Source organism: Camelus bactrianus, chromosome 5 (assembly GCF_048773025.1).
Source record: "Camelus bactrianus isolate YW-2024 breed Bactrian camel chromosome 5, ASM4877302v1, whole genome shotgun sequence".
NCBI lineage: Eukaryota > Metazoa > Chordata > Mammalia > Artiodactyla > Camelidae > Camelus > Camelus bactrianus.
Window position 1 is genome coordinate 34,528,918 of NC_133543.1, and position 72,089 is coordinate 34,601,006.

Consider the following 72,089-nt stretch of genomic DNA (forward strand, 5'->3'; position numbering starts at 1 on the left):
AACAAAACATACCTCTATCTAGGGTATATCTGTCATTTAAAGCAGATTTTATCTTTACTGAAGTACCATAGCTAAGTTGAAAAAGATTATATGCATCCTAAAATACAAATTATTCACTTTTTAGACAAGAAAACAGAGGCTCCAAGATCATACAGGCAACATAAGTCTATACGAACTTGCCAGTCAAGCTCCGTCAGACTTGGTTTCTCTCGCCAAAAAAAAAGAGTTTATGAAAGTAATTGGTCAGTTTAAAAGATCACGGTTCTATTGTATTGTATAGAAAATATAAGCTTAGACACTGCAGTGAAAGAACGGTTCTCTCTCAACCAAAATCCTAGGAATGAGAGGGAAACTGTCTCCCAAGTTCCAGGAAGAGGAGACTTCATGGAGAGCCAGAACCAAAACCTCTGAGGATGACACACCCAAGATGGATCCTAGCAGGGAAGAGCAGTAGAGTCAGAGAGAGGAAAAGTTATCCAGTCCTGGCTTTTATGCTCCAGGTTTGGTGGTGTGGGGTAGATCTTTGTTTAAAAAGCCATAGGCAGAATGGAAATAGAATGGAAAGAACTGAAGAATTTGACTAACTTTTTCTATTTTTAACAACTACCTGAGTAATACATTCTCATTTGTGAAAATTTCAAATAAAAAAATTACAAAGAGTAAGGAATCCAAGTCTCATTTTATTTCTCTGCCCCATACATACCCCCCTTTCCTTCTGACATTCCTTCCCAGAGGCAATCAATTTTAACAGCTTAAATATCTCATTTAACATCTTTTTTTCAAGTCATTTCCCTAATGTATGGACAAAATATGCAAATGTGTGCTTTTTAACATAAAGGAAACTATATTCTACAGGCTGCTCTTGATCTTACCACTTTCATTTAACAATATATACTTGGTATCTTTCCAAATCAGTTCATGAAGATGTAGCTCATTCTTTGTAATGATTGAATAATATTTTACAATATACATAAATCACTATTCATTTAAGCATTACCCTACTGATAGAAACTTACGGAGTTTCCATTTGGTGGGCTTAAAAACATTGCCTCAATTATCATCCTTTTATGTGCATATTTTTGCATGAGTATAAATTTCCTATAGGTTAGATACCTAGTAGAACTGCTGACTACACACGTTTTCATAGATGGTCAAATTTCTCTCAAAAAAGGCCATGCTTGGGAGGAGGAGATCAAGATGGCAGAGTAGGAGGAAGCAGAACTCACCTCCCCTCATAAACACATCAAAACTTTATCTACCCAGAAACAATTCTCACTGAAAACTAACAGGAGTTTGGCAGAAACACTCGTATATAACCAAGTCTGTAAGAGATCCACACAGAATCAGGCAGGAAGGGAAGAACAGTGATCAGGTCGGAATCTGTGCCCCCGGGAGGGGACTCAGAAGAGGAGGGGGCTACACAGGTGGCGATCCTCCCTGGAGAGTGAGCAGTTTAAGGCATATTTCGCACCCAGCCCTGGGGTCTGACATCAGAAAGATGAGTCCCCTTGTCTGATTGGAGGGCCAGTGGGACTGACAGGAGGGCTGTAAGAAGCATGGATTCCACTTGTGAGGAGTGCACACATGCTTGCTTATGCCCAAAACAGAGCAGAGAGGGCGGGTTGAAACTGCACAGGATGTTGGCTTGTCTCCCATGACCGCCCTAGCATGCAATCCCAGTCTGAACTGAGCGCCTGCTTTGGCTGCCTGCTTGCTTCATGATGCAAAACTCCACACTAAGGTGAGGGGAGAGCTCAGCTGTGAGGGACAAAGGTGGCTTAGACGCAGGACAGCATCTGAGCAGAGTGGTGGCAGCCATTACTGGCACTTAGTGAGGCAGCACATCAGAAATGGTCTAGGTCTCTGACTCTGACTAGGGCTGCCACACCAAGACCCATGCCGAGCACGTGCACCAGCCCCTCTTACTCCAGCACTATTCCCCTCTGGAGCAAAGGTGCTGGTGCTGGAAGTGGGGAGAAAACACACTTACCAGGAATAGTGCCAGCTCAGGCCCAACTCTCAGGGCTTCTGCTCCAGCACCTTGAGATCTGCCACCACCTCCAATAGAGTGGTGCTGGCCACAGAGCAGAGAAGAAACCCCAACTTATATCTGACCCTGACTCTAGCCCTTCTATCTCCAGCCCCACCTCCTACCAAGGTGATAGCTTCCGTCACAACCTGGGGAAAGATGTGACTTGTGTTCATGCCAGATTCAGCTATCCCATCAAAGCCACCAGGCACATACAGACTCTATAGGGTGGCTCCCACACAAGGACATCCCTTCAGGATCAGGATAGGTAAGTATTTCATCTAATTTCATAAAGACAGAGAAAGTTAAGCAAAATGAGAAGACAGAAGAATTTATTTCAATTGAAAGAAAAACAAGAGAAAACTGCTGAAAAAACAAAAAACAAAACATATTTTACAAGATGAAGAGTTCAAAGCATTAGTAACGAGAATGCTAACTGACTTAGGGAAAAGAATAGATAAGAAATTTAACAAGCAACTGAAAAATATTAAAAGAAACAGAACTGAAGAATACAATAACTGAAATGAAAAATACACTAGAAGGAATTAAAAGCAGGCTAGGTAATACTGAAGAACGCATAAGTGATCTGGAAGATAATAATAATGGAAATCACCAATCAGAACAGCAAGAAAAAAAAGTGAGAACAGCTTAACGGACCTCAAGATAATATCAAGGGCACCAGCATTTGCATTACATGGGAATGTTGGGACATCACATGGGATTCCAGGAGGGGAAGAGAGAGAGAAAAGGGTCAAAAATGTATGACAAAATTATGGCTGAAAAAATACCATAATTACTTGTAATGCCAACACAATGTGTAAGAAAATATGGCTCCTCGCACATAAATCCTGGACGTTGTCAATGTTCTTAGTATTTGTCTATCTTAAGGTCAAAGATTGGTATCACATTTTTGTTTAAATTTTTAACTCCCTGATAAATAATGATGTTTTGATTGATGATAATGATTTCTTTAATTTGTCCTATAAATTAATAATTTACATATTATACTTACTTCCTTATTTGTGTTTTTACCTTTTTATATTTGATCGCTAGAAATTCTTGAAACACTTTGGCTACTAATTCCTGGAGTTTTCACATGGACTCTTCCACTGACTGCAAAATATGACTATTAATCTCTCTTTTACCAATTATCAACACCTCTAATATCTTATTGCCTCATTTCATTTCCTACGAATTTAATTTTGAAATGTAGAAATGTCAATGGACATCTTCCTTTTTTTGCTAACTTTCATGGGTATATTTTTAATATTTCATAATTGGCTACAAAGATTGTGCTAGAGTTTGCAGATCTTCATAGTGACAGATGTTCTACTTATATGAACACAATTCCAACTCCTTTGATGCTCTCTCCACACTACAGGGTTGGAAGCCTAGAAACATTTTCTACAATCCTTTGCTCACAAGTTCCAGTTCAGATTCCATTACTGGAAAACACTTGTATGAGATTTGGAAGGCAGAAGGGAAGTCAAAACCATGATTTTTCCTCCAGCAGTAGTGAGCAGATGCTTGAGATTTGGCAGATAAGAGGTTTTGCAGGAACCCCTGACGTTCCTACCAAAATCAACCAACTCAGTGCAGCAGCCAGCTGCTCTCAGAAGCAGTGGTTCCTACAGTTCCTAACTAGGATGTTGGTAGCAACTTCCTAATTTCTTAAAAACTGCTGGCAAGCCTGAAATCTGATGATGAACTTCCCATAACCTTTACTTCTCTTGCCCTGTCAAGTAATGTGTTTCTAAAACATTTATGGGGATAAGATTCCGCAAAGTGCATATTTCAGTTTTGAAAGTAATCAATTTCATATATTAAATTCCTGCTTAAACTACCTAGAATTGCATTTATTTCCTAGACAAAATCCTCACTGTTACATCTATTATTTGTTATGAAGATTTCCTTTTACTTCTATTTTGTTAAGAATTTTGATTAGAAAGGAGTATTCAATTTTACCAAATGATTTTTGGCTGCTGTAAGCATGGTATTTAATTATTTAATTTAATAAATTACATTCATTGATCTTTTAATGCTGAAACATCTCTGCATTTCTGGGATAAAGCCTACTTTAGCATAATGTACTACTCTTTTAAAATGTTGCTGAATGTGACTGGGTTATATTTTATTTCATTTTTTTAAAATGTATTCATTGGTGAAATAAATCTATAGTTTTATTTTTTAGTATTCTTGACTGATTAACAGAGACATGCTAGATTTATAGAATGATTTGAGATATTTTCTGTCCTTTTCAATACTCTGAAACAAAATTACTTAAGGATTTTCAAAACCATGTTCCTTAACGATTTTGTTAAAATCACCTGTATACTCTTTGTGCCTAATAATGCTTTAAATGTACATCATTGACTATTTTTTCCTTTTTTTTTCTGTTTATATATACAGTTTTTTACCTCTTCTTAAGTCAATTTTGACCATGTGTATATTCCATGAAATAAATGATATATGTAGATTGTAAAATGCATTCTTACATAGCCATGCAAGGTACTTTTTTTCACATTTCCAAAATCTCCTCCATAGCAATAGTTATGTTCTTTACTTGTGCCTAATATATACTTAGGAGCTTATTTTTAGTTAGACTTTATTTTATGTGGTTCAGAGAGCCATCTTTCATTTTTATTGATCAAGTATACCAGTTTAAGCTTTTGTATCACTAATTCCTGCCTATTAATTCTCAATAATAATTAGTAAATTTTATTTCATTAATTCCTACCTAATTAATTTGTTCTGCTTAGTTGTTCAATTTTATTTATTTATTTATTTATTTAATTACTCTATATCACTGAATTGAAATCACAGTTCATTTACTTTCAATTTTTCTTATTGTATAGTAAATGTGCTTCACAGTAAATGGCAACAGAAATCAATTCTGTCTGTCTTCATGTACATGGAATTTATTGAAAGAGTACCAGTGGCTATTAGGAAACAAGTGAGTTCAAATTCTCTGATCAAAATATTATATAGTTCTGTGTTTTCCGCCATAATTTAGAATTAATAGATACATACATCCATAAATTATTTTATAGACCTACAGATATTTTTTCAGTCATTTTAATGAAATTGGAATGAAAGGAAGATACATGCATTTAGTTCATCAACTTGATCAATTATACTTTCTTAAAAAATTCAAGCCACTACTTTTGAATTTATCTGAGAAGAATATACTCCTACTCCAGATGTTCAATGTATTTCAATTAATTGAGTTGAAGTTCAAATTAAGACATGAATTTTAAAAGGCAGTTGTTCTATCTCTCTTTGCAGTAAGTATTAAACCAGTCTTAAAATCTGTGATGATTACTTAAACTGTGCGAAAAATCTTTAAAAGTTTGACTCATGGAATAACATGGAAGCTCCTTAAAACAATCAAAACAGACCAAGTTATTAATAACATTATAATATTTGAATTAAGAGTTGTGCTCAAAAGTTGTAGGATTCTGGTGGCATTTACATACTAAAAACAAAGAAGACTGCCTATCTAAGTGACCTATCTCAGCATCTCCTGCTTCTCGTGCTTGCATTGACATTAAGGAGTTTGGAGATTAAAAAAAAGGGGAATCTGGACTAGATAAAAGAAGTGGGAATATTCCCTCAGAAAAACTCTGCACACTATGATCTACTTAGACAGGCACAAAAATTGATGGAATGATGGATGGAAAAAAATATGTATTACAGATTCTGATCCCAGTACAGACTCAGCTCTATAAACTAGTTTCTAAGATAACATAAAGAGTCATAGTCTGAAAACAATCAGCAAAAGCCTCTGTGGATATAGGGGAATGGCACATGACATGTAATGTAAGAAGCCTGATCAGAATTCACTCAGTGGAGAATTTAGTGCAATTCATGCACAGAACTCACTAGTGTTCCAGATGAAGACACTGAGAGAAGAGAAGGAAAGGTAAGGGCAGTGAAGGAGAGTTGACATTAGATGTGATTGAGTTTACAGTGGTATTTCTAATGGTCTTAACAATCAAACAGAAATTAAATTCTAGTCAAAATCATCAACGTGATTTTTTTCAAGCATGTTTTCCAGGTCAAAGTTTTTTGTTTGTTTGGTTTGGTTTTTGTTTTCTTGGGTTTTTTTTTCTGCACACCAGTTTATAACTGATAACCAGTCCATGGAGAAGAGGAAACATGGCCTCACTTTGAGCATCGTCTCCAACATCTTCTATACATAAGGCACAGAGATGAGCAGTTCATGCCCAAACATTTCATTATCTCAGTCATGTACAATTTCTTAGACTTTTGCTTCAAAGAACTACTCTTATTATCATCATCTCACCAGCCTTAAATGGTCCAACCAGCAGAATGAAACTTTAATATGTGAGTCACATGTCTTCAGATCCACCCAAGAGAATTATATAAAACCCTATGTTCTTATGCATTAGTTGATGGGAATCAAAAGAAACAAAAAATCAGAACACATCAGCTTACTTAAAATAAGCCTAGAAAATATGTGGTATTGCTTCCTTCCACACCACTTCAAACATTGCAAAGAAATCATGGTAATTTTTTCCCCTAAGTAAAGGCTCAGCCTCAGATTTCTTCTGTAAGCCGAATCCCAGGCTGTGTGTTATGGGCACTCTCGGTTAAATCCTGCTTGACACTATGACATAAACGCAAATTATATTTATGATTAAACAAATCATACTGCTAGTTATAATGTAGTTTATAGTTTGCAAATAGCTTTCACATACTTTAATCACAGTTCTCAATAACATCAAGTTTGGGTTTAAGCTTCAGTTAACAAGTGAGGACGTTCAGAGATAAAGTCATGCAGCTAATAAGTGAAAGAGGTAGGACATGAACTAGAAACTTCGGTTTGTAAATCCAGTGCCCTTGCTGTTTTCACTATAATCACATCTGAACACACACACACATACATACCTATACATAAGTATACACATATATAAAACAAGAAAAGGTAAAATGGGAGCAATTTTAAGCAATGCTACGAAAATAAAAGCAGTGATAAAATATAATAAATATTTTTCTTCCTACTGAGTTTCTTTGTGTCATTGCTAGTATTCAGTCATCAAATAAAGCACAGCTTATAGGTTTTCAGGGGTTTCCAGATGTCAGGAATCTTAGGGACTGAACCCAACTTTATAAATCTCTATATAGCTTGGATCTTCTAATTCTTACTTCTGAGACAAATTAACCTATACTGACATTATCAACATAATCATCAGAATTACAGTTTACCATCTCATGGGTGCCAGCACTCTACTTTGTGCTCTGCATACATTTATTTTATGTATTTCTCTCACTCTTACACAGAAGGAATTAGTAACCTCATTTTGTAGATGAGGAACCCAAAGCTCAGAGTTAAGGTATCTTGTCCAAATTTAACTCAAACAGGACAGCTGGGATTTAAATTCCAATCTTGACTGCAGAGCCATGCTTTTCTGATAATGCAACGAGAGAATCAGATTTCTTAGAGACATGGAATCTTGTCATAATAGTAGTTTATGTCAGAGGTAATGAACCACTAACATAGTGGTGGTTTTCATGAGGACAGAGAAATCAAGAGATTATCCTTCATGGCACCTCCAAACCAAGATATAAATCAGTCAACTTAATTTACACACAACATTCTCAAATTTTCTTGGTGCCCAAAACATATAGGTCTGAAGCTGTTCTTCCAAGGATCACAGATAGTGTCTCACATCTTAGGATTCTACAGTGATCAGTATTCTTCCTTCTGTCTTTATACTGAGATGCCCTTCTCACTCATGGTCTCATCCTCTTCCTCCCTCCTCCTCAGACATATTGAGACATCCTCATTTATTTGCACATCTTTCCCAAAATTTAGAAGAAAAAGGAGAGGAGTTATTTTTATAAAAAACTAAGACCAATAAGCAAATAAATTCTTATTTTCATGTCATCCCATTTCAAAAGCATTTAGGCAGTGCTTAAGGCTGAAAGTGTATGCCCCTCTAAAATTCATGTTACAAGAGCAATGCCCAAGGTGATGGTGTTAATTGCTGGGGCTTTTGGGAGGTGATTAGGTCATGAGGGTGGAGTGCTCATCAATAGAATTTGGGCCCTTATAAATGAGACCCAAGAGAGCTAGCTCGCTCCTGCCCCATGAGAGGATGCAACAAGAAGTCTGAAACCTGGAAGAGGGCAGTCACTCAACTATGCTGTCACCCTGATCTTAGACTTCCAGCCTCCAAACTATGAGAAATAAAGTTCTGTTTTTTATAAGCTACCCAGTATGTGATATGTTGTTATAGTGGCCTGAACAGACTAAGACAGGGACATTAGAATGATGTCCACTGGACCAGGCTTAATCCTCTGTTGAGAATAATTTATTTCTCAATGTTCTGCCCTTAATTTTTCTTTTCTTTCTTCTTAAAATCTCTTCACTGGCACTACTATCAAACTCATCTTTCACTCTAAGTTTAATCTGCAAATGTGTAACTTAATCTCTGAACACCCTCCTCCATAGCTATGATCCCATATTTTCACCTGTCATTTTATCTATCCATCTGAGTTGCTCACTGACACCTCAAACCTAATATATAAAAATGGTTCTGCAAAACACAAACAAGAAAATAAAGCAAACAAACTCCTCCCATTTTAGCTATGGTGCTGTAACTTTCTCCAATATCAATGTCAATGTCATAATGATTTAGGCTTAAAATCTTGTCTTCGACTCTGATAGTTCTCATTGCTTGCCCAGATGTGGTTACTTCTGCCCTCATAACTTTCCTAAATGCATCACTCTTCTCCATCCTCATGAAAACCACCACGTCACTGGTTCATTACTTCGAATATAAACTGCTGTTATGACAAGAGTCCATGCTTCTAAGAAATCTGATTCTGATTTATTTTTGACATTGATTGCATAACACTTCTCAATACACAGTCCTATTTATGTCTGCTGCCAATAAACCTGCGTTAGTTACCAAATGATGTCTGAGCTCCTTTAGCTTGGCACTCAAGGCTTATGATTTAGCCCCAATCAACTCATCAGATAATTTCCTATTTCCTTTTGTGTGTCCTTTACTAGCTGTGCAATCTTAACTAAGTTAGTTCAATCCAATGAGTCACAATTTTATCTGATTTTACATATATGTATAACTTTATGTATATATAATTATATATATGTTTATATTTTACAGAATATATATAATAAAATAATATTATACAAAATTATATGATTACTTTAAAGATTAGGTGACATATCTTATCTTTTTGTGAAATGTAAAATGATTTACAAATATAAGAAATTCTATCAACTAGCTTTGGAAGAGCTTTCAGATGATGCTGCACACTCAAATCCTTCTAGTAACAGCTCTAATGCTGTCTATTCCATGAAGCCTTCCATGAACCATCCAGCTGCTAATTATTTCTTTACTTCTGATCTCCCCTTGCCTAATCTTCCTTTATAATACCTACCACAGTCTATACTACTACAGATGGTATTGTGCATGTTCCATTCCCCCTGCTGGGCTGCAAGATCTGAGAACATGAGCCCCATAAGTGAATTTTTCAAAGTTCATACCAGAGGGCATTTTCCATAGTAGGTACTTAATAAATGTTTAAAAGTACCTGAATAAGTATTTGTAGCTTATTTAGATGTACACTTGACTATAAACTCCATGAGAGAAAACAATTTGTCTGCCTTGTTCATCAGTACCTGACAGTTCAAGGTACATAATAGGTTGAATGACTTCCTAAACCAAAACACATAGGGGAAAAAAATCCAAAGGAAAAGAAAGGAGCCATGAATATTAATTGAGTATTTGCAATATGGCCTTGTGATGGCTTTAAAATATATCTAAGAGTTTTTGAAACTCCTCCCATCAAAAAGCGTAGTAGATTTCTCCTTTCTGTGAAAATAGGCTGGTCTTAATGACTATTTTCTAACAAACAGAATAAGGAAAAGTGATAATGAGTGGCTTTCAAGGTAACTCAGATTCTGCCCCTCTCTCTCTGTCCTTTAACTCTCATCATTGAAACAAAACCACTGTGGTTAATTTTAATTATCAGTAAAATATTCTCAGTGTATCAAAAGCACCCCTGCAAAGTGTAGCACATTTCCTAGGAATCTAAGATCTTCATTAGATGCAACACATTTATGTTTTAGTCACTCTTTCTGATATTTAAAATTAGACATATATATATTTTTTTACAGTCTCATAACTGATATCTGCATGAACACCAGTGGACATGTGACAATTGGAAATATTTTATTAGGAGTCAGCTGCTAAATCTTTTTAGTTGAAATTGAGATGCTAACAGGTATCCCAGAAGATTGATGAATGACTTCTTCACATTTATGAAACATGAGCCCTCTCTTTCAAGTAGTCACACATCATAATCATCATCTCTTGAGCTGACTATGAGAAAGGTAAAATTCATCAGATCAGTATTGTGCCATCTGTGAGTTTATTACATTTTAAAAAATTTTCATGATACTCTTTTGTATTTGGAGGTCGGCACTCCAGTTGCACTGCACAAATCAGAAGTCCTGGTTTTCAAAAGAAAGTCTACTTCAGGCCAATATGAATTATGAATGAAAATGTACAAATTAAATAAAAGTCTCCTCCTCTGCAAAATAGGACCTTATACATGAATAAAGTGGACAGGGAACTTGTAACATTTACTTTGGATCTGATTAACTGATAGGCTTTAAAAACTACCTCTTTTTGAAGCTCAGTGACACTGAAAAATACTGTCTTTTCAGCTATGGACCTTTTTATGGTAGATGGTGGCTTTTCAGGTGTACATTTCTATGGCCCTCAAACATCAATACCATACCCCTAGGTAATAGGTAGAGATCAGTAATAAGATAAATAGAACAAGGAAACACAATAAACCAATGCTTTATTAAGATGAAGTTAATAATAGCTAATATATACCAGTCACATAACATGTGAAAAGTGCAGTGTATGTATTACTGTGGTACCTGGAACCTATCACTCATCTAATCCAAAAGGCAAACCTATAATACAGATATTTTACCATGGCTGAGAACTTCAAATAGCCACTCTCCCCTTCTCCTCTTTCAGTAAATAATACAACATCCAAAATTTAGCAGAGCACATGGTCACCCAGAATTTCTCAGCCTTCCTAGCTTGACTAAGTCCTAGCCAATGAGATGAATGGATGAACGGGTAGGTAAGGAACAGGAAAAAAGAAAGAGGGGAGGGGAGAGGGAGGGAAGGAGAGAAAGGAGGAAGGGAGGAAAAAGAATAATCAATGTAATAAGATATTAACATTCAAGGAATCTTGAATTCCTTAACATTCAAGGAATCTGGATGAAGGGTATTGTTCTAGTCTTGTATCCTTTTCACAGTCTGAAGTTACATCAAATAAAAAGTTTTTTGAATTAATGAATAAAATAAACATGCCAAATTACAAGTCAATCATTTCTAAAATAGATACAGGCTGACTTTAATGGGCTCATTAAATATGGTGACCCTGACATAAACAAGCAATGTATACTGCCTTCAAGGAAGCAGAATAAACAAAATCTCTCTGAGGTGGTGGTTAAGAACTTGGGCTCTAGAGCCAGAGAGCCTGGGTTTGAATTCCAGCTCCACCTTACACTGTGTATAAATTAAGAAAGTTATCAATCTCTCTATGCCTCAGTTACTTAACTATAAAGCAGGTTTCAAACGGGTATACTACATGGAATTACTGTGAATATAAAATGAATTAATATCATGCCCAGCATATGGTCAGTATTGAATTAATATAGCTGTTATTATTACATTATATAGTATATGAAAGTTTAGAAATGAAAGACCGTGTCTATCCACAGAGGCAAAGATACTTTCTTTTCACAAATCCATTAAACTGAAGTGAAAGAGAGGCACACCCATCAAAATTTATAGTGAAATGAAAAAAGTCTGTGTTTTGAGTATAACAGAATTGCAAATGTAGCAGCAGCTGTTTAAGACAGAATATCTCAACTAAAAGTACTTCAGACATTTTGAGATGTAGTTCCTGAAATTATCTTGCAAATAAATATGCATTATCAACCAAGATGGTTTTGGTCTCTTCTCACAGGAAAAAAATGATTCTTTTGAGAGATTTTGGTCTATTTTTCAGCTTTACCGTTTATTTTTCTGTCAAACCCTGTGTCAAGCTCATACACATGCCTTTATGTTAAGAGATTTCAAATACATGACCTGTAGTGAAGCTTAAGATTAGATGGTGACGATCACCCTCTATAATGATGACTGTTAGGTGATTATTTATAAAGGCTAAAATTTGGGGTTCAATCATCAGCAGATGAAATTCCTCAGATAGCTTCTTTGTTGTGTGTGTCATTAGCCCATCCAATGCAGTATCTTCCTCCTCTCTTTCCTTACTAGGCCAAGGTGATAGATTATGATTGGACACAGTCAATCATGACCACCTGCTGTCAATTTCCCAGCTTCCCTTGGAGTTTGTGTGGGATGTGTGACTTATCACTGGCAAATGAGATGCATGGAGATATTCCTGGGAAACTTTCTTGACAAAAGGGATCAGAAAAATCTGGCACTTTCCCCTTCTACTTTCTATCTTAAACACAAATGTGGTGTCTGAAACTGCAGTACCTTTCTGATGACCAAGAAGTGACAAGTATAAGGGAAGTCAAAAGATCCTGGCCCTTTTACCACCAAGGCACTAAACCAAAGCAGCAGCCATCGACTTCCAGGCCTTTCATGATGTATCAAGTATAAACTCCAATTCTTTTAAGGCATTGTTAACTGGGTTGGTGCTACTTACAGCTTAATGAATTCCTAATTGGTACAACACCCAATTTAATACCTTAGGTAATGTAAATCTCAAACTTTTAATTATATAATTTGTTCATCATAAAGAAGTAAGTCAGGGAAGTCTTTCAATATCAAAATTTTTACAGGGAGATGAAAATAAAGTGTATAATATATGATTCAGAGATTTCAATAACTCCTCCAGGCATATAGATAAGTATTTAATAGACACTGAGCAAGGAAATCTAGTGCTCTAGTATGCAGAATCATAACTAAAAGTGGAGTTTTTTATATATCAAAATAAGTTTGTAATTATTATCACTTGTAAATGCTAAGCCATAGAATTCTTGAGTCCCCCGATAGCACCACAGTCCCTTAATCAGTTTGTGCCTGATTATGTTCCTATAATCAATTATTTGTGAGTAATAAGGATTCAGTCTTAGTGTCTTTTTGGTAAATTGTGTCAAAGCCAAAGTACCCCAATAAACTGAGGGGAACAAGAAGCATTAAGACAGAATGATTTATGTTTTCTAAAATACAGAACGTAGACTTTAAAAGTCCTGAAAACATTCCTAAGTTCAAAGGTAAGCACTGTTTAACTTCCAAATCCAGCAGAGAATTTTTTTTTTTCAAAAGATGATAAAATCAATCAACATCACTTTCTTTTTTGGAAGCAAAACTTGATAGTAATTGTACAGCTCTAGCAGACTTAATCTCTTCCTTTATTTTTTAGTAAATGTATATTATAGATTGCATGAATTATATCTTGGGGAAGCTAAGGGTCATCTTTTTTGGATTCAATTTTCTTTAAAAAATAACACCACAAATTCTATTTTTTTCTAAATAAATTATTAATATGTCAAAAGAACATCACATTTCTCATGTATTTTCCTGTTTACCTTATGTTAATTTCACAGTTAGAATATCATGAATCTATGGCATAGACTTGCGACCAGAAGCAGCAGAAATCAGATGTCATAATCCATGGGCCTCAAAGCATATCTGTATTTAAACAACAGATCAACAGACACAACAACAGGAAGAATAGGAAAATGTTGGGATACTACATGTAAGTATCCAGCTTCCCATATCACAATGCCAAACAAGCAGCCATTCTCAGCTCTGACCTTGACTAGCATAAATATCTAGAGTTCAGCCTGAAGGGCTGGCACATGGCAGCAGGTTCTGACAAAGGCAATACATACTCAAGTGGGCAAGACCGTCTTGCTGCCACAGGAAGGGAGTCAGTTTATTCGCATTTATTGAAATAGGAACTCCAAATTAGCTGGAGCTATGAGGACCTCAACAGATTTATTGAGTTGCTTCAATATACGCAGCAAAAAATCTTGCACCAAAATACAGTATTTCCTACCAGAGGAAAAAGAACTAGGCAGGTATTAAGGGCCGCAGCCAAGCAGTTCTGCAGAATTCCTAAAGAAATCTGGCCATTGGAACTCAGTAAATTACAGGACTGGAAGGGAAAGATTTAGTTTAAGCACAACGATGATCACTGTATTGATAACAGTTTTACGGTAGCAAAACTAAACGGGAACCCTGCCCACTGGCACCTAATTGACTGCAATGCTTAGCTAAGGCCAACTGAAGGAATGCATTTCATTGAGAATGTAGGGTGGACGATACCTACTTCATAATCAACACTAGAGCAAAGCTGGAATAGATAGGAACTGCTATCCTGAATGAAGGCAATAACTAAGAATTCCCTTCAGTAAATGTTGGTGGCTTGAGTATCCTCAGGATTTGTGGGTAATAAGTTATTATTATGATAAACAAAGTCAAGTTTCTAAGGTGCAAGATGATGCCTGTAGCTTTCTATCACAGACTCGCAGAAGTGTTTCCTACACATTCCTTAATGTCTTATTCTACTATTAAAGATGAGTTTCTGCAGAATTGATGTATGTATACTTGTACATATCTTATAACTGGTCTATCCAGCTGTAAGTGGATGGATGGAAAAACACCTCACTTAATTAAACATCTAAGAAGAGCTTCATTTTCCCCCATATAATTCCTAGTTTCAAGTTAATCCTGAAGTTACCAAATCTAAATGCAATCACATTCTCTCTCTCTCATAAACTTCTGCTTCTCTGGTGAACATTTTGATAAATCTTATCAGACAAGTTTTTGAAGTCTGGCTATTCTAATAGTTTAAGTCCCAATAACTGATTCAAGTTGTTTCTGCAAAACAATTGTTTTCTATGAATTACTTGCTGGATGTCTTTTTGAACAAGGGACTTATTTGATGACAAAATGATTCACAACTCAGTTCCTGATGCATTAATTGGGTAATCATTGTGAGTGGCTCCAACAAATCTGGCAAACACCCCCCCCCCAAAAAAAAAACTTGCATCAAAATACCCATATTGCAAATATGTCTTTACCAATAATTGACACACTGCTGCCTGAATTTACTTACTAAATGTATTCCACATTTTTAGCTTTTGATGAGAACTGGTGTAGATACAGCAATGCCCTGGGATATTTTCCCCAGCAATTACATGTCCAGTTGATTAATGATATCCAGATGCCATATGTGTTAGTTAGGACTCCTCATATTTTTTATTGCAAGTGATGGAAACCCAATGAAAATTTGTGTAAGCAAAAAAAAAAAAGTAATCTATAACGTAGATGCTTGGTAAGGAAAAAGATCAAAATAGAAGCAGACATGGCTGCATTTAATTTGAAAGATACTCCCTTAATTTCCAGATCATGAAGATATTTTCATTATTCTGAGATTATGAATCTTAAAGTTGAAAGAGACAGGAAAAGTCACTCTCATATAAAGCCTACAAATGAGGCAATTCTACAATTTTAACACATTTGCTAATTTAAGATTCTACTATGAGACAGTGTGTTAGTATGTTGATTTTCCCACAGCTGTACACACAAAATTAAATTGTCCTATTGTTTACACTAAAAGGTCAAGACAATTATATCTCTATTGTGGGCAGTCCCCTCAAAAGTTCTCATTTCCATATAATGTTTGCCTTCATTTAATTTTTTTATGATATGGATTTTGCTAACACTACAATTTTTGTTTCATTTGATTAGATATACTTTCTAATCTTGTCCATCACATTTCATAGTCACTTTTTAAAGTAGTTCTCTTACATTATGTGTAGACATAGGTTTCAGTTTTGTTTTGTTTTAAATAGATCTGCTAGTCTACTCTTTTTTTTTTGTTTTTTTTTTTTAGTTTTTCCTTGAACTGGACAAATTTTCATTGTCCTTCTAACGTAATTTTAGATTTACTTCTGCCTTCTTATTTTACATTTGTGGCTCTTCTGTATTGCATCTTTTAAAATCAGGTGTGTGTCATCATTGTGTCATTTTGGTTTGTTGTGTGTTTGTGTGGGTCCATAAGAACCCTTTTCTTTGACACTTAGTAATTTGGAACCTAAAATATTTATTGCCTTCCTGCCCTTATTTCCCTGTTAGCATTTTAGTTAGCCCCTGGAATTTTCATGTCAGTTCATCATCATCAAAATGTTATTATTTTATAATGTAGTTTTTACCTAAGAATATAATAATTATCTTCATTTTGGTAACACTAATTTAATTTGGTCAATTAAACTGGATGTCACTGTAAGGCATTAAGGGTATTTGATATATGACACTCTTTCCTACCTTGCATTTCTCAATAATGAGGCTTTTTTGTATTTCTTAAACTGTGCAATATGTCCCATATATGAAAAGTATGATTATAATACACATTTTAATGATGATGAAAATAATAAATGAAATAAATATGTATGTAGTACCCAGTTAATGCCCAAATGTGATTGTATTCCTTGTCTTTTAAAATAATTTTAACATATACATATGTATATTTATACCTATATCCTTTCTTTTTTTATTAGTAGCCTTTATTTTTTTAGAGCAGTTTCAGGTTCGCATCAGAATTGAACAGAAAATATAGTTCACATATAGCCCTCCCCACCCACACATATATACTCCCCTACCGGAGAATATATATCATCATCCTTCATCAGTGTGGAATACTTGGTACAATTGATGAACCAATATGGACACATTATTATCAACCAAAGTCCATGGTTTATATTAGGGTTCACTCTTGATGTTGTACATTCTATAGATTTTGACAAATGCGTAATGACATGTAGCCACCACTATAGTATCATACTGAATAATTTCATTGCCCTAAAAATCCCTTGTGCTCTATTCATTCCTCCCTCAATTCCTCTCCCAAAACCCCTGGAAACCACAATCTTTTTATTGTGTCTGTAGCTGTGCCTTTTCCAGAATGTCATTTGGTTGGAATCGTACAGTTTGTTGCCTTTTCAGACTGGCTTCTTTCATTTAGTAATATGTCTTTTAAGTTTTTTCCATGTCTTTAATGGCTTGATAGCTCATTTCTTTTTTTTTTTTCACTGCCCATATATTTTAAAATTTATATATATGTACTCTTTATTGTTTCTAAGAATGTTTAGAGCTTTAGCTTTTTAAACTTACATAGTTATCAAAGGAATAAAGCCAACTGCAAAATAAGAATTAATTCAAAAAGATACATACATCCTGCCATTAACAGCAACATTATTTACAATTGCCAAGACATGGTAGTGCGTATCAATAGTTGAATAGATAATGAAGATGCAGCATATATATATGTAATGGAATATAACTCATCCATAAGAAAGAAGGGTATTTTGCCATTTGTGGCCCTTCATTCACTTTTTTTTTTTACTTCAAAAACCAGAATTTTATAACCAGCATAAACATTTCTATTACATCAAAAACATCAAAATACCTAGAAATAAACTTAACCAAGGAGGTTACCTATACTCCAAAAACCAAAATGACACAAAGAATGTGCTCTTGGGTTGGAAGAATCAAAACTATCAAAATGGCCATACTACCCAAAGCAATCCACAGATCCAATGCAACCCTCATCTTCTGACAACAAAATCTACTCACAACATTCCTCACAGAAATAGAACAAACAATTCCAAAATTTATAAGCAACCACAAAAGACCCCGAAAAGCCAAAGCAATCTTTTGCAGGTCTTTCTTTTTTTTTTTTCTCTTTCTTCTTTTTGTTCTCTTTTCTTATGTTTTGATGACTAGAGAAGGTCCTTTAACATTTGTTGTAAAGCTGCTTTGGTGGTGCTAAAATCTTCTACTTTTGTTTATCTGTGAAGCTTTTGATTTCTCCATCAAGACTGAATGAGAGCCTTGCTGGATAGTGTATTCTTGGTTGTAAGTTTTCTCCTTTCATCACTTTAAATATATCGTGCCACTCCCTTCTGGCCTGTAGAGTTTCTAATGAAAAATCAGCTGATAACCTCATGGGAGTTCCCTTGTATGTTATTTGTTGCTTTTCTCTTGCTAATTTTAATATTTTCTCCTTACCTTTTGTCAGTTTGATGAGTATGTGCCTTGGTGTGTTCCTCTCTGGACTGATCCTGTATGGTACTCTCTGCGCTTCCTGGACTTGGGTGACTGTTTCCTTTCCCAAGTTGGGAAGTTTTCAGTGATTATCTCTTCAAAAAATTTTCTGAGGTCCTTTCTCTCTCTCTTTTCTTTCTGGGACCCCCCTATAATGTGAATATTAATGCATTTCACGTTGTCCCAGAGTTCTCTTAAACTATCCTCATTTCTTTTCATTCTTTTTTCTATTCTGTAGTAGTGATTTCCACTAATCTGTCATCTAGCTCACTGACCCATTCTTCTGCCTCATTTAGTCTATTCTTAGTTCCTTCTAGTGTGTTATTCATTTCAGTGATTTTATTCTTCAACTCTGAGTATTCTTTGTATTTTCCAACTCTGCTAAAAACTTCTCTCTGTGCATCTATACCCCTCTTGAGTTCTCTGAACATCTTCACCATCATTACTTTAATCTCTTTCTCAGATAAATTGCCTATCTCTTAATCATTTAATTCTTCTTCTGGGATTTTATCTTGTGCCTTGACCTGGGAAATATTCCTTTGCTGAATCATATTGCCTATCTTTCTATGTGTTTGTGGATTCCTTCCACAGGCTTTGGGATTGCTGTTTCCTTATTTCTAGTATCTGCCCCTGGTAGATGAGGCTGGACTATAGGCTTATGCAGGTTTCCTAGCAGGAGGAGCCAATGCCTGCCCACTGCTGGGTGAAGCTTGGTCCTGGACCTCTGGTGGGTAGGGCCGTGTCTAGAGGCCTTTGTGGCTTAGAAGTCTGCTGATGGGTGGGGCTGTGTTCCCACCCTGTATGTTGTTTGGCCTGAGGCTTCCCTACAGGCTGTTGGGTGGGGCTAGGTCTTGGTGCTAATGATCCAATCAAGATGTGAGCCTCCAGGAAAGCTCACGTAGATGAACACTCCTGGAAAGTCTGCCACCAGCTTTTTTGTCCCCTGGGTGAGCCACAGCCACACCCCACGTCCTCCAAACCAGCAGGCAGGCCTGGCCCGGGTTCCTGTGCAATCACTGCCTCTGCCCTGGTGCATGTGAGTTTCCATGTATGCTTCCCAGGTGAATGGAGTCTCTGTTTCCCCCAGTCCTGTGGGGCTCCTGGAGTCAAGCCCCACTAACCTTCAGAACCAGATGTTCTGGGGTCTCCTTCTCTTCCCAATGTCAGAACCTGAGTTGGGGAGCCTGACGTGGGGCTTAGAGCTTTCACTCCTGTGGGAGGGCCTCTGTGACTTAACTATTCTTCAGCTTGTGGGTCGCCCAATTATATGGGGGTATCAGGTGCAATTATATCGTAAGCACGCCCCTCCTACCATCCTGCTGTGGTTCCCTCTTTATGTTTCCAGTTGCAGCAGATGGTTTTTGCTAGGTTCGTCTTTTTTTTGATGGTTGTTTAGCATACAGTTGTGGTTTCATTGTAGTAGCGAGGAGAGGTGAACTTTGCCATCTTGACTGGAAATCCCTTAATTAATATATTATTTAATTTTGGCTGGTCTGGACTCATAATGTAATCATTTCATATGTATCATTTTAAGATTTTTTTTCCTCAAAATTTGTTTTTGAGAATCATCCACATTGATGAATACCACTGTAATGTAGTTCATCGATTTCCACTAAAGTAGAGAATTCTGCCATAGAAAGATAGCACAAATCATGAATCCACTTAACTGGGGCTAGATATTCTTGTACATATGCAAATCTCCTGATACCAAGTATAAGAGTTTCTCTGGGGTGTATGGTATCCTAGTGATTTTGCTAGTCAGTGAGATACAGTCATGACCATCTTTATAAGATAAATCTAATTGTTTCCAAAAGGCATTCCAATTTTTAAACACAGTAAACATATGTGAGTGCTTCTGTTGCTCCATATTCTTGTCAACACTTGATTTTGTCATACACTTTCACTGTTACCACTCCAAGGAGTGTGAAATGGTATCTTCATTGTGGTCTTAAGTTTTGTTTCTTTTATAACGTGTAAGTTTGAGAATATTTTCATATGTCTATTGGCTGTCAGCTTTTATCTCTGTCAAATAGCTATTCACACCCCTTTGCCAGTGGTCTGAAGGCCACAGCAATTCATATTGCATCCACATGCTAAACACTCTCATCCTCACCCAGATTCGCACCATTTTGTTCCACTCCAACATAAAACTCAGATTTTTAATGCAGGACTTGTCATCTAAATATGGTCTACACCCAGGCCATGAGGTTCCTCAGACACAATCCTTCAGGTACAAAGACTTGTGAACAAAATATTACATATTATCTGCCCCCATCCATGCCCAATAATGGTGAGGAGAGAAGAGGATAACTTATTAGACAACCCTGTTCATAAAAGTAAAGGAATTCAACTGTCCCATAGAAATCTTGAAACATAGCAGTCACATATTCCCAGTTGCCTCTGCTCCAAGAGCAAGGAATGTTTCTTGTTCTGCTCTCTTGGAATAGTTCTCTGTGGCTCATGGCTGTGCCCTCTGAGTCATCTTTCCCTTTCTATAAGAAACTTTCCATGTTTGTGGCTGAATAGCTTTCTCACCATGTCTGTTGCTTATGTTAGGTTGGGAATTCTAAGACCTCTTTAAATTTTTCTATTCCCAGTTTCTTTTTTTTTTTTTTTTTTTGGTCAAATTGGCAATAAATTTTCTTAAATTTATTTTTCTTCAATAAATTTTCTTAACAGCTTGATGGGTTTTCTAGGAATTTTATTGCAGTTGACTCCATTAGACAAAAGTTGCATCCACAGATATTGTCTAGACAGAACACTCTCTGCAAGTCAGAATGCTATAAGAAAACACACTTAAAATTCTTTTTTGTCTGACTCAGAAGGTCTTTGAGGCACTGACTCCAATCTTTTGGATGTTTTCAGAAAGGATGTCATAGCCATACACTTGATTTGATATTAATCCTAAGGTACAGATTTTACTGATATCTCTCTGCATTTGATCGTTTTCTTGAGGCCACTTCTTCTTCAGAGGACATTTCATCAGCAGGACAAGCTGGTAATAAGAAGTAGTATAATTTCAGCATGCCTTGGATTGGATTTTTTTTTCCAAATCCTGGTGTAAATTGAGAAATTTCTTTTCTATTTTCTTTCTCTTTTCATACACTTTACCATAGACAGCTTACAAAATTCTGCCTAGACATCTCCTCAGCCAAATTCACAAGTTTATTAGGTACGTTTTCTTTCTTGAATGTACTTACAGACAAAGAAGCTGCCAAACATTTCACCACTACATAACACAGGTTGTCTTTTTCACCAGCTTCCAACAATTTCCTCACTGCCTTTTAGGTTTCCTTCCACTCACTGCTCAGCTACAAAGTCAATTCCATGTCTTATATTTTTGTTTCTGTAGCACCCCTAGATCTAGATACCACATTATGTCACAGCTATTGATTGCTGCATAACAAACTGCCCCCAAACTTTATGGCTTAAAATACATATTTTATTCTTTTTAATTTTTTAAATAAATGTATCATTTTTTATGATTCTTCAGTCTGGATTGGGCTTAGCAAGGAAGCTCCTCTACCTTGTTTGATGTGTTCCAGAGTTAGAATGTCCAAGATGGCTTCTTCCTCCACATGTTTGTCCCTCAGGTGGGATGGATGGAATAGCTGGGGTCTAACTGGGCATCTCTTTCTATCTACATGTGAATGTATCATGGTTTCTAACAACCTGATGTTATCAGAGTAGATTGACTTCTTAACATGGTGGCTGGCTTCTAAGAAATAAAGAACAATCTGCCAGCCCTCTTAAATACTAAGTCTAGAATTGGTATGGCATCATTTCTACCACTTTCTACCACAGGGACAGCCAGCTTCACAAGAAGGGGAAGTCTACTCCACATCTTACTGTGAGGAGCAGCGTGCATATTGATAGTTTCCACATTTGGAATTTAAAATTTCGCATTATTCAAAGCTGATACATTAAAATAAAAGAGGTTTTATTGAATATTTTATATCAGAATATCTTCAGAAATTCTCTTTATTTATAATAATTTGTCTATCATTTCCTTTAAGTTTTCTGTGTAGGTAATCTACTTTCAGAATTTTTTTTATTTCCAATAAGTTTTGTAACAATTCTTTTCAGTTTTCTGTGTAAATAATCATACAATCTGTGGCAAGGACCACCAATACAACCAAATCACTGTCCTGGCTTAGATTTGAAATTCATGAAATAATCCAAACTACTCATGTGCTTCTGTTCTAAGTTAACACTAGAAATTACATTTTAGAAGTCCCTACTAATGTATGTCTGGGTCAAATATTTCCTTATCAAAAGCCATTTAAAAAAATAAGTATCTGTACAATATTTAGAGAAACATATTGCATTCTTAAAAAAGTTTCTACTCAAATATGACTGCTGTAAGAAGACTAGATGTAGCAATTCCAGTGTTACTCTCTGAGACAACTGTGTTTGGAACTGAAAGATAATCTCTGTTTTAATAATGCTCCATTTCAATATGGTATAGTTTGCGAATAACCAAATATTTGCTTTATGTAAACCTAATTTAAAATACGAATCAAGGATCAGATTTGTTTCTCAACTCTCGTCTTTTACTATCAGCTTTATGACTTTTAAACATTGCTTGGCCTCCAAGAGTCTCAGTGTTGCCATCCTTAAAATGGAACCAGTAATGATTGCCTTTCCTATATAAGGCAATTACTATGAATGTGGCATCAAAAGATTTATATAAAGGCAATGTTTAAAATCATAAGTATCTCAAAATATGTATTATAAGACAACATTTTTGTAACATAAAATTTCTCACTTAAGACAGTGTATTCCCCAGAAATATTTGTTTGCTCTCCTGTTACCATAATTTCCTGGAGTCCACAGTGAAAGTATATGAACTTGTCACAGTATTTTCATTCTTGGCTGAGAGTAGAAGTTTTTGGAGCCTGAGATCACATTTACGGCATTGAGAAGATCTAGGGAAATCTCTGCCATCAGTCTACTGTCCTCTTGTTAGCTTTTATTATTTTCTCTATATATTTCACAGTCTACAGTTTATCTGTTACAGAATTAGATAAGGATTTGTTTTATTTATCCTGCTCAGATATTCTATACACACACACACACACACACACACATACATACATTATGTGTATATATATGTGTGTGTGTATATATGTGTATATATATATATATATATATATATATATATATATATATATATATATATATATTTAAACCAAATGACTCATATCTTTCAACAATTAGAATTTTTCACCCATTATCTCTTCCAATATTGTCTGGATGTCTGACCCTGATTCTCTTTCTTTTTATAATTCCTCTTAAACTTCTGTTGGATTATTTCATTGGAGCCTCCATTTTTTTTTAACCTTCCTTGATATCTCCCATCTGTTTATCTCATATCTTCCATCTGTTCATCACTCCATAATACATTTTGGTTGATTTCCCCAGATCTATCTTTCAGTTTGATTTAGTTCTTTGCTCAAGTCTGTCTCTTCACTTTATGTTTTCTTGTTCTCTCATGGTTTCAGTTTCCTCTTTCTCTCTTTAAAGACAGGAAGCATGCTTACTTTATATGTTTGCTTACATATTTACATAGTGTAGATTGTGACAAAATTATTAATTTTCCTGTTTGGTTTTTTTGTACCTGATGAATCTTTCTTGCCATAGTTCAACTCCTTTGTGTGATTTATAACGTTTTATTCCTTACTTGTTTGGGATGTCTACAAATATCCTAGTTTTGCTCTCTTTCTGGATTGTATTTCCCTGTATGCACTGAACTTAGTTGTGCTCAAATGATTCTCTTTAGACAGTACTATGTAAAGATAATTTGTTTCATTTACTAGGAGAAATTTTAAAAGCTAGAATGTTATTCACCACGTCCCCTTGTTCCTGCCTTGACAATCACGTGTGTCAGTTTGGAGCCTCAGTCAGCCTGGGTCCCTGTGAGGGCGAGAGGACTACAAGGACTACAACAACAGAGTCCTCTGCCAACCCCAGCTGACATGCAATAGAAACCATTTTAACATGGCTTATCCTTACTGAATTAGCTTATTTTCACCATGGTTTACACCTTTGTGGGATCCTTTAATTTCTCAGATTATAAAAGAATTCTGATAGGTATTTAAGTTCAGGTATGTATCAAAATTGTCCTGGTTATTAGCATCTCCATGGCTATATAGTGGAAAGAAAGCCTTTGAATATTTGCTAATTTGACCATATTTTTGGAAGCCGCAACTAAACTGTTGGTTACTCAGTTTACAATTATAAATGCATTGCTAATACAAGGCATAACACATGCATGTTATATGCAGTCAAGTTTTGTCTATTACATTAAACAAAAGAAAGAACAGGGTACTAAATCCAAAAAAGATGCAGTCTGACTTCCATAAATAGAACCAACTAAGGTAGGTCAAATATCTGAAATTATTGTCCACACTTTTCGAAAAAGGGATGCTCATTTTTAAGTACTTAAGTATTATTTAATAGGAAATTTCTAGGATATTCTTTGCTGAAATCATTAGCATCTTATCTTTATAAATAAAAATCTAAAATTCTCAAAAATCAGTTTATGTCAGGCAAAGTTAAATTTTAACTAAGTTTTTCAAAATTTCCAGAACAACTGTACTTGAATGGTTTGTATTGGAAATGCTGATTGAAGAATGCCGCTAGCCATCCGGCTCTACAAGGATTGAGTCATTAGCTACTTACTGCAGTCACTGACCTTTAGCATACCCTGAAAGGAATTCAGGGCAGAAATCAGGCAAGAGGCACTCTGTTCTCTGGGAAAACTGGCAGAACAGACCTTCTGATAATTAGGTATTTTCAGGAAAAAATTGTATAAACTCAAACTCTTGCCTCTTCCCATACTTAGAAAAGCACTAAAAGCAGTAAGTAAGAGACCTGTTCCTCATGGCTAGCAGCAACCCTCTACCCAGATGTGTGCTTGTCTGCAGGTTCCCCACTTAGTCAGAATCACATATATATACTGACCTTTCCTCTTTAAAACAGTTTCTCAGAGCTATCTGAGGTGCTGTCTTTGGGGCTATAGTCCATCAGTAAGACACTGAATAATCTTAACTCAGAGCTTTTACATAGTGCATTTTTTTTAAGTCTACACAAGCATCATATTCTTTTACAATAGATTTTCATTCTTTTTTTCTCTGATTTGTTCTACCTTTTATCCCATGAATAGCACACAGTAGACACCTACTACATACTGAATTGTGTCATTTTTGGTTGGTCCTATGCTACAAAAGTAAAGTCTGAGAAGGTTAAGTGAACACTTCAGTGGGTTATGACTAGTGGATTATCAGAAGAGTGAAGGCTGGTAAATACTCTCAGATATGCTTTCTTTTAAACCAGTATTTCTAAAAGCACAATTAAAGGATTTATTTTCAGAATTCAACAAGTTATTTACAAGAATTTTTAAATTCTGTGCTGTCATTTTGGGGATAATTTTTTAAATTACCTGAAAACACTGAATTTTCTGGAAAATTGCCTCCTAACCAATCTTTGCCCCATGATTTGAAAATCAGCTTTTCCATGTATCGCATGATCAAGGTGAGGCCAACCAGTCCCTCAGTAATTGTCATGAGCCAATGGAACAAGAAGAAAAGTAAAGGGAATAAATGATGTATTCACTCTGGAGAAGGCCAAACAGCACTGCAGTTCACTAGTGACCACATAACACGTTAGCATCAACATGCCTCATTCTACTAAACCCATGCATAGGTTAGTACCCCAGTTCCACAGTGACTGACCTATTTAGTTTTAGAAGTCAACATTTTCTTTCACATTTAATTAATGCTGTTAATTTACGTTTCATTGACTCTGTGGTTTTATTTTTATTTGTTAATTTGTTTACGTTGTACAGTGGTAGAAAAAGCTAGTGCATAAGAAGGTTATTGCTAGTTTAACACATTTAAGTTGACACAGGAGGGCCACAAAAATTGAATCCTTCAATTGGGATCTCTGCAATATTCAAGTTTGACAAATAGTGTACTATTTAACGTATCAACCCAAAACAGTGTAGTTGTATTGGAATATTTCCATGCATTATCCCAGTTTTAGGTCTGATATAAATAAAATCATCAATATAAACAAGGAACAAATGTTGATCCTTTCTCAGTACTGAGGTTTTCTCATGTTACTGAGGCTAAAATGGAATTCGAAAATATTCCTCTCTTATGAGGTCAGTAAATTCTAATCAGCCAGTTGTCTTAAGAACACTTTCACTTATATAAGTAGTTAACTATTGTTGGTCAGCTAAAAACAGCTTTGAGACTGATTACCATTTAGAGTTTAAACAAAAATCCACCTTGTAAAACAGCTTTTAAAAAATGTAAAAATCAAGGGTATTTCTCTTTCAACTAAAGAGAAAAGTCCATTCAAACATAAAAATGATTACTGCTATTTGGTCATTTCAGCACCAAGATAGAGCTGGCAATCAAAGAAATTGTTAATAGTGAAGACAGCCTTGAGCAGTTAAGACATCCAGGAGAAGGATTCATCTTTTAGAGTAAATAATACTCCCTGTGACCACAGATTCAGACATGGAAGGCCCCATGCATCAAGTTGATGGCATCATTTACATGAAGCAGCACGGTCAGTTCTCTGACTTACACATGAAAGAAAAACGCTTCGAAGGCCCGGTTAAAATTCTGATTAATAGGTTGGTCAGGTACAGAGCCAAGATTTGCAACGGGCTGCAGTTGGTGCTTTGTCCAGGACCATGGATCATTTAGGATGAATAGAGCCCTCAGTGATGGAGTTAACAGCATCTCTCAGGCAGCAACTTGAAATGCAGTCTTAGGGTTTGTTTGGCCCTGCAGTTGGCACCACAGCCAGCAAACACTCCAGCTGGGCAGCAGAACCCCAGCCAGCCCTCCTCACCTGATCTGCCAAGTTTGGCAGGCGCTCCCCTTTCACTGTCCAGATTCTGAATGTGTGTGCAGTGAAGGGAGAAGATGTGGTCGTGCTTCTTAATGATGAGGAAGTTGGAAGAGGTTGGCTGGCCTTTTTTTTTTCTTTTTTTTAACACACTCTTGTTTTAAGATAGGTCAGTCTGTGAGGGAAAAAGACAAGCTCTGAATACCGAAAATATGGAAGGACTGCAGCCCCAAGAAAAACAAATCTGCAGAGGTGATGTAGCAGCTGAGTATTTGCAATATTTATTCCTTGTGAAAAGGGGTGTGAGGCTTTAAGCAATAGAAGGAAACCATAAAAATGCAAGAGCAGGGATACTCTAGCCACTCGGTCTTAGAGATACAGCTGCTGCCTGACGCTGCCACACAAAGAACCTGGTTGAAAGGCAGAAGGGTTTCAGGTTTTCATGCTGTGGTCATTAGACATGTGAGCCACTCTCGGAGGGTGTGTTGGGCCTGGGAAGCTAGGCACCTGTTGCCGGCAGAAACACAATACACTTATTGATTTGAGAGGGCTGTGCAGAGTAACTAAAGAGGACACGCAAAAATCCAAAATAATAAATGGACCCATTACCCAATGATGTTGCAAAGGAGCCTCTAAAGGAAAGCCATAGATCCAGATTACTTTATCTCAGGCAGTACAAAGCAGAAAGAATTGTTTACAGGAGGCTGGAGGAAGGGCAGGGAGAGAAGAGTGAGGAGGGAAGCACCGCTAAATAAAAAATGGTGTTGTACTTGAGACCATCGAAAAGAGCCCCTTCTGATTTATCTTCTCCTGAAGCTGCAGCAGCAGCGATTGAAGTGACTATAATAGCCCAGGAGAAATGTTGGTGCTATTAGTTGGGTGATTGATGGAAGCGCTGCCAAAACAGCTAGGGAATTTGTCAATGTGTTTTTTGAAGTTTGTAAATGATGACACTGGCAAAGTGTAAACAAACTCAGCTCCAGCAGACACGTTACACAGTCCCCAAAACGACACTTTCAGAGACTCATTTGCTGGATTGTTCCAATTAGGAATCATCAGCTGGAGTAACAGGCTCTGGTTTCTTAGGCCAGGGCAGATGGGGCTTGCACAACAGTTGAGATTTAAAGAAAGGCATCCAAGTAACTTGTGTGGACTCATCCAAAGAGCTGGACTGCCAGTTTGTTGCAGAGCACCTAGCAGAAGCAAAGCAAAATGGCCTAGCGGTATTTGTAACCCAAAGACTCAGAGTTCCACAGCTCCCTGACCGTTGTACAAGTTGCATTCATTTTTTAAGGTCAATTTACAATGGCTCAAGCTCCAAGGAACTCAGTGAAGCAGAGAAGCAAGAGAGATTTCCCCAAAAAATGGAATAGCAAGAAGGCCTTGAGGGACAAAGAAGCAAGGGATCTTCAGAAAAAGACACAGAAGTTCAGAGGAGGAGAATAAAATAAGGTCATGCAGGACTGTCAGACTAAGTTAAAGATTTTGGCCTACGTCTTCAGATAAAGCCATTGAGAGATTTTAGGCATGGAGATGACATCCTGAATTTACATTTAGAGAAGACCACTCTGGCTGGAAGGCAGAGACTGTATTAAGGGAGATAAATATGTTAGATTGGGCCAAGAATACAGCAGCAGGAATATGTAAAGGAACAAGTTAGAAAACAAATTGGGAAGTAAAAGTCCACAGGCCTTGATAATTGAGTGGATATGGACTACAGGAGGAGGGAAGCCCCCCCACCCCAGTTTTCAGGTGTTGTTGTCAGTGGTATAAGTGGAAGTAGCATTTTTTCAAACAGGCAATTTTCTCAGTAAGCTGGAGAAAAGGGTCAAAATAGCAGAGCCCTGGCATCATGTTGTCCAGTTAATAAGAAATAACACAAAACAAGAAAGTGTAGATGTTTTGAGCAAAACCTTGGACTATAGGAAATATACTGAAATTTGTATCACCAATATTTTAAAATTTTCTTCAAACACTCAGGAGCCTGGGGCAAAAGTAAAGGAAATATGAGATCTGTAGAATCCCCTGGAGAAAGAAGGCAAGCCATGTCAACTACAACAGTGATTTTTAAAAGAAACCAGAAAATCAGAAATTATATCCATGGAGGACATATACAGCCCCCAAAACACAAAGTTTAACAGAGAAAGGCCAGATTCTATGAAGCAGAACAAAGGTTTTAATGTGTGTATTGTTTTGGAATCCTGGAACCCGGGCTGTGAAAGCAAGAGAAACACAAGAATCCCTAGCTAGGTCCATTATCAAACAGCACTCTCACTTCTCCTATCCAGCAAGTGGTAAAATTTGTCTTAATTTTGTTATTGCTGTATTTTTAAATTATGAGCCTTCAAAAGAAAAAAATAACCTGAAATAAGCTGTATGTTTCCTGACAAGCTAAGTCAAAATGTTTTCCTGTTTTCTTACAAGAATTTTCACAATGCAGGTTTTCAATTTTAGGGAAAACACATCTCTACACACAAATCTGAGAAGAATTTGCTTAGACCTCCTTCAGAGCCAGCACCTGGCTGAAATTCCCCCACCTCTAGGCCATCCCACTTCCAAGGACACATTCCACAGCCATCAGCTTACTGCTTTTCCAGCATGATCCTGGATTCAGAGCACACCAGTGACCAAGTGTTCAAGGTTCTCAAAAAGAGATGAGCTTGTCACGATATTTTTATTCTCACTTTGATGCTGCTGGGACTTAGTCGCTTTGCAGTAAAGGACATCCAGACAGACTTCCAAGGCAGTGACTGGCACTGAAAAGTAGTGGAGTCTGTCAAAGACTCTTTCTGTGGAAAAGCAAGAGAAAAATGTGTACCGCTGAAACAAACTGAAAGCATGTCAGAGTGATTGGCAAGCTGACTCCCGTAAAGAAGAAGTAATTATCACTTGATAATGGTAGCTTACGTCAGAGATGTGTATTTTGGGGCCATTATTTGGGTTATTGCAGGCTGCCTGACATCACAGGAAGTCTTTTGTGGCTTCCAAAGCGAAACTGTGGAGTGGCTTTGGCCCCGTCATTTCAACAGTGGCACGTAGTATGTACCTCTCATGACATGTCTGTCCCTCCCTGATTTAACCACCAGATAAAACAAGTTAAAAAGAGAGAGACTCATGGACATGTAATCATGGCATTTGCTTTTTTTGACTAGACCAATTTTTCTACACATCGTAATAATCAGTGTACAGTCAATCAATTTCAGCCAAAAAAAAAAAAAAAAGTCTGCTTTTCATTTTACTGGTTTCAGAATAGTATTCTTCCCCACCCCTTCTCTCCCCAAAAAGATACAGTCCTTACCTTTTAGAAGTTTGGAGTCCTTTACTAGATATATTTTTCACTCTTTTGGTTGACTTCCTTTTTACGGTCTTCTTTTAGGTTTTGTTTATTTGCCGGGGTGGGGGATTGTTAATTTTCTCCAGGAGTGCAAAAGAGAGAGAAGAAACTTGGATGTGAATTGTTAAGGACTTGGAAGGTATAAATTACCTGATAAATAAGAAACATGTATGGGAAATGGTTTGTACAGAGAGAGTAACTATCTCACTCTATTCATTATATAACTGGACTTACTTATTTGTTAGTGACTTTGTCAAAAGACATCTCCCTTTGACTCCTCCAGTCACTCAGGTGTACACTGATGTGTTTGCTCATTAGTTAACTATTTCAATAAAAATTAATTACTTACTATGTTCCAGGCATGGTGCAAGGTACTGAAAGACTTGGTTCAGATATATATTTCTGAATATTTCTAGAAGATAGGAGTGTTTTATATGCTACTTTCAGAGAGAAAAAGAAGTCTGTACCAGGGAAGGATGTTCACCTAGAATAAGGAAACCATATCATGCTTTGAGGCAGACACTGTTAGTTACCCACTCAATATCCATCTTCCCCTTCTCTACTAAATGAACCAATTTTAAACAGAGGAGAAATGTGCCTAGGTAAAACATCCAGTTTCCTAGCCTCACTTAGTGGTGAGTGATTGCTGGAAATCTCAGGTGAGGGGACTTTTCTTCCTGAAGAAAGGGAAGTAGGGAAGAAAAACACAGCCTCTATTGTCATCATAGGATCCGTACACCAGCTTTGCACAACCTACCCTGAGACAAGTTGTACGTAAGGAAAACAAACTCCTACTTGTGGAAGGCACTACAGCAGAGACTGCGAGTGCTGTGCTTCAAAACCATCTCCTCTTGTTCCTGGACATACAGCTAGATCACTTTCCCAGCCTCTCTTACAGTTAAACATGAAAGGGGCAAGCACTACTACAGACCTGGTCCACATAAATTCCCTTTGAGTACATCTCCATGCTCTTCCTAACTCTGCTAGCTCAAAGTCAAAATCCAAAGCAAACTTGAGAGTCACACATCGAAGGTAACCAGTCGCAAAACCTCCCTCAGTGTGTGTCTGCATGATTGGCAGAACCTACCCACACCAAACAGGAACAACCACTTTGAATTTTCACAGAAGAGAAAATAAACTTATAATATGTTAAGTCAATGAAATTTTCGGAGTAATTTGTTACAACAGCAAACATTATCCTAAATCTTAACTATTATCCTACTTTAAGTGTGATATCACTGGAACAAAACCCAAAATATTTGGCATTTGGTTAGCACTCAGGTAGTGGATGGCTAGAAGGTGGAGAACTCTGTTCTGTTTTGGTTTGGCAAGATAATTGATAAAAAAGGGCCACTTGCAACAATATGGAAGGCAGACTAGGTGTCTATTGAGACTAGCCCCAGGGTAAACAGTCAAAAAGAGAGATGTTAGTGTGTATCAGTTGCTATACACTGCTTATAGAAAGTTATTTTGAGGAAGATTATGGTTAAGGTAAGAATTAACAAGTTTCAAGTAAAACTCCAGGATTAAAGTCAATGCAGAAATTTGAAGGCTTACAAGGTTGTAAAAGCCAACAGCTTCTGAACCCCCCAGAAGTATGAAATAAAATGGAAAAACACTTTGAGAGGAAAAGGCCCATTAACTCTTAGCAACTCTACAAAGGACTCAGATTGTTTCAACGACCTCAAAACAGCCTCCATTAAGCTGAATGAGGCATTAAGATGAGGATGCAATGAAATAACAGGTTTGAGAATTATATATGAGAAAGAACTTTGGTCAATGACTATTAGTATGTGAAGTGAACTTGTAAGCACACAGCCCAGAAGTCTAGCGAGTTTTTTAAGGAGTTGTATTACCAAAAAAAAACAAAAAAACAAAAAAACCTGCATGAACTTGGAGAAAAAGATAAAGGAAAACTAGTCAATGACTCTAAAAGAAGTCTTAGCATCCCAAACTTTCACTAGCAAGGAGCAGGTTTCAAAAGCTTTTGTCCCCAAGGAAGGTAGACTTACCAATGACTCCCTTCACATAAACAGGGTAAATAAGAACCTGAAGTCAAGGAAGAAGACTTCAAGGGCAGATCAGGAACAGAAGAAAACAATGAAAAAGGAGTGAATCCAAGATCTGTTCAGAAATGTCCTCCTCTGCTGAGTAGGGGGTCCTCACAATGCTTAACCAGCAAGATTCCTTTCTTGAAATGGACCTCTGACCACCCACTGGGCCTTCTAATCTTCTAAAGGGAATTTGTCTTGCAGTTACCCCGTCCTTGATCCAGCATTGTATACCTGCTCATAGAGAAAGGAGATTTTTTCTTTTTCTTTCTTTTTTTTTTTAGAGATGACTGGAACTCCTGATGCCATATTTGTACCTGATTGTGAGAACTGCTTATCAATCAGAAATTATGGACTTTGAACTGGAAATAATACCTAAATAGTGCTATTAACTTTCTCCTTTGGGGATGGGCTCAGTAAGACCTTTAACACAAAAACAAATCAAAATGTTAGCTGTTTATCAGAATGTTTCCTCTTCATTCTTCATTTCTCAATGTACCATTAAGATGATGAAGAAATAAATCAGACCCGAGATTTATGCTCAAGAAGAAACTTTGGGGATGGTTACTGGTACATAGAACTAACTTGTAAGTAAATAGGTATTTGTTGTTCTTCCTATCTGTGTGTGTCAGCTTTTGTTTTGGTGTAGCCAGATGAGTGAGTTCCATCCAATGAAATGTGAATAAAAATGACTGCTGTCCACCACTCCCAAATCTGATCCAGAGAAATCTCGCATGCTCCTTCCTCTATGCCTTTACTGGAAGACATATGTAGAAGATGGAAGCACTGATGTCAGGATTTCACGCTTGACACCTTTTAGTAGTGCCTCATCCCTCAAGCGTCATGGACCAGTAATAACACCTACGTTGTTAATAAACATACAAGAAATAAACTTCTATTGGTATAGTTACTGAAATCTTGGCATTTATTCCAATGCTAGTGTTTCCTGAACACTAACTAACATGGGAGCTAGCATTACGCTGTACATAGTCACACAATTCCTGACACTCCTTTGATGAATGAAAGTTTTCACTCAAATGTGTTTAGAGCCATAAGTGGTAAAGTCTAGACAACCTGTATGACAGCGTGCATGCAGACTCAGGAGAAGCAGAAACTATAAAGATTTCTCTTTTTCTCTCTTTGGTTTATCTGTTTACTTGCATGTAATATACTATTTCTCCCATGCTCATTTTAACTCTTACCAATTTATAAAAAAGTTTTGGTGGTGTTCCTATAATACAGAGGCTGGAAAATGATCTAAAATGCCAGTCAGAGAAGTCTAAGGATTTCACTGTGATAATTTCCTCAACCCTGAAGTTAAGTTCTGAGCAAGAACAGAAGCAGAGAAAGCAACCCCTCAAAAATGGCAGCTGCAGGAACACAGACTAGGAAAGGAGACATCTGAACAGCAGGGAGAGCAATTGGATGGGACAGAAGAGATAAAATTTATCCAAATCCTGCAAAGATGTTTGGAATCAGGTGGCTTCACTTGCGACAGAATATGAGGGAAATCTAAGAAAGGCATGCTAAAGGAGTGTCTGAAATTATCATCCCTGAGGGTTTAGAGAAAATGTGTGCAGCTATATGTGAACCCACTATTAAAAGCAGATAGCCCAAGGAAATTGGGATATGTTTGGTTCCAGAATTTTTCACATGTAACCCACATTTAAATTTCACATTCAATCACACAAGTGCAGTTGGTAAGGATGGTGAGCTAAGTGCATTGAACAACTGCCAGATATTTATACTAACTATACGTTAAGGCACAAATCTAAGCCCATCCAGCTGCCACCAAGCCAGCACCACAATCCCAGTTGACACTAACCAGCGTGGTAAAAAAAAAAAAAAAATCTCTGAACAGGATGGAGTTTGAAATAATAGTCAGGAGACTGAATTTTTCTTCTCTTGTTTTTTTCTTGTAGTTCAAAAATGTCACACAGATATGAAAAAGTACAGACTGTTCCTATCCAAGCATAGTAGTAGTTTCTTCTCTAAAAATAAACATGGCCAATTATATTTTAGGGAGATTTCTTTTGCTTTGTCTTACCTTTAAATAAAAACATTTTAAAGAAAGTTTTTAAAGACTTCTGAAATCTTATCATAGAATAAAATCCAACATTACATACAACAATAGACATTTCTGATGCTACATTAACATTCTGCAGCTCTGTGTGAGTTTCACTCATTCTCATTCACCAAATATTTATTGAAAAGCCACCGTGTGACAATTACTATATCAGGTGAGGGGGAAGTCAAAGGCAATTAAAATCTGGCAAGCCCATAAGGAACTTAAACAAAAGAGACTGATCATCAACGCATTGATTATGGAACTATATGACACCTTTGTTTTAAAGAAAGCTGGAAGTCTTTATTTACTACTCATTAAATAACTTTGTTATTTCCATACCTCTGTATGGCAGTAATAATATTAATATAATAATAACAATAATAGTTTCTAACATTTACTGAGCTGTAATTATGTGCCACATGGACTAACAAATGTTTTATGTGCATTATTTCATCTTCATAAAAACTCTATAAGGAGGGTAAAAGAAACTGAAATTTGTCACAATTTTTCAGAATAATACATAAAAGCACCAAGAAGTGTAATAAATTGACCAACAACATGAATCTGGAAAGTGGTAAAGTCAGAATTTGAACTCAGGAAGTTGGAGTTTTTCCATATAGCAGCCAAGTATGCTATTTAAGGCATGATCCATTTGAACCTGATTTTATCTAGAAACCCGCGTCAGCTGAACCCTGAGAAATATACCTCATTTGTGACCTTCAAACCACCTACAACAAGGATCCTCATAGCCTGTCTATATCTCTGGACATTAACGCCAACAGTACACTATTGGATGCGTAGCACGCGTTGTTGGATCTGGTGATTTAAGGAGTCCAATTGTTTCTCCCAAAGTTCTAGCCATTAATAAAAGTGTATTAGCTGGAAGACAATAAATTAATCTTAAGCTTTTGGTACTTCCCCTGATCTGACCACTCTGACCCAGAATCAACTTGTATCACTAGGATGTAAGCAGCTCCAAACTCTGGACACGTATATAACCAGCCAACACTCAGAGGAAACTATCTACAAGAGCCATTTACTTCAGATGCTTAGCATCTGTTACTTTATTCCTTTATTTATTCATTCAACAATATTCAGTCCCTACAAAGTGCCAAGTGCTGTACAAGACACTAAAGTTAAGAGTTGACACAGTCCCTACCCTCACAAAGAGTGTGATCTACTAGGAGACACACTGACAGACGATTCTGTGGCAATGGAATTTTATTTTGTAGTTTTTGGTAAATGTTTATTTTAAATTATTCACATCAATTTGCAGGATGTAAGAAAAATTCTAAGATAATTTATTAGTGAAATTATGACAGCTATACCTGTTCCAGATATATTTGATATAAAAACTACTGTAGAAAGGATAAAATGATTTGTCTAAATGCATGTAGAAGAGAATGTGGTTATTTTAGAACAAGTTTACCTGACTTCTCTGAACTACTAGATCCTATAACTGATTTTAAGTTCAAAGGAAATTAGCAAACCTAGAAAGCCCTTTCTAAAGACATTTCAGTAAAGGTTTCATATTTTAAAACCTCAATAAATTGAGGTTTAATTACAAGATGACATCAGGACTTGAGATTTGCAACAGAAAAAAATTCTTCCAATTGCCTGGTAACATTGCCTCCCCCACCCAACTAATGCTCAAAAGATGCATCATTTTGAAATATTCCTTGTACTGGAATGATTAATTCATTTTAGCCTTTACCAATAAAAACTGAATACTAAATCATATGTTGAGTTGCTGGAAGACAGATACAATACTAGTGGTTTCTCTATAATTTCAGTGCGTGGAAAATAAAAGGGAGAGGGTAAGGCAACAATAATAGGTTTAAAGAATATGAAAGAAAAAACTTGCAAAAAGACCCTGATTAAATGCTCCCTATCTCCATGGAAGTCAGAATGAGGAAGGAGGCTTCAAATTGCAAGAGTAACTGAAGTTAGATGCCTAAAGGAAACTGTCAGTTGCCAGGGGCACCAAATTGTTGAGCACCACGCTAAGAAATGTTGGTGAATCTCTTTGGCTGGCAAGGTCAGCTCTCTGAGAAAGTTTCACCACCCGCCACCATGCCACAAACAGAGCACTGCTCCAAGAGATCTGGGTGGTCTCTTCCAGTCCACAAAGCTATGAGAATGCTTCCTAACCCAGGTGCATTATCTTCTGATCAGTTTATGAATATTGAGCACTGACTCTGAACCTAACACTGTAAATAATACACACTGGAAGATGTTGTCCTTATCACAGTGGATTTATGAAAACAGAACTAAGAAAGAATTAAGTAAAAGCATATAATAGATAAGTGCAAAATAAAGAGCCAAATGGAGTGATTCTACTTATAGGAAAAGGTAAAGGAAAAAAGTACACTATTTACATGACAAGCTCTTTTTATGTCTTTTCTAAATTAATCCCACAATAGCTTCATAAGATAAATATTATTTTCCCCCTTTTCATAGTTTAGAAAATTATGGCTTTGAGGGGTTATATACAAGAGCATATAGCTAGAAGTAGGAAAAACCAAGAATCACATCCATATATGTCTAAGTCCAAAACTCTTCCCACTAAACCATATTAATGTTGTATTTTGGATCCTGTTAGTAACATAATCTCCAAAATGGAAATGGTTGATGTTCTGCATCATCTCTAATGCTTTCCTCAATATGAATGTCTCCAAAAAAAGTAAAAATCTTTTAGAACTATTTTTAAATGAATAAATGCAAAGCTTGAATTTCTATTTTCTTCTCTATAAATCTTCTCTACTAATTACCTAATAATAGCACTTGCATTTTATTATTTGTGATTTCAGAAAGACTCCCAGAGAACTAGACAGTTGAATTGGAGGTAGGAAAATAGCATTATCTCTAGACATGAAGATGAATGGATTTAGAGGCACCAAATCAGGAAACCAAATGGGCTCTCACAGCTTAGTGCTTCAGCGTAAGCTTTAAGTACTCAACAGAATAATCAAGACCCAACATTAAAAGCCCAGAGTCAAGCATGACCTCTTGCCCCTATTAAAACCCACATTACGGGTTTTATGTTCATAAGACTATTTCTAATACTGGCATCATCTGAGAACTAAAATTTCGAGAGACCATGAAGAATCAAATGGCTAACCTCCACAGAGCATTCATGGCCTACAGATTTATTAAAACGTTTCAAAGGAAGAAATTCCCGATTATTATTTTCTCTGGGCCCACTCTTCCCTGGCCTGTGTGAGTCAACATTTCCTAAACTCCAATCATTCACATACCAAACTTCATAAAAGTTGTCTTGTTAGCATACCAATTGCACTTACAGCCCTCCAATACTTTTCTTCAAAGTGATTCTCTTTTTAAACTTAAATAAATTTATTTTAAAAGAGAAGTTTCCATTACCATCATAAATGACAATTTCATTTCATTTCATTTATCAGAAATTGGAGGTTGCTACAAAAATAAATGCATAACTGCTTTAATTATAATACAGAAAAGGTTGTTTTAGTACCACCTAAAGTCATCTTGCATGCCACCAGCTGCTTGTATGTTACACTTTGGTAAATATGGATCCGTAGTCTCTGCCTCTCCTTGTTTCCCAGAACTATCCCCAGCAAACAAGAGGGCAAGATGGACGGGGACGGGGTCTCCCCTTACCTCAAGTGAGATCAGCATTAAGGATCACTTTTCCCAAGAGTGAAAGCCTAGGCATATCTTTCAGATGCTCCCCAAGGTGAAAGAGAAAACAGTACTTTGATAGCCCAGAGGAATTGTTCCCCTTTTCCCTTCCTGCTGATACCTGAGCTATCACAGCTTGGCATCTGAGATGCTTTATAAAAGGCCTGGCTTGGCCACAGAGGAAAGAGGCGAAGCTGAGAGCAGAAGTCAGAACCACCCTGACTCCTCACAATAGCTACTGGTTGTGAAACAGCAGAAAAAGTCAAACTGGTCACTCCCCAGACAGTCTCTGATGAACACTTGTTTTTTTTCCTTTCCCAAGGTTTCAATACAGCTTAAGCATATCTACTTCTAACTTCATCTCGTTTGCAGCTGGGTAACTGTGTTTCCTAAACAAAATTAACAGAAGTGTCAAGGTGAAATTGAAAGTGAAACTGGTGGCGAAGGGCAAACCTAGAGGCCTTCAATGGATTGGAAAGCCAAACGGCAATTTCCAGCTAGGTCCCTTGCCTCAGGGTGGATTAAACCAAGGCAATCACATTTCAGTCTGCTCTTCCATAATTTTATCAATACATTAGACTTCAGAAAGTTTATGTGCAAAGACAATCTTATGCTTAGTAAGAATAGGTGGTCAACTGTATGTGATGTTCAGAATGTCCTCAAAATGGTCCCCCACCCCAAATTTAACTCCCCTCATGGTCCCCCCATGTTCATGAGTCTCCTAGCCACTTCTCTGGGAACAAAGTTATGAAGGCCACTATTAAAGAGCAAGTACTGATCCAAGGGGCAGCCTAGTAAGGCAGGTTCCACTGAGCTGCAACTACGAGTTAAATGTTGGGATTAGACATTCAGTCACTTAGAGCTAGGGCTTAAAGCCATGGGATTCAGCAAATCTGGGCAAATGAAAAATGATGAGGAACATGTCAAAATAACTTAAAAGTTTTTTTTTTTCAAAATATACATGCCCAGTGACCAAAGCCCCAGATAGTCTGACTAGTCTGACTATCTGACTAGTCTGCAGATATAGGAAGGCAGCCAAGAGGGTGCCCTGACTGGGTAGGAGCCCCTTGTTAGATTATAGATTACAGGCAGGAGACTTAAATGTGAATAAATGATTTCTGAGAAGAGATTTCCTCTACTTTACACAAACTTATCTACATCTCTGAGGCAACAATCATGGTCACAGAGTATAATTTCCAACTATTATTCATTTCTGAATGAAGAGGATGTTAGAAAATATCAGCCTATGGTATTCCTTTGCATCAGTGTATCTCTTTATTGCCGAGAGCCTGAAGCACCAGGAAACACCAGCCAGCAGCTGGGCATCATGGGAATGTTCCTGCTCTGGGGATGCATTCACCCCACCTAAGAAAGCTAATCTGTTCTCCAAGTCTGCCGTGCAACCTCCTGCTTTTCCTTTATTCTTACAGATATGGGAGCTCAAGGAAGACAATCTGGGAAACTCAGGTTTCAGCAAGCTATGCATATTATAAGAAGAGTGAATTCTTCCTCCCTCCCTTTCTCTCTAGCAAAATACTCCCTACTTGAATTGCAAACCTTGGAGCCAACGTGTCTGGCTCTAGCTGCCTCATCATTCATAACCTTGTTATGCAAATAAAACAAAGATAAATTAAAATTCTAATTGAACCCTCGTCAAACAAAGGAGCCCCCCACCAAAAGCATTCTTAAATGATACTAAATTCCAGTACATCCTTTTTGTTTTTATTATCAGTTTTTAAGCAATCTAGGTGAAGACAAACAGATGAGTAAGTCTTCTACTTAATATTTCTAATTTTCACATATTTGGGGCTATGCTATAGAAATTTGTTAAAATTTCCCCAAATGATGGGTGTAGGGCAAACGACAGTTCTTTAAAGACAAAAGCAGAATCAATCAAAGCAGAAAAAGAGATTTAAATGGACCCATGGAGCCTTGAACAACTGAGAAAATACCTTTCAGAAACGTTATTTATATTATTGCTGGAGGCCTGAACAGTATCACCTCGGCTATTTCAGAGAATGTGCCGCCACCTCCTCACATAAAGTCGTGCTGTTCAGCCCTCTTAATCTTACCGAAAGCCTCCACGAAATGTAAATATTTATGACTCACAAGCTGCACTTCCCTCACCCTGTTCAACATTATTCTCCCACAGAATTCTGGGTTTCTTTAAGAGAGTTGCAGGGCCTCATCTCTGGGAAACACAAGAATTTTTAAGAACTTTGCTGCTACTTGCTGCAAAAGGGCAAATGATTGTTTTGAATTTCCCTCAGGGAAAAGACTTGTTGAAATAAAAAGTCTGAGAGAGTCTTTCTATCACAGTGACTACACAGGCATTTTTTCCAGGAGCTCCCATTAATAGGAAAGGAACAAGGTGGGAAACGCAAACTTATCTTATGTGTACAATTTGAGTGGCATGGAAAAGTTCCTGTGGCCAAAATCTTCTCTCCTGCTGGTCCTCTAGTATTTAAACAAAAGTGCATCCTCCAAAGAGCCTGTGCTCAGTTCCCTTACATATCAGAGACAATGTTAATGTAAGGGAAATAGAGAAGTGTGGAAGAAAAAAGCCAGAAGACCTGGGTTCAAGTCTTAATTCTACCCAGTTCCTAGTGTTGCTATACTGGACAAGTAACAATGTCTCTGCCCACAACTCTAAAATAGAGAATATGATTTGTTCTGCTTACTTGTAAGAGTAGTTATGAAGATACACTGGGATAATGAGTATGGAAGCATTTTGAGAATATTTAAGGATTAACAAATATTATCTAAAAAGTAGTATGCTAATAAAATCAGCCATTGGAAATAATCTTTTAAAGTTTGACAATATAAAATTATTGTTGCTCCACCCCATGGGTGCCATGGGCTTACACCACCATGCAAACCCCATGTTGCACATTCTGTGGAATTCACTACGTTGAACTCTTCTGCTGCCTTCTGCCTTCATATTGAAATATTATATATACCCAAAGAGAAAGAGATTTGGCTGAGTATAAGATGCCACACAAGCATCCTCTTTCCATGCATCTTTAAAAATGGCTTCCTAGAAGATTACATTAAGATTTTAGAAGCTTAGAATATTTGAAATGTATAGGTTGAAATCTTCTTACCTATCTGCAGTACTTTGACTATACAGTTTCAGAGGATAGAAAGAGTGGACAATACTAATTCAGAGTAGGGTCCCAAGCCTAAAAGATGAATGGTTGTTTAACAACTATTTATGAAGGAAGCCAATGCCCAACGTTCCTATAGACAGTGAGTCAGCAGGTTTTTGTTTTTCAACCAAAGTGAAATGGGAAAACGTACAAGCTGTATGTAAATCTCTGTCAATTTAAAGATGATAAGTACTATCATTATGTCATTTTAAAGTGCTCAGAATTTTCTTTTAACCACCAAGCATATTAATAAGGAAAGAAAATGCATGTTTAAGCCAATAAATTTAAAAAGGAATAGTTTAATGGTGCTCAGAATCCAAAATTGAATATGAAACACATTTCAGGCTATGGTTGATGTTAAGAAGAAGGTCAAAATACCTGACCTGAACTCTAGGACCACTTATTTGTCTTATGCCATGGCAAATCACCTAACTTTCCTAAGACTCAATTTCATGTCACGCTTATTTCACAGTTTTTAAAATTGAGATATAACTGACATACAACACTGCATTAGTTCTGAGTGTACAACACAATGATTTGATATGTATATCAATTCAAAATAATTTCCACAATAAGATTAGTTAACATCCATCACCACACTTAGTTACAACCTTTTTTCCCATGATAAGAACTTTTATGATCTACCCTCAGTAACTTTCAAATACACAACACAGTGTTGTCAACTATAGCCACCATGCTATTCATTATATTCCAGGACTTATTTATCTCATAACTGGAAGTTTATACCTTTTTGACCACCTTCACCCACTTCATCTATGCCCTCCCCACCTTTCTGGCAACCACCAATCTGTTCTCTGTATCTATGAGTTTGGTTTTGTTTCCTTGTTTCTTCTTAAATTCCACTTATAAGTGAGATCATAGGTATTTTCCTTTCTCTATCTGACTTATTTCACTTAGTATAATGCCCTCAAGGTCCATTCATGTTATCACAAATGACAGGATTTCTTTCTTTATGGCTGAATAATTTTCCATTATATATATATATATGTGTGTGTGTGTGTGTGTGTGTGTGTGTGTATACACACACACACACACACATACATATGCGTACATGTATAAGCCGCATTTTCTTTACTCATTCATCCATCAATAGACACTTAGGTTGTTTCTATGTCTTGACTATTGTAAATAATGCTGCAGTGAAAATGGTGATGCAGATATCTTTTCAAGTTAATGTTTTCATTTTCTTCAGATAAATACCCAGAAGTAGAATTGCCAGATCTATGAAGTATTTTCAATTTTTTGAGGAACTTCCATACTGTTTTCCATAGTGACTGCAATTTATATTCCCATGAACAGTGCACAAGGGTTCCTCTTTTCTCCGTATCTTCAACACCACTTGTTATTTCTTGTCTTTTGATAATAACCATTCCAACCATATTGCTAGTATGAGATGATATCTCACTGTGATTTTGATTTGCATTTCCCTAATGATTACTGAAGTTGAATACCTTTTCATGTACCTGCTGGCCATCTGTATGTCTCCTCTGGGAAATGTCTATACAGATTCTCTGCCCATTTTTAAAGTTGAATTTTTGTTTTTGTTTTCTCCTGGAGAATTGTGTGTGTTCTTTTTTTATTTTAGATATTAACTCCTTATCAGCCATATGACTTGCAAATATTTTCTCCCATTTTGTAGGTCACCTTTCATTTTGTTGGTTTCCTTTGTTTTACAAAAGTTTTTTAGTTTTATGGAGCCCCACTTATTTATTTTTTGCTTTAGTTGCCTTTGCTTTTGGTGTCAATTCCAAAAAACCTTTGTCAAGACCAATGTCTAGAAGTTTATCCCCTATATGGCTTCTTCCAAGAGTTTTAGGGTTTCAGGTCTTATGTTCAAGTCTTTAATTGATTTTGAGTTGATTTTTGTGCATGGCATAAGAAAGGGTCTAGTTTTCCCAATGTCACTTATTGAAGACAGTATCCTTTCCTGATTGTACATTCTTGCTTCCTTTGTCATATGACTATCTAAGCATGGGTTTATTTTGGGGTTCTTTATTATTGATTGATCTATATGTCTGTTTTTAATGCCAATGCCACACTGTTTTGAGTACTATAGCTTTGTAATACAGTTTCAAATCAGGGAGTGTGACACTATCACAGCATTGTTGTTCTTTTTCAAGATTGTTTTGACTATTCAGATTATTTTGTGATTCTATACAAAGTTCCATACAAATTTTAGGATTGTTTGTTCTATTTCTATGAAAAAAGTCACTGGAATTTTGATAAGGGATTGCACTGGATCTGTAGATTGCTTTGGGTAGTATGGGGATTTTAACAATATTAATTCTTATCCACAAGTACAGAATATCTTTTCATCTGTTTGTGTCTTCAATTTCTTTCATCAGTGTCATAGTTTTCAGTGGATAGGTCTTTCATCCCTTGATTAAGTTAATTCCTAGGTATTTTATTGGTTTTAATGCAATTATAAATGGGATTGTTTTCTTAATTTCCCTGATAGTTTGTTACTTGTGTATAGAAACACAACTGATTTTTGTATATTGATTTTTTACACTGCAACTTTAATGAATTTGTTTCTTAGTTCTGGTAGGTTTTTTTTTTTCCCTAGAATCTTCACACATAACAACTGAGAAAATTAATCATCCATCATCTTGAAAAAATGAACACAAAGCAGAAAAAAGCTGTAAGCCAAAAACTCTAAACAGAATTAAATATATTGAAACAAGCATTTGAGGATTTGAGACACTAGCTTTAATCAGAAATTTGAAAATTAAAACAGAAATGGACAAAAGAGAAGAGAGATTGAACTCAGGAGAGAAATATGAAAAAAAGTATCTCATAAATGAATAAATTACAATAGCAAACTCAATAAATAATACAAAATAATTCCAAGGATAAAATTGAAGCAAAATTTATTAACACACATCGAGGAAAACAAACAAACAAACAAAACTAGGCAAACAACTAAAGAAATGAAAATGAAATAATCAAAAAAATGGTCAGAGAGAAATTAGTGAAAAGAAGAAAAAGTAGTAACATTAATATTTTCAGAGTCTATGAGGAAGAAAACAAATCTGAAAAAGGAACAGAGCTAATATTTAAAACTATAATCCAAGAAAACTTATCAGAGAAAAGAAAATACCTAATCTACACATTGAATAGGTTCATCACATACCTGGGAAAATCAATCAAGAATAATAAATGTTGATACATATCCTAGTAAAACAATTAAATTTCAAAGATAAAGGTAAAAATTCCCAGTTAAAAAACTCGAATAATTTAGGCACAATAGATTGACATCAGGCTTTTCAAACCAAAACACAAAGAAAGGCAAAAATAGAGCAGCACTCTTGAAAAACAAACAACAAAACAAAACAAACTTAACTGAAGAATGTGTGAACTAAGAATTTTACATCCAGTCAGCAGTCCTTCAGACAGCAAAGCTACCAAAGATTTCAATACATGATAACAGCAGGGTTTCTGCATACATTGGCCATTCTTGAGGAATCTACTTAAAGATGAGACTCTTCTAACTAGGTAATGACTGGGAAGCCTTCGGCAAGAGTACTATCATGTATATTTAAAAATATATAAATCTTCATCTGAGACTAAAATTAAGGTAAAGATAAGAATTAAAGATTGATGTACAAATATTATACATTGTGGCACTATATAATGTCAATGGTGAAACTCAATAATAAAACTAAAAACAGAAATAAATGAGGAAGAGGAACATAGAGAAAGTCTATTGCTGTATAGGTAATTGGTAGGTAATAGAACACACTGAACAATAACTGATAAATCAGAGTAAAAGGTTAATAAGGAAACAGGGAACTAAGGGCATTAAACAACTTATAAATACAAAAGTAACCACTGGAATAAAAATACAACCTTTCTAAAGATATATCTTGAAGAGAAAGAAATATACCAAATATAATAAAATATACACAACTACGAAATAATAAGAATACAATTGAGACCCAATGTAGCAATTATGTTAAGAAATGTGAATGAGCTTAACTCACTAATAAAAGGAAAAATTTTCATTTTGGCCTCCCAAATAAGACCCAAATATATGCTGTAAAGAAAAGAAAACCTAAATTAAAATGATTCAGAAAGGCTAAAAATAAAGAGATTAAAGCAGGATGCTGCAGGAATCCCAGAAAGGAATGCAGTTGTAACAAATAAATCCAACTGTATTACAAATGTATGACATAATCTCACCATAGTGAAGGGGACTGGGGAAAGAAGAGCTGACCTAAGTAACTTTAGAGAATGGTGTTTTGCTAGGAAGCTACAGGGCTAAAACCAAAAGAAATAGTACAAAAACACTGTACTCTAGTTGGTAACTTTGTTTCTCAAGGGAGTATAGGTTAACAATTCTGAACCTCCTTTACCTGTATGTTGGAGATGAACATATAAGTGTAAGAGTGGTGGATGGTAAAAATCATGTTTTTCTCATTTATAATTTTTACTTGTAGATTCATTTTGAATGGATTCTTTTTTCTTTCTCTGTACTTACCATTTCCTATTTATGTATTGAGTTTTGGGGTTTTTTTTTTTTTTTTTTTTTTTTTTAATTTTAACTCTATGTTCTTGGACTCACAGTTGAGAACCAGTCTTATATTATTGGCTCAAGCTTCTATCCCATGGTGACACTGGGGGAAATTCCAGATATAGCTTTCAAGGCTGAAGACTGCTTGGCCAGGTGCTAGCTACAAAGCTAGTCTGTTTCCTTCAGCTCTGCTTGTTGTTCAGCTTCTTACAAGACCTAGACTAAGATAGCAGACAGCTTTAGCTTGTTTTTAATGCCCATTCACAGTGGGTGAATCTTGTTCCAGCTTTTCTTTTCAAAAAATTTGCTTGGATCCAGTTCTTCACTGGATATGGAACACTTTATCCTTTGTATGTTGGAGAAAATGAATTCCTACCAGTCTATGCTTGCTTCTAGAATCAGAGCTCAGCAGGCTAGAACTTTCATGCTGGTATTGCATTAGATTTCTGTTTCATTTCTGCTTTATGGAGATGCTTATGTGTGTGTGTATGTAGCTATCTCTTTCGAAGTTTTTCAGTTTTATATTTTATATACTGTTTTGAGTCAATACATCTGAAAATATGAATTGCAATTTGACTTAAAATGTCTCATTCCCTTTGGAAGTTTCAAACCTTTTATATATCTTGTAATGTTTCTTGTTAAATATATTGCTAAATTTTTAACCTTAAAAAATTATTAGTGTGATCTCCCATTCATTATAATTTCAAATTGGGCATTGTTTGTACAAAGGAAAAACAATTGAATTTTACATATATGTATCTTTTTGTAATCAGGTAACAAATTTTTTTCTATTTTTCTAATAGTGTTTATAGTATACAAGTGTTTACATAAATAAAATTTTAACATCTGAAAATGACAATTTTGCTTATTTTCTAATGTCTATACTTACTTTATTCTTTTGTGTAAATGTATTAACTGGAAATAAATGTACTAAGTGTAACTTCAAGAAGGATATTGTTGTCTGATTTCTAACTTTAATGAAAACAAGTTAGTTAATGTTTAACCATATTGTATGATACAGCATCTTTTATTTTATTTAGATCCACTAGATTACAGATTAATTAAAAAGTAGTTTAAAATCTACAACCATTAAAAATTATGTATACCTTAAACTTCACATTTTAACTTAAACATAAGCATTCATTTGTCACAAAGGCTTCTTATTTGAATATGGGGTACTGATTGGAGATTTACATCCTCTCTTTAGCATAAACAATACTGTTAAAACATTGTATATAATTTATGTTTTCTTTAAGTACCTGGGATCTTAAGACATTTATAAAGCAATATCATTGCATAATACTTCTAAACTTTATGACCTTATCCTTACCATTAAAGTTTCCTGAAGTACTTTAATGGTTCATACTTACTTTATCATTCCAAAGAATTTAACTCAATTTCCTTAGAAACACTAACTCTTTTTGGTACCTATACTTTATTGATTGTTACAGCATCTAATTTACTTACGTTGTTATAGTACAGTATGACCAGTGTAAACAGGTTTTGGAACATTGAACTTTGTAAGTATTCACTATTTACTTATCAAGTTGGAGTGAGTGTGGATAAATCCATTGAAGAATAGTCTACTATCTGCCAGCATTCATAAATCCATGATCAATAATGTCTTTTATAGAGAGAAAGCTAGGCAGTTATTCCTGGAAGCTAATCAAGTAGATGTCAATTAAATGTGCTTTTAAAAAATTTATATATTTGTCACCCTAAGAAATGTCATAGCATTCTGATTGATTGAGTTTGCTTTTTTAAAAATTAGAAATGTCTATTGAATTTAAATATATTCATTATTTTAATTTTTGCAACAACAGTATGATTTTTCTCTTAACATGAATTATATCTTTAGGGTTCTTAATATTGAGCTATCCTTGCATTCTGGGTATATTATATTAATTTTATTGTTATAATACATTTATTAATATTTAATACATTTGATTACATTATTATTTTAATATACACTGAAATCTCTTTCTATCATTTTATTTAGGATTCTTGCATTGAAATTCACATGTGAAATTATTCTCTGTCTATGTAGGCTGCTTTCTTCATAGTTTGGCAATTTTTATAATCTATTGAAGAGTCATAAACTTAAATGACATTGTGCTTTGAATTTTCTCATCGATGGAATTTCCAAATAGATTTCTTACACTGAGAAATTCTTATGAATAACTACAGTAGCATTGATCAATCATCACACAACCTATTTCCATTCAGCACTCCTGACATTTCTCCAATCTCTAGTGGAGAACTTTGGTCAGTTTTTGCTTGAGTAAATAAATGATAAATAAAATGAAATCTTATACTGTATATTATCTGCTGAGTAAATGGTAGGGCTGGGAATAGTGTTTTTTACTACACACACACATACACACACACACTCACACTTTCTCTCATATCATAACACAAGATTAATATAAGTTGAAATGATTACTGAGGGCCTTTCTGTCCAGTCGTATTAGGTACAAGATTTCTGCTGACCCTAATGGAACTTCAGTGGGTTTATCTTAGGAAATGGATCCCAAGGATGGCAAACTTTGTTTTTAAAAATTGTTTAAGTTGAGAAGATTAAATTTTCTTTAGACAGGAGGTAGATTTAAATAAACATATGAGAAAATCAACTGATAAAGTTCTTGAAAATTTAGATGGGGATGCATTCTGATCATTTCCTTCCTCTGAAATGAACATTCTGTTTATTTACCCACTCATTCAAACTACACTTTCTTTGTGGTGGTTGTTAATGAGTTCTTAGATAATTATTAAGCACTTAAAATATTTCTTCATCTGTTCATTTCAGACAATGAAGGCATCTGTGAACAGAGGGGATATATGGGTATATTGAAGTTATTAGCAATGTTTTAGAGGTGAGAAATGTTTTTGAAAAAGATAGGTGGGTATACGTCTAGTTATTACATTTGTTTTAAAAATCAAATATTCTATTATTGACAGATAATTTTCTGCCTCTGGTGTAGGTGTGTAATTTCCTATTTTTGAGGTTGGTAAACATACCATAAAGTGATATTTTTGTCTAACAATGCCCACTCTAATACCTATATTTATTTTTGAATCAAGCATGCTATATTACCATGCAGACTTCATTTTGCATTTTTGTTAGGAGACATTATTAAACATTTCATGTGTTGTAAATTATTCATAATGCTACACTCAGCAGCATCTTGAACTACTTGCTGATCTAATCTAGAAATTTCACCTCTGATCATAGTGTGCAAACTCAAGAAGGGGAAAAAAAACCCTTATTGTTATCTTTAAAAAACATATAATGAACTGAATTTACAAAACAGAAAGGAATCAGATTCTAACATATATGATTGAGGGTAACAAAATTTAGAGAGACGCTGTAACTTAAAGTGATAAACAGATTCAAACACAGAAGAAACACAACAAAACTACTTTGTTGTGAAACCAATAGGAACAAATCTTGCCAGAGATTAGTCTTGGTTGTTAGTAAAGCTATGAAAAAGACATTTGGCATCTTGTGGTTTTAACAGAAGAAAACAGTTGAACCAAGAGTGGAAATATTAAATATTTTTATTATTAATTATTTAAACATTAGAAAGGACATTGAATAATAAAATAATCTTTCATTATTTAGTTTCTTTCTCTTTAGGTTTATTGACATTTTCATATTTGCCACAATTTTCTTAAGGAAGTTGCCAGGCACTTTCTTTAGCTGGGCTAACTTGGCTTTAATTGATCTATTTTCTGGTTTCCCCGATTTATAATTAATAGCATGAAAAGAAAACCCATTTGTACTGCCCATCCCTGAGTAGCCATGGCTATATAATGCAGAATAGCAGATAAATATATCTTTACGTTTCCATCTAGCAGTCCAGCAATAATGACTTAAGTCTGTTGTTTGGCAGAACTCCCAAGTACTTATAAAGAGACCAAGATCTCTGAAAATGATGGGTCCTTTCCAAAACACTGTGCTGAAAATCTTGTCAATTGTAAAATAATTGTTAGCCATTGTGGGGTTTGGAGAAACAGGGATTTACATGACTATAGAGATTATTTTTTTAGACTGTGTAGAGTCTAGCCAAAAGTTCTTGGCATCATTTTAAACAGCATTAAGTTTCCTGGCAATGCCAAGGATCAGGTCTAGAGGAACTGACTTTGTCTCTGTAATTATTCCCAAGCTTATTCTGTTCCACAGTGAAGCAACCTGAGGACAGGCTTGTAAATTCTCGAAGACTGTTTCACATGCAAGGTCCATGGATGTCTCTTCCAGATGCATGTGTTCAGATACAGATACAGTTTCTTTGATTTTTGCTAACTGGCATTGTTACTACACTCTTGGTCAAAGTCTGGAATTTTAAGATTTAATAGTCATAAGGGAACCATGGCCTCAAATTCATTGTATGAGAGATGTCAGTATGAGAGCCTAACCAAGGAATGGGTGCTAACATCAAGGATATGAATTGCTTCATATCCACCCCCAAACACTTGTAAATGGTTTAATTTTTATGTGTGTGCATGGGTGGAGAGATGGAAGTTCAGTCTCCTTTGATCTTAACGTGTATGGGAAGAGTGACTATTCAATGAACTTTACAATATGCTTAACAACTTAATGAGTTTTGGAATGAAAGGGAACATGTAAATCATTGTAAGGTCACTGTTAAAAGTCAGTGTTCTTATCAGATTAAACTGCCATGACCGTGAAACAAGTGACTGGAGGAACCACATCATCTCACTTTTTATAGGGTAAACTATAAACTAATAACATCTATGGAGTACCCTGCCCTCCCCCTCCCCATCCCAGGAAAGGGTTTGAAAAAGAACCTAGACATTTAATAATACACACTGGGTGAAGACCTGTCCTCAAAATATGTTTCAAGAGGTTTTCAAATTTTAAACATCAGTAGGTGTGACTCAGATCTTATATACCAGCTAAGGCAAACTTTGCACTTATGTATTACACAATATAGCATTTTGGTTTGTAGAACCTGATTAAGGCATAGTCTTCAAAGGACAAGGGATGCATTTACTGGATACCCCAAGTATCAGAGCTGGAAGCAACTACAGACAGCATGTGACCAATCTTCTCATAGGCAAATAAATAGAGGCACAGAATATTTTTATGACTTGGTTGGGTCATGGAGTTACTCAGAGCTAGACCTAGAATACAAGTCTCCTAACTCTTGATGATATTTGACTAGATTGGAAAAGAAATCAACAGAGTTAGAAGCAGCATGAAAATAAAGATCCATTTTTTCACTGTTGCATTTAGCCACTAAGGGCATCGTTATGGAATGTTTTCTCCTTCCGAAGGTCACACCACAGCAGCCATCTCTCTACAGATATTCAGGATTACTTTTCCTGCTGAGTCTCTGTCTCAGTGATATGGGAAACATACAATATTTTCAGTGAACTTTTTTCTCTTCACATCAGTGATTTCACTTTGTTTCTTTGTAGTACTTTATTACAGAAGGTCATCTTTTAAAATTATTTTCTTAATACTATAGACATAATTTTATGGTCTAGCTAACTTGAACTTCAGGACTTACTTATTTCAAAGAAGTTGGTTCAGAATGAAATTTGCATTGTCTTATGTATAAAATCTATTTAATCTATTTTTTCAAAAGTTCAAGGCCTTTTGGTATCTTTCTGTCAGACTTAGTTACACACATGGCCCTGGTAATTGCCTTTGAGGGTATATATTTTGAAGTATGCAATCCAGTCCACATATATCTGATAAGCCATAGAATTCTGCACTCTTGAGTAATATTGTAATAATTTTTTAATGATAGCCAAATGCTTTAGAGATGCACTGTCCAATATGGCAGCCACATATTTCATTTAAGTATGTGGGTATTTAAATTAAAATTAATTACATTTAAATAAAATTTAAAATTCAGTTCCTCCATCACACTAGCCACATTTCAAGTGCTTAATAGCCATATGTGGCTATGGCTACTGTACTGGCTAGCACAGATACAGGACAGTTCTATCATCACAAAAAAGTTCTATTGGACTGCTCTTCTCTAGAAAAACTAATAGTCCACTCCAATATCCTTGCATTCAAAATGCCTACTATACCTGAAGAATCATATATCATATATATTAGTAAATATATTAAGCATGTGATTTTTCTTAAGTATTTTAAATTGAGAACCATGTTAATACTTTTCTGCCATTTTGTTAACCTTGTCACTTTCTAGCTATGCAGTCTTGAAAAATTTACTCCCTTTGCTTCAATTTCCTCTTTTAAAATAGAGAATATGATATTTGATAGGATTTTTGTGAGAATGACATGATATAGTTCAGGTAAGTGATTAGCACACTATCTGGTATGTACTAAGTACTTGATAATCAGGAGGTCATCTAATTACTAGCCTTCCCCAATATACACAAATATTTAGTAACTATTAATCAAAATATTTATATTACAACACTTTTTCTTAGAAAATTCTGAAGTTAAAAAAAATGAGGGATTCTCAATAACAGAAAATGGTTATAATTTACATCTTAAAGTATCCATCATCCATACAGTATGTTAGTAATACTTGAAAGTTTTATTTTTATGCTTATATATTGTTTAGTTATTGAATCTAATTTTAACTCCCCACCTCCTTCCCACATACACATACTCTACTCCCCAAATATAAGCTATATTTAACTTTAATGTAGATTGAGATTCTGTTCTTAAAGCAATATATCTTCACTGAACAATGTATATTTGAGCCAATTCCATGACAATAGTTGCTATAGACTGAATGTTTGTGTCCTCCCCAAATTTATATGTTGAAATACTCAAATGCCTGTTTCAGTATATTTAATTTCTCTTTAGAGTTTTTGGCTTACAGCTTTTTTCTGCTTTGTGTTCATTTTTCAAGGTGATGGGTGGTTAATTTTCTCAGTTGTTATGTGTGAAGTTTCATTTACTGATTTTCTGTAATATCTCTACATGGACTTCATCTTTCTTTTGCTCATCTTGACGACATTGGTGTATTTTCCAGTATTCCTATTATTAATACCACATTCTTCTGTCAGTAAAGCACAGTCAAGATATTTTAGCAAGTTTTTATTTGTTTGTTTTGACATTAGGGGAAGGGTTGTGTGTCCTCTAACTTTATGGTTCTCTCTCTTTTTTTTTTTTTTGCCTTTCCCAAGTCTCCCCACCCTTCTTTTCTAGTTCTACTTATTACCAGACTGGAAAGGAGCACTTCCCAGTCCTTTACCTTTTTCCTCCTGGCAAAAGTTGTACATTTTGAAGAGTACTCATTTAAATCAAGTCTGTCCATGTAATTGCATCTCTCCTTGTAAATTGGACCTGCCCCTCCTTTAAATCACAGGAACCCTAAAGTCTCTGCCCAGTAATTCTTGCTCTGATTTTCAGACACTTTCTTAGGTTTCAATTGTATTTTTTTCCAGATTCAGAGTGGGTATAATATTTTGAGAAGACCTCCAATCACCATTACAGCCCACTGTTTATCTCCCTGTTTTGTCTTCTTCGCAGCTTTTCTCTGGATATGAAATGGTAGTGTGAAAGATCGCTCACTGGAATTTGGTCATTGTTTTGCCCTTTACAGACAGTTACTTTTGCAATTTTGGCATGTTCTGTCTGCCAGGTATGCCAAGGGCATTGTGTTGCATAGAATTTGCTTTTCTTCTATTTTCTTATGGGTTGAAGAAGAGATTTTTGCAGATGTGATACTGCCACAATTGTCCTAAACCACATGGATCTCTAATAAAATTATCTTGAATATAATGAATCAGTAGTATAAAGAAGGCAACCTTCTTAAGTTAATTTATAATTTCACTATGGTCCCGATGAAATTTTCAAAGTATTTGTTTGGAGATTTGCTTGTTCAGGGGTGTCGATTTTAAGGTAACGAGAGGATCTGACAATTGAGTTTAAAGATCATTTGGAAGACTAAATTAGTGAAACTATCCATGGAAATGGATGTGGTTGAAAGACTAGCCCTATTCAGCATCTCAAAGGTATATCATAAATAAATTAAAATTATTTGGTACTGGTCAGAGTAGACAGGCAGACCAATGAAACAGAATGGAAACTTCAGAAATAATTCAAATACATATTATATATTGGTATGTTGACAAATATATCATTTAAAATCAGAGCGGGAAAGAGAATTACTTAATAAAGGGTGCTAGGTCATTTGCCAGGTCATACAGGCAAAAACAAAATTAGATCCCTATGTTGACCCATTCATCAACATTATTTCAGAATAATAAAATTTTCCAATTAAAAGCTTAAACGAATTAATGTATTATAGGAAAACATAAGAGAGTGTTCTTTATATTAGAGTGGAGAAGGCCTTGCTGAGCAGGCCATAAAATTTAGAAGATACAGAGTTACACATTGGTAAAACTGACTGCATATAAATCTAGAATTTCTGCATAGCAACTAATAACACGAATATGAAAAAATTGTAAACCAACACAGCTAAAGATACTCAGTTGAAATTTAAACCCACGACAAAGTTTGACACCTATGGAATTGACATTCTTTACAATTTATTCCTCAACTCTTCAATTTTCACCCTCTCTTCACTTTATGGGTGGACTCAACCCATCAAGGACTTCAATTTACACCTTCATGTCAGCCAAATATTCATCACAAACTGTCTCCTCAGTTCCAGACCCCTACTCTTCTCCTCCCCATATCTTAACAGTCACCAAGTCCTGACAGTTCTACCTTCTTAGTAGCTCGTTACACCAATGTTTTCCAAATAGCAGTTGGCAATCCTTTAGTTGGTCATGAAATCAATTAAACAGTTTAGAAACAACACTTCAAAAAGAAAATATTACTAAGTGAAAGAAGCCAATCTGAAAAGGCTACATACTGCATGATTCTAACATATGAAATCTGGAAAAGGAAAACTATGAAGACATTAAAAATATCAGTGGCCACCAGGAATTGCAAGGGGTAAGGATAAACAGGTGGAGCATAGGAGATTTTTTTAGGACACTGATGCTATTCTGTATGGTGCTACAGAGTTGTATACATGGAATTATATGGATTTTTTTAAACCCACACAACGTACAAGACTTTGATTGATTTTTTAATAGAATAGTGTTATTATGTCTCCCTAGCCCCACATTCATATGTTGAAGTCCTAACCTTCAGTACCTCAAAATATGACTATATAAATATAGCTAAAGCGAAAAGGCTCAATGAGGTAATTAGGGTAAGATGAAATGACATGGGTGGACCCTAATCTAATATCACTGGTGTCTTTATAAGAAAGACTAGGATACAGACATGCAAGGAGTTAAGACCATACAAAGATACAGGAAGAAGATAGCTTTCTACAAGCTAAGGAGAAGAGCCTGGAACAGAGCCTTCCCTCATGGCCCTCAAAAGAACCCAAATCTGCTGACAGCTTGAGTTAAGATTTCTAGCCTCTAGAATTGTGAGAATACATTTATTTTGTGTAAGCCACCAAGTCTGTGATATTTGTTACAGCAGCTCTAGCGAACTAATACAAGTAGTTTGTAGCATGGCATAGGATAGAGAACAGAGTGCACCACAGGTAGTAAGAGCAAATTTAGTAAAATGTTAGTTCTAGGTGTGGGTATGTGCACACATATGCTTATATGTACTGAGTCATGTATGTGTATTTCCTAATATAGTTCTTAATGAGAAAAGATCCAAATTATTCACTTTTTATCCTTCCCAATTAACTTCATCATTTCCTATCAGGATTATCTCAAACATTTCCTACATGATCTCTGTGTTTATTCTTCTATTCAATAAATATTGATGGAAGAATTACATGTATCAGACACTGGGCAAGGTCCTAGAGATACAGTGGTAAGTAAACAGACCTGATCCCTCCTCTTATTCACTCATAGTCTGAAGGCCTCTCCTATCCACTATCCACAGCCCTGAGAGTAATCCTAAAATGCATATTTGATCACCCTGCTCAACATTCATCAGTGGCTTGCCAATGAATTATGAAAAAAATTGCAAACTCTACCAGCTCATAAGAGAGCTTTCATGATCTTACACCTGCCTGTAACTCTGAGCATATCTTTCATGGTTCTCGCCTATTCCCTATGTTTCAGATGTATTAAACAATGTACATTATACCTCCCCAAATATGGCATGGTCTCCCAGAACTTCATGTCCTCAAATAAGCTTCGGCCTCTAGCCTCCTCACTCTGCTCATTCACTCAGACAACTCCCAGTTATACTTCAGCTCAGCAGCAACTTACCATCCCCCAAGCCCCTGCTTCCTACCTCTAGGCTCTACTTCATCTCCTTCAAAAAGTCTTCACTGACCACCCTAGTCTAAAATTAGCAGCCTAACCACATCACAGTATTTTTTTTGCCCGTCTCTTTTATTAGTTCTGTAAGTACACTGACAGTGGTAATTTTATTTCTTTTCTTGCTTTTCTACATGTTAACGCATTTCCTAGTACTCAAATGAATGGATGATAGGATGGATGGATGGATGGACACTTAGCTATTTGTATGGGACTCCCTGTAGTCATTAATGAAATTATTCATCATTTTTTTTGAGAAATGAACATAATGAAAACATGTTACTTCAGTGACATACAGTGAAGAGATAAAAACTATAAGAAAATATAAATTGCAATAACTGAAATAAGGGATTTCACTAGACAACTATATTGTGACTTAACCCACATTTTGTGAAAGTTTAAAAATTCCTGTCAATGATAATTGAAATTGATTTAAATATTTTAATGATATCTAGGAGTGAATCAGCTTGTTCTCTAGATCCCAAACAATGCAGACATAAGATTTTATTTTATTTTTATTGGGAACTTTTCTCCCAAATGCTTAAATAACCTTTTATTTCTTAAATATAACAATAAATTAGTAACATGAATACTGGAGAAGAAATTAGAAAATAATAACTTCCAGCTCATAAAAATATCACATGTATATATCATATATTACAAATTTGTGCTTAATTATAAAATGTAATCTACCTATAAAGGATTTTGATTATTAGCTAAAGGTTTCTGTTTATCTGTTGTGATCTAAAGACTATATTCTGAAGATCATTAAAATGTAAGGAAGAGTCCAAGTGCTAGTCTCAAATTTTGCTTAGGTGGCAGTCCCTTCTGATAAATCTATGCCATCCAGATACCCATGCTTTTATACCAGTACTCATCTTACATTATTCAAGCTGTGCTTTTAAAAAAGAAAAAAGGAGGGGGAAAAGGAAAGGAGAAAGAACAAAGAAATAGAAGTAAAAATTGTGAATGTCCCAGGCCAGCTACCTCTTTCAGAAACATGAAAAAATCTTTAGTTTTGCAACATTTATTCTTTGAAGAAAACTAAAAGCCTTTAGCCCTATTTTCAGAATGGAACATGTAATGATAATCGTACATATTATTTAAGCACCTAATAAACAGAGGAACTGAACCTGTAGTAGTACAATCCAAACTATCTATTACGATTTCCCACAATTCATTTTTACAGACACTTTCTGTGTAACACATTTCATAGTCTCCTTCTCTCAGAACTCCAGGAAATACCTTAAATGTAGAACTTGACACAGAGTTAGGAAAAGATACCTGTACCTGAATGGGACTGATGTAGATTGATGGACTACTACTACCGATGTAGTCCATACAGATCAGCCTTCCAGGATAGAGAGCAGAGTAGAGAAGGATGGAAAGTGGATCTGGGGTGCAAACAGAGCATGTCTGGCACATCATTCAAGTAAGAAAATACACTGTAAAATTCATAAAACAAATACCAGGTGTGAAGATTGTGATAGACACTGAGTGGCCATGAGAGACCTGAGCATGCCACACACCCATCCTAGTGAAGAAGACAGACACCACCTATGACTGCATGAGGTCTTGGACACATTTTTGTATTCTACCGCCCAGCCCCTCCTAGAGCTTCATGTACGGTGAATCTTGAATCAAAATTCCCTCTAAATCCAACCTCTCATTACTTATTACTCTACACTTATGAGCTTATTGGTCCATTATTTCTTAACATCCTGCTTTCTGTGGACAGATCCTTGGAAGTGGCTACTGTGAATGGAGTAGTCTGTCCTCCTAAATCATTCCATAACAGAAGCAAAAGTGCCACAGGAACCCACTCTGGTCCCTCTAGGGAAGAAAAACTTAACATAAGACTTTTGCTAATGGTACTATTTTATTTCTTTGCATTACTCCCTGTTTTCTTTTTTTTTTTTTTTTTAATTGATTACTTCCCATCTCATTGGGTCCTTCACAGTAGTCTCACAATAGCAATTCCACTATTATAGTGTTATTTGTTATACAATACCTCTAATCCTCAAAACAGCATTCCAAGGTAAGTGTTATTATCCTCCATTTTGCTAATGAGGAAATTGAGATTTAGAGAAGCAAATTAACTCTCCCGAGAGTAGACTCTTTTAGAGGTTAAGATGTGTAGGCCCCTCTCATTTGAATCCTAGTATATTTTTTAAATCTAAATAGAAAATTATGTGATAGAGGAAGCTTAAATGCATATTATTAAATGAGAAAGCTTAAATGCATACTATTAAGTGAAAGAAGACAATCTAAAAAGGCTACATACTATATGATTCCAACTATATGACATTCTGGAAAAGGCAAAACCATAGAAGAAGTAAAAATAAAAATCAGTGGTTGTCAGGGGCTTAGGGGGAAGAAGGGATGAATACATATGTTCTTAGGAGATTTTTAGGGCCCATGAAACTCTTGTGTATGATACTACAACAGTGGATACATGCCATTATACACTTGTCCACGCCTATAGGAAATATACTACCAAGAGTAAACCCTAATATTAACTATAGACTTTAAATAATGATGATATGTCAATATAGTTTCATTAGATGTTACAAATATACTACTCTGGGAGGTAAATAGTAGAGGAGTTTGTGGCAGGGACAGGGCTACATGGGAACTCTCTGTACTTCCCACTCGACTTCGTTATGAATCTAAAACTGCTCTTAAAAATAAAGTATATACATTTAAAAAAAGAGAGAGAGAAAGAAAAGGGGTTGGGATGGAAGGAAGATTTATAGGCCCTAACATGAACAAGTGGCATACACACACACATGCATGTGATAGTCTACTGTCTACATTTAATAAATAAATGTTTTTACTCAACAAAACAATCATGTATTGTGATTCTTACAAAATAATTTTAGGAATTATAAAATTAATTTTGACTATAAATGTACTATAAGCTATACTATAGATGGCGTGGTCTTAATTCTAAAGTCTTAAAATTAAAATTTTATGATAGGCCATACACAATAAGCATTTATTTATCATCTACACAGATCTGTTAGGGCATCTTTGCTGATCTCAAAGGACTCAGCTGGGCAGTTCTAAGCTGCAGCTGGATCTACTTCTGTTCCATGCGCCTTTCATCTTTTTGGGACTACAGGACCAGCTGGGTTATGTTCTACTCATAGCAGTGGCAGAGGTACAAGAACTCCAGCAGAAACACAAAACACTCTTAAACCTCAGATCAGTCCTGGCAACACTGTCAAGTCTGACCCCATTCCATGAACCAAAACAATTACAAGATCAGACCCAAAGTTAAGGGGCAGGAAAGTTCACTCTATATTTACCGTGAAAAAAACTGAAAAGTTACTGTGAAAGGCAGGAATACAGAATGAACTATTTGAGTCCATGTATTCAATGTGACACAATGAAAGCTTCTTCTTTCAATCCAGTATGCCTCTGTGACAGTGTGTATAAACTAGATAAATGTAACAAAACAAGTCTAATTGAGAGGTATGTAGCAGTCTCTGGCATTGTCCCACCCATATCCCCACAAACACGTAACTTAAATATAACATAAGACACTACAAACCTCCTAGAACATAAGGAAAACATTCTCTGATATAAATTTTAGCAATGTTCTCCTAGGGCAGTCTACCCAGGCAATAGAAATAAAAGTGAAAATAAACAAGTAGGACCTAATTAAACAAATAAGCTTTTGCACAGCAAAGAAAACCATAAGCAAAACAAAAGACAACCTATGAAATGGGAGAAAATATTTGCAAATGATGTGACTGACAAAGGCTTAATTTCTAGAACATATAAACAGCTCATACAACTTAATAACAAACAAACAAAAAAAACCCAATCCAAAAATGAGAAGAACTAAACAAGCAATTCACTACTGTTGTTTTTATGTATTTCTACCTCATTTTAGCTTTGGTTCATTTTGAATCCTTAGCTATGGAATTATAATTTGATTTTCTCTAAACTCAATCTTCTGTATCTTCAAGAATGCTGGGGTCAGGTCTGACCAAGTCCGCTTTTCCCTCTTTTACCTGTGAGAAACTTTTATTATATCATGGTTACTTCCATCCCAAATCTTCTGATATTGTTGTTGTATCAAGCTGTTTTTTCTTATTGGTTAGAATAAGTCCAGATCATCAGTTTCCCTTAATGTTTTCTTAATTATGAAATTCATTGTCAGTCAGAAAAATTAATCATGTACCAACTCCTCTGTTTTTAGTAAGAGACTTTTAGTAATGTCCAGACACTAAGCAAAACCCTGCCATACCTTTGAATCTTGCCTCTTTACCAGTTTTGTCATCTTTATTATGAAAACTTCATTCCCATTCTCTATCTGATTAAGCATGCTTTAATCCATTTCACAAAAATATCAGGTCTACTTTTCTCTCTTTATATCCTTCCCAAAGTCTCTCCATCATTCATCACACCTCTACTCTTTTATTTTATTCTTTTTTCTACTCTTTTAAAAATGGATTATCCTACAAAAAAGATTCTGACCACCCAACAATTTTAATGCATATGTTGCAGGGGAAGGGAGAGGTGGTGGTAGATTTCTCCCCACAACAGCAAGCAATTCTCTGGCACTAGCTAAGTGTCCTACAATTCAATTCAATTCTGACATAATTTACAGAAAGATAGCATCAGAGTCCATATTTTAGGGGCCCACAAGACTGCACTCCACTTCAGATGCCAATCACCAACTCAGGTTGTCACTTGTGCTTCAGATCGACGGTTATAGACTGGAAGATTCAACGACCCCCTTCTTGGATTACAGGTTAAGGGCTAAATCCTACAAGATTGCCCACACACACATTTTAGATGCCAACTGCAAGTCCATGTTGTCAGATGATCTTCTGACGAAATACCTATCTATAAGGTTTCCACAACCCTCTCCTTGGTTTTGATTAATTTGCTAAAATGGTTCCAGAGCTTGGAGAAACATTTTACCTACTAGATTACCAGATCATTATACAAGGATGTAACTCAGGAACAGCAAGACGGAGGAGATGCACAGGGCAATCAATGTATGGAGAAAGGACAAGGAGCTTTCACACTATCCATATACATCCCTCTCCCCATATCTTCACATGTTCACCAACCCAGAAGCTCACCAAAACCCAGTCCTTTTTAGCTTTTATGAAGGCTCCATTATATAAGCACAATTGATTAAATCATTGGCCAATGGAGCCTGAACTCAATTTTAAGGCCCTTGGCACCTTGAAGGCTGGGGAACAAAGAGGGTGTGGGTGAGACTGAAAGCTTCAACCCTCTAATCTCACATGGTCTGCTCCGCTGGCAGCTAGCCTCCATCCTTAGGTGTGGTCCAAAAATCATTATTAACCTAACAAAAGACATATTTCTGCTCTATTCACTTAAGAAATTCCAAGGGATTTAGGAGCTCTGTGCCAGAAATGGGGACAAAGACCAAATATATATTTCTTATTATAAATCACATCACATCCAAATATGCTCTTACACTCCATGTTTTTGAATAAGAACTTCTTTTGAATAAACTTCTCATTGACACATTATATTCCTAAATTTCTACCCATTAAGTTTCAGTGACACATGAGAGTTTATATTCACTGCTCAAAATTAAATTTTCAAGTTTCTTTTGTTTGTCATTGGGCAAATGAGATAATAATTTTCAGCCCTGATCATTCCTTGTCACCAGCACATCCTCCATCATTGTTCTTCTACCTCAGACATCTATAATCTACAACAGCTGAAATTTATAGCTCTTCATGATTTCCAGGAATTTATTTTTCATCCCTGCAACTTCCAGTTTCATTTCACCTGAACAGACCATCACCTCTTCTGGTATCTACAGTCTTTCCAATTTTCATAATATGTACTTGATCTTTGCCAAATTATGGCCCCCAAAATCCATTATTTGAGAAAGAAATGTTTGGATATCATGAAAATCAATCACAGTCATAAAAGTCATGACTAACTGAAAGAAACGTTTAAAATAACTTACCAGTTTCTGTGACTTCAGTTTCTTATTTGTAGACTTTTTGATAGAGTACATGGAAATAGCATTTATTTTTAGTTATATAACTGACCCCCACATAAATTAAAAGTTATTAGTAATTTGTGGGTTTTATTTATTTTTGCCCTTTTTTTTCCCCATGATATCTTAGATACTTCTCTAGAAATTACCTACCAACTAAGTATGTTAAAGCTTCATACCAAGAAAATATCAATCCCCACTATATGTTATCCCTCCTGGTCTAGGGACAGAAATTTGTATCTTTGCTACTACCTAGGAATGCTCCTCATTGCTTCAGAGATATTCAAATTCCATTCCAGAAAGTCTGCTTTCATGATCAGGATGCTACAAGCATTTATCCCCAGCAATTTATACACTGGTTTCTTTGAAACACCAACTTACTATATTTTCATGAAAATTTTAGATCTCCAATCCCCACAGAAATATTGCTCTCTCCTTGTTTCCTTCTTAAATCACCTCTCCTGTCTTGTTTAAATGTCTTCACCTTTTTCAGTAAGCCATAACATACATATGTATTCTCCAAATCTTTACCTTCAGCTTTGACCATGGAAACCAGTGTACATTTAAAGCTCCTATACTTGTTTCTTGCTTCAGGAAGAAAAATCTAGGCCAATTGCTCTAAGTGATTATTTCCTGCACCAGTCATATATGGCTATCACCTCAAAACTTGGTAGCACAGAATAACCATTTATTATTTCTGATAGTTCTTTATGTTGATTGGGCAGGTCTTCTGCTGGTCTCACCTGGCTTATTCATGGCATTGCAGTCAGATAAGATGCAGAATGTCTGGAAGCAGTCCACCCAAGGTACAGGCAATAACGTACACTGAATTTCAGAACACTAATTAAAATGACTAAAAGTCAGCCTGCTTTTGATTATCACCATGTGCCAATATTTCTAAATAGTGTCAGTGATAACACTATTCCTCCCTGGGAAAAAATTGGAGGGGCTTGTCTCAGTCTTTTGGGGGCTGCTCTAACAAACTGCTGTAGACTGGGTAACTTATAAACAACAAAAATTATTTTCTTACAGTTCTGGAGGCTAGCAGTCTGGAGGGCACTAGCATGAACCCACTTCCTGGTTCAGAGATTGCTGTCTTTCTGCTGTCTCCTCACATGACAGAAAGGATGAGGGAGTTCTCTGGGGTCTCTTTCATGAGGGTACTGATCCCATTCATGAGAGCTTCACTTCATGACCCAATCTCTTCCCAAAAGCCTCACCTCTAAATATCCCCCCTCCTCTAAATATCACACTGGGGATTAGGTTTTAACATAGGAATTCTGAAAGGGCAGTCTATAGCAGTAGTCATATTTCTAAACAATGCTGGAGTTCCTGAGTTTTAATATCATACCCATAAGCTTCAAGTTAGTACATTTTATTACTTACCCTTTAATAAACATTGTATTCTACCTGGAAGTTAATTTGGAGGACTACAGCTGATGTCCCCAACCCACACAGGGTCAACTATACATTTGTTTTAAAAGTAATTTCATAATGATTGGGAATTGCTTAAGTCTTCTTTCTGTGCAATTTGTATCTCCAACCCTGTGGTACTACATACTCTTGTGTTTAAGATTTGAACTTAATGATAGAATGACAGAAAAGAAGAAACTCAAGGTCTGTGTCTTTGTGTTTACAATCACTGTCTTTTTACCACTTGGAGATTTTATTTATGGAAAAGTTTTTTAAAGGTGAGGCAAGGTGAGAATTGTCAGAAATAACATTTTTAATTGCTAAATACAATTTTTACTGTATACACGAAATATTTCTCTTTATGTGACTATCTTTGAAATTGACATTTATTCATTATTTTGCCAATTGTTTATTTTAAAGAATATACCAAGAAAATTATACTTATTGAAAATAATTTTGTCAGAGAAGAGAAGAAAAGTGTTGAAAGAATCTACTTTGAGTGTCCAGTATTCAAGGTACACCATTAGCTAGAAAATCCAAAACAGAGTCACTCATGAGTCTGGAGTCAGTGCCTCCGCTGGGATGCCTGCATTTTCTCCACAACACTGCTCATCCTCCATAGGCTAGACTGGCTTCCTCACAAGATGATCTCAGTGTAACATTCCTAGAAGGTAAACGTGGAAGTTGCAAGGTCTCTTAAGACCGAGCAACAGAAGTAACCTAATTTCACTTTCCCTGTATTCTACTGGTTAAAGAAAATCATAAGATCAGCTCAGACTCTGGGGATGTGCAAATAAACCCCACATCTGGATAGGAGGAGCTGCAAGTTTTAATAATATATGCCCAACCTTCCCTCAGGGGGTCCTTTGCAGTGCAATTTTAAAACTCTCTTAAGTAAATTGCAGTAGAAAACTCATTTATTTCCTCTTACCTAGAAAGTGCAGTATTAGGTTCCCTGTGTGGTAGGAGCTCCTGGAAATCCTTTCTTTAAGTCTGTCTGGCTGCTCCCCTCCCTCCTTTGGGTAATTACTGCTAATTACCTCTAGGTGTTAGCAATTAATACCGATTGACCTCAGCTGTGTACCCCCAGGCTTTGGCATCATACACACTCAAGCCCTTGAAGACCGAATACTCCAAAATCTCTTGCTTGCCCCTTTGACCTCTTTCGTTCTTTTCAGAACTCAATTCTAGTCAGCTCGGTGAGGGCAATTAGGGTCTGTCTGTAAGATCTCCCAAAGGAGAGGATTATTTTTGCAGCAATTTAGTTTGCCAGTGACAGTAAGAGACAGAATAAGAACCTAATTAATAAGAATTTGATTTGATTTGTGGACCATATCTGACCAAAGCTGGAAGGAACACTTTTCTTACTCTGACCTCTCATAGCCCTTTATTTTGACCCATTTTATGGCAAATTCATTTTTAACTTTGATTATGCTTACTCCTGCAATGGCAGCTCTCTCCTGGTAGACCCTGAATGCCCTGAGGGGCCAGGGACATAATGTGAAAGGAAAAGAAAAGAAAAAAAAAAAAAGAATATTTTGCCAGGTTAAAGCTTTTGCTCATAGTGAAGAGAAATATTTAAAAAGATGGAGTTTCCATGATGGTATAGAAAGCAATAGGTCCCCTAACTGTAATCCTCAAATCTGTATCTTCACACTTGCCTCTCTGGAGCTTCCAAATCAGACATTCCACATGGTGCTCCTTCAACCTTGAATTCTATGGGCGCTCTCTGTAGTATTCCCACTTTCTATCACAGCACACACAGGTCTTTAACAAATGTTTACTGAACATACAAATGAATGAATGCATAGCAGAAATAAAGGTTGTAAATCTAGAAGAGGAGGGTAAACTGATTTGGCTCTGAAGTGCAGCGGGTGCTGCGTTGGCTGAAGATGCTCTTAACCATCATAGTTAGAAAGAGGTGACCACGGGCAGATCTGCCATGCACAGCTGTAAAGGGTGTGCATGCTAATACTCCAGAGGCACCATTCATATGGGTTACAGTATGGATGGCAACCCCAAATGTTTTGGGGAGCATCACCTGCCTAATTGGACACAGGGGACCTGTGGAGCAGCAAAGGAGAGGAAGTAAGTGATGCTGAGGGCTGAGTCTAGGCTACAGAGGAACTCTGCAGTGTGGGAGTTAGGAATTAGGACTTTAGGATAAGATAACTTCTAACTGGGCCTCACCCACGTGCTGTGTGGCACAGATTTAACTTCTCTCAACCACACCTCACTCATCTGTTATGAGGGTTAAATAAGATCCTGCTCATATTATCTGAAAAATGCCTGAAAATATACCTTTCTCAAGTGATTTGATCTCTTCTCTCCATGACCTTAAAATGCTTCTGATTTCAGGCAACTGTGGGAACGTTAACTCCAGTTTATTTTTGGAACCAGCTCCTGCCCGATCAATTCAACCTCTTCCAAACTGTCTCCTCCTGTGACACATTTGGTAATTTAGGCTTCTTATGACACAAAGAAACATCTAAGGCCAGTAGTGTGTTAGTAGTTATTTAACAACCAGCTTTCAGGGGTGAGAGAAAGCCCTGATTTATAGTGTTTGCCAATTTCTACGGTGTAAATACTCTTACAGTACCAATTTCAAGCAACCAACATGAAATCACTGAACACAGAGCTCAATAGAAAACTGCATCAGCTTTGGGGAGCCTGCTGGAGCTGTTCCAGCACAGCACAAGGTGATGGAGGTGGCCACCACCCCTACAGCTTAAAGCCTTTCCCCTGCTTCTTCTTTTCTTCCTTTCTGTGACAGTCTCCCACAACTTTTTTTTCCCTGTTTGTCTGCCAATTCTGGGTACTTATCAATGTCACTCAAAAATTTCATCAACTTTGCTTGGCCTGGGCCCCAAGGCTTAAACTTCTGATCTCAGCTCTACAGTTAATACACACAACCAAGAGAGTACTTATATATTATCATCAAATGAGCTAAGAGTTGATTCTGGGGCTTTACATGAAACTTGCTAGAAGTTAAAACCAAAGAAGCTCTGGCCATTAAATCTGTACCTAGGATTGCCCAATAACTGCCATTTCAACGTCTTCTATTTTCACAAAGGGACTGCAAATTTTTCCATGGGCTGCTAAAGTAGGAGAAAGCAGTAAGGGTAGAGGAAAGAGACTTGTGATGGCTCTAGCTCTGCATGCCTCAGGCTGCACTTGGATTTTCAATGTAGAGTTTTATATGAATATTCAATCCTTTTGCATTGTGGGTGGAGTAGAAATACCTCTTTGTGGATAGGATTATTTCCAGAACAAATCTTAGGCCTCACCACATTCTGAAAGACATTGTCTTCCACCAAATCTAACCTCTCCTCAACACTCCTCCAAAAGCCCTTGTAATTGGGCCTATTACCCAAAATCTTATCCCACCTCCTCCCTATGCCCAGCCCCAGCCACTCCGGTTAGAAAGAAGGAACAGGATAATACACAAGCATATCAAGTTAAGTGAGTCCTTGCCAAAGTGTGGGAGACAGGGGCCTCCGAGGGTCACACTACATAAAGGACATTGTAGGACAGGCTCCAATTCAAGGCCTCTTTTCAATGTCTTAAAAATTAATAATCGGTATAGTCAAGAGAGAACAGAGTGCTCTGTAGCTGCAGACCAGTAACAATACTCTTCCAGAAAGATAGTTGAGGTGCATTTATAAGTTTCCTGCCTGGTTTCAGAGACAGAGAAATGCTTAATATGGAACTCATCTTACTCTTAGATATGAATTGTCTAATTCAATTCTCTGGAGTCTAATGCAGAGCAATTGCTTCATATTAGTGTAGCTTCATTATATGCTCTATGCTTTAAATGTTCCCCTCTCGGTTTGGGTGCTCTCAGCTCCTAATAAGAACACTTTGAAATAGAGGCATCATTGTAAAAACAACCTCAGATTGAAACTTTTGGATAGACAGTAAATCAAGGTGTCGAGCCATCTCTTTAAAAAGCCACTGAAGCCTGAGGGAGGCCACATAAAATGCTGTATTTCAAAACAATTTTGCTTTGTGTAATATATTTTACCTGTTCACCTCACCCTGTTTCCATCATTGAACCTTTTTTAAATTTAATTGGAATTTTCCTATAGACTTGCTGCCTGATGGAAAAAAAATTGGTAAATAAGAGAGAGGATCACTTTGCAGGTGCTGACTGCTTTAAAAATATATGCAATAAAATACAAATTTACAGAACAATTAGGAAGTGATTATGTTCATTAGAGAAAAGAACTATTCTATTACAAAAGCCTTTGTGCATTTTTTTAAATACAGTATTTCAATAGTGTGGTTCAAATGTTATTGATTTAAAACAACTGAAGAGAAGAAAAGAATCAAGGGAAGGAAAACTAAAAAACATATGAATGATAAAAGAAAGTCCCCTAAATTTTTTTTGGTTGGGGATAATAAATGCCACTAACTATGGATTCCAATATTAATAATGGCATTACTGCCAAAAGTTCGTGGCTAGACCTTTTAGCCAGGGTCACGAATACCCTCACCTGTTCCTGAGCTAACATAGGAGTATATCAATAAGCTTAGCCAGCCTATCAAGGAGAGCTGGGAAAAGCATTCTGGTCTTAGATCAGTGTGCAAATGCTGAAGGTAAGGCCTGGGCCTCCTGGATGGGATGTGGGTATTCTGTCCAGACTCAATTCCAGACACTGGCTAAGACTCAACCTTAAAAGGACTAACAGGGCCCAACTGAGGCCTTTATGCTCCTGGTCCTAGACTCCTGTTGCTTTGTCCCATTTGGCACACTGGACCTTCTCAAGAATGAGGGAAGAAACTGAGCTAGAAAAAGAGAGATGTTAAAGTACTACTTCTCTAGGTGGAACCTCCTTGCTGAATGTACCACTTACCTGTTTTCTTGTTTTAGTTACTGTACATACCCATTTCCATGGATTTCCCTGCTTGTTGGCCACTTACCACCCAATTTAAACTCTCACCTCAGCAACTGCAGTTTTTAATTTGTATCAGCTCTATAGCTCCCATATCTTCCAGATATTTTCAGTCTTTCTATGAGCCCAGTTCCTCCTCTCTCTCTTACTTGCTTCCGGTCCTGACAGCCATGTGATGGTAGGTACACCGAACATGCTCATTGCCCAATGACCACCAACTGATTGGGATGAGTCATGATCACAGTGATCCATTCAAAGCAATCTCACACCCTCTAAATTTGTTCTCCACTTATTCTTACTTGGTTCCAGTTTCTTATTTCTAATCTTTGGTGTCAGCTTCAACAACAGTAGACATAATTTATAGCATGATCTCTACTCAGCATGATTCCTTCTTCTCCAGGAACTTCCCACCCCTTCACAGGATCAGGAGGTTAGCCCTGAGCAGTCATGTTTGAACAAAGCAGGAGTGGACATACGATTCAAACCACATCAATTACATTTTTTCCTGAGAAGTCAATATTGGAAATAAATGTCTTGTTTTAGTGGGCCTATAACATGTAAGCTCAGGAAGTGATGACAGCATATTTATACTACATAGACTGAATAATAGTAAAAGAATGTCTGTAGGACGAGAAAACAACAAATGTCTAGGAGGTAACCAAGATAAGAGAGAGAGAGAGAGACAGAGAAAGAAGTAGAAAGAGAGTATCTTAGATTCCCAAAAGTCTCCCATTACCATAACTGGGGTCCAGCTGATCTTGATCTAGGGTGAGACTCCCCTTTATCTTTATACACACTCTAATTTTTTTTTGTTAAACTACCAGAGTTGGTTTTTATTACATGGGCATGAAGAATCCTGACTAATTCACTGCACCAAACCCTCTGGTCTCTGGTTTCTACAGTATGACTTTTAGCTCCTCTTCTAGGACTCTGGATTTGAACCACTAAACCACTAAATGTCCTCTCTGAAGCATACCTTGGTAATATGCTCACTCTGCACAGACCAGCTTCTGCTCTTTACCCTGCCAAGCAGATTCCTCACCAATCTATCCAACCCTCAGAAGAAAAGGGGCAGCATTTTCCTAAGACCTGGCTTTAAAGGGCATCTTTCATTTATTATTATGAATGACCAAGGTGAAAGAGCAGCCCCAAGACCCTGGCTCCCCTGGAACATGTCTTAGGTCTGGATTGCAGCAGTGGGTTTTTCTTAACTGTTCTGAATATTGTGTTACTGATGGAATTAAGTGGCTCTGCTGTGGCCTCCCCATTTATGTCCCATTCTGCCCTGACTTCTTACTACTCCTCCCTCTCATACTAGCAGTGCCCATCCCTCCCTCTTTTATAGGGTGGGACATGAGCTGCCATAGCTTCCACAGACACTGAATACAGAAAACTGCCTAGCACACCTTTTCATTGTCCAACATTCCTTCTGTTGTCATTCAATAACCTTTTAAAAACCCATGGAGCTCATACCCAAAGGAGCAACAGTGATGGCTTTTGAGTGGACAAATTTCAACACGGTGAATTTCATAATGCTAAACATCAAGATATCAGGCATACCACAATTAGAAATTAATCATTTTCATTAACAAGTATTGATCCTTCTGTCTGAAGAATTCAAAGAGGAGCACAGCACTCAATATATCAAAGAAAGAGGAATTCTCTCCTCTTCATAAAAAAAATACCCAGTGGCAGAATGGAGACTTCACAGCTTTAGTCTCAGCTCTCCTTTGACATCTACTATTGCTCAGATTTTTTTCTAGTTCTTAGATAAATCATGCTTCTGGTAATGCAGAAAACACAGTAAACTTTGCACTAGTAACATTAATCAGAATTGATTTCTTGTGCTTGTAGTGTTAATTCTGAGAGGAAAAGTGATGTATACAAGAAGAATGTCCCAACTTGAAAAGTCCTCTTATGTACAAGGAGGCACTCGGGTCCAGTGAGGCAAAAAGTTATTACTATTCTCAGCTTTACCATTGGCCCTGTGACCTCTAAAAGCCACTTAAAAGGCCCAAATGTCTGTTTCTTCATCTACACATTGAGGACAATAATAAACCCTCCTACAGCAGGGGATTACCGTGAGGATCAAATGGGAAAATGAGTAGGAAGGGGTTTGAGTGATATGAGTCATAGCGAGAGAAACCACCACTACAAAAACCCTCCTTAATTTCATCCCTTAGAACTTAGTACTTGAGCCCATTAGAAACTTTCTATTTCACTTTAACTTGACGATTTGGTTAAACCACTAACCAAAATGCCACTTTTATCCCTTCAGCAAGTTGCCCAAAGCATGAGTAGAAAAACCAGACCTATCAGCTAAGCCATAATGTCTGCAAAGAAATGATGAAATGCTAGGGCATGAGGTAAGGCTAATACCATCCTAAAAATGGATCAGAGATGAGATAATAAATGCAAAAGAGCTCTGAGAGTATAAAGCACTAAACTACTGTGTGTTGTTACTATTAATGAGGAGGGTTTGGGTTCGGGCGGCTGCATTTCACCGCCAGGCCCAAGGTCGCACAGTCAGACCTCAGACATTGCATAGCTGGTTGATGTTCTGACTAAGCAACAAATGCCCTCTGTCATCCTCGGCCCTGTTTGGACCCCAAACATTACTCATGCTGCTTCGTCATTCTTGTTTGAAGCCTTTTGTTGATTTCTGAAAGGGGTTGAAATGAAGTTTCCGTTCACATCTACTTAAAGCAGTGGAAAACAACATATCTGCACCCTTAACATGTGTCATTTTGTCCGTGAGGATTCTTTCAAACCCTTCAGTTTCAGCAGACTAAACATACGAGGACTAACTTTTAAGGCAGAGTCAATTCCATCTTCAGAAGAAATAAAAGTAGAACGTATATAACCTGGTCATAGTGGTTACTGGAATGGCACAAAGGCAGCCACAGCCACCAGGCAAGTGGGTGCTGGCATGTTTTCTGTACTTATTTAACGAGATGATTTTAAAATGCACCAAAGCAATGGCCTTCTCAAAAAAGGGCATTGCCTCTCTAGTTCCATTTTCTCTTTTTTGGCAGTCTTACCACAGAAACACAATCTTGACATCCTATGTCTATCTTCCCCTCACTCCTCTCCCACTTGTCACTCCAATACTCCTGAACGAGCACTCTTAATCAAGGACTAAAGACCTAAGACTATGCGAATTCAGAACAAACCATTTTAGGTGAATGGAGCACTGAGAACAACTTAATTATTCATCCCATTGCTTGTCTTTAGTTATACAAAAGCACAAAAACAGCTAGATATTTGTCTGTTTTTGGTTTAATTTATAAAAATCATAAACACCAGTTCTAATGGGTCTTTGTAATAAATGTCTACCCAGTACTGAACATCATACCTGAATAATAAAGGCCTAAATTAAAAGCCTTGTGGAATTTGAAGGGACCTGAAAGAGAACATCATCCAGTCTTGACAGTTTACAGATAAAGAAGCTGAGATCCAGGGGAGGGGAATCCCTTGCCTGTGGCCACACAGCCAGTTTATGGTCTAATCTTTCTGGTCCACCGCTCTTTTCATTACAACATGCTGAAGGTTCTCCTTGACCACCTAAAACAAGCCCTATTTCCAACATTGGCACATGACAGCTTTGTTCTTCAGGTATTCCAAAGGCAAGAAAACGAATGAAATCATCAGTAGAATTTTA